Here is a 69685-nt window from a genome sequence, read left to right as displayed (position 1 = left end):
AGAAAGTTGCTAGTAAGGAGCAGAAGAAGCAAGTTACCAAGGAGGCTGGTGTGCCACCCGCCACGTTTTTTGGTAGAAAAAAAAAAAGTACGCCTGCAGCAGCAGGATCTGCTGGGGACCAAGCTGGGAGCAGCACCCCTGCTCCATTGGGTTCAGTGCCTCCACCACCACGCCAACTTAAGTCAAAGCCCTTGAGTGCTTCAGAGGCAGTCAGTGTACTTCTCCAATCACCATTGACCAGTGATGTTGGCTCATCGCAAGAAAGTAGCAGCAATGTCCCTGAATCAACACAGGTTGTTGTAACTCATCTGACAAGTGTTGAACAACCACAGCCGCAACAACAACACCATGTGCAAGTACACGCCCAAGTACATGTGGAAGGAGAGGCAGCAAAAGGAGATGCGCAAGCAAAGGTGCATGGAGGTTCACAAGTGCCGACAATAGTTGTTCCTCCTGAAGTAGGGGCACATCAGGAAATCGACAATGAAGCCGAGGTATCATTGGAAGCCACTCCTCCTGATGATCATTCATTGTCTTCCACATCCCTAGCAAGGAAAAGATCAAGGGGGGTGTCTACATCTTCTTCAAGCCCACCTCGTTCTGATGCAAGTGATCTGTCTTGGGAACCACAACTGCGGTCTGACAGTGAGGCACACCATGATCTGACACAGGTACCTAAGCGTAAAGGAAGGTCGTAAAAAAACTCATACCTATGGAGTGTGATGAGGCTCAACAAGAAGTGACAGATACTGCTGGTGATGAAGCCTCTCACGATGACGACGAGCCAGTCATCACAAAGGTCACTGCAGCCCCACCGGGCATGCAGCAAAGAGACATTTTGACCCTATCCCGAGAAGCTGCTGAGCGTGATGATGATGTCGGCGAGGAGGCAATGGATATGGAATCATTAGATTTGGAGTTAAGTAGTACACCAAAACCTACCGCTTCCATATTTCTTCCTCGCAAGAAGGTACCCACCTCGTCCTCGACCTCAATTCGTGGTGGTGAAAGTGCAAAACGTACTGAAGTTCGGCAATCCACATCCTCCACTTCATCTGGCATTAGCAGCAGGACCACCACCACCAGTATCGCCGCCTCCTCCGGCCCCCAAAGACATTTCAAGTCTCCAGTTTGGGACTTCTTTAGTGTTTGCCCAAAAATGGAAAACGTAGCCATTTGTAGCCTTTGTAAGGTTCGAGTTGGTCGTGGTAAGCTTGGTTCTAACTATGGTACCGGAGGCCAGAGAGGTCATCTTAAGAGAGCGCACCCTGTCCAATGGCTTCCGCACCTAGAGGCGTTTATGCAAGCCAGAATTGCACGTAATCAAAACGTTGATTTTTCATCTGATGATGACGAGGAGGAAGAAGACGATTCAAACACTTCACTTACACCCAGTACCCCTGTCAGCAGCACACCCCATGTGAGCCACACTAAGAGTGTGGGAGAGAGTGAGACATCAAGGCGGAAAAGTTCATCAGCGAGCGTAAGTGGGTCGAAGATATCATCATCATCCCGTAAATCCTTGGTCCAGGGCAACATTAAAAAGATGTTGTTTACAGAAGCGCAATATGAACGCAACCACCCAATGACGCGTCTGTATAACACTAAGCTGGCTAAAATGCTAGCTCTGGACCTTCTCCCTTTTTCTTTTGTAGAAGGGGTTGGTTTTCTAGAATTAGTGGCAGCGCTCTGCCCTAAATGGAAGGTTCCTAGCCGGTTCTATTTTGCCCGAGTTGCGGTTCCAGCACTACATGAAGATGTTCTGAAGGTGATTGGGGCAGCTTTGCAGAAGAGTGCTGTTCACACTATACATCTGACAACAGACATGTGGACCAGTGGCGCAGGCGCTGATTACATGTGCATCACTGCACACTGGGTCTCTTTTTCAGGGGCTAAAGCAAAGCTAAACACAGGTGTTGACACGGACATTGTTTTTAAAGCTGCTCGGAAACATGCAACACTAGCCATGTTTGGTTTGGAGAAACGTCACACAGCAGAAAACATTTTGGATGTCTTTAACACAAAGGTCCTTAACTGGCTGTCCCCACTAAAACGCAAGGTTGGTTATGTTTCCACGGACAATGGCGCCAATATAGTTAAGGCCATGAGGGACGGTTACTATTTCAGAGTGCCGTGTTTGGCGCACAGTATAAACCTGGTTGTCCAAAAATTCTTGGGTAATAAAGGCAGTGCAGCGTACAGTGTATTGGACACCTGCCGAAAAATGTGCAAGCATTTCAGCCATTCTTTTAAGGCCCGGAAGCAGCTGAGGAGCCTGCTATATCAACGTCAAATGCCAGTGAAAGCACTCATCCAGGAGGTGGTAACACGTTGGAACTCAACCTTCTACATGCTTGAGCGTCTGTATGAGCAGTATACGGAACTCGATCAATATTTCCTTACAGAGGGTACAGAGGAGCTGAGGATGAGTGGGCCGCAATGGAACATAGTTCAAAGCCTGACACGCATGCTTCGTCCTTTTGAGTTCTTCACGCGTGCAGTCAGCAAGGAGGACTCTAATTTGGGAAAAGCTATCCCATTGTTGTACATGCTGGAGGACCAACTGAAGGAGGTGTGTTCTGTGTTTGAAAAAGATGACAAAAACCAAGACTCTTTGCTTCTGGCTGAGCAATTATTAGAGCTCCTACAAGGTGATGAACGTCTTAAAAAGATCCACTCAGAACAGCATTACATTTGTGCTACTATTCTGGATCCACGCTACAAAAAGGCGCTGGCAGGCCAAGCATTCTTTCCTTTTGATGATGAACATGTTCCAAAGTACAAACGTTGGCTAGCCTTGTCAGCCAAGAGGTTTGAAACAGAACGGCTGGAAATTGAAGGAAATGGCAGTACATCAGCAGGCCATCCCCAGTCAAAACAATCCACTTCTGCACCTGTGGCTGTGGCACAAGTGACCTCTCAGCCGTTAAAGACACCGGCAACCGGATCATCTGCACGAAACACAACAGAAACATTGGAGGCTGAAGAGGATTGGCTAGCTCTGCGTGGGTTTGGTTCTCAAAAGGTCAGAGGCACAGCAAGAGCTAAGCAAAGTGGAGGAACCTTGGATGAGGACCTTGAGTCGATGGTGAAGGACTATCTGAATGACTCAACAGAGGTCTATGTTAAATCTGACCCATTGGCGTATTGGCATGGGAAAAAAGAATTGTGGCCACAGCTCACCAACCTGGCTTTAAACTACTTGTCTTGCCCACTCGCAAGCGTGTCTTCTGAACGCGTTTTCAGTGCTGCTGGTGGCATTGTAACTCCCAAACGGAGCCGCCTCTCGCCCAAAAATGTGGAGAGGTTAACAATGATCAAGATGAATCAGCACCTCATACCACCAGATTTCAGAGTACGAGAGAGCGTGCCGGATGAAGAGGAGGTGGCCAGCAACATAGATGAGGGAATTTCTACTCTGTCAGGTGACACTGAGCTCACCCTGCCTGAATTCGCAGAGTATGATGACGAAGCCTTATTCTTATTCCTGGACCGTGATACCGAGCCCTGAAAATGAGACAACGAATCAATAACTTTCTTTTTCGTCCCTATTCACTTTTATTCCTGTGTGTCTGTCTTTCTTTGTTGTGCACAGTTAATATATTTCAAACTTTAATCAGATAATCACAAAATCAAGCCCATCAGCAGAACTGTCTTCGCTGGTTTGCTAATTGATTTGAAGTTGCCGCAGTCTGCATTCCTCAGGTTCACAAGTTCAGAAGAACATGCTCCTCTATCCTCCTCCTCCAGACTCCTATTTCCATCAAACCAGAGGGCTGGTTTACGCCCAATGAAGAAAGACTCAGCACTTGTGGGGGTGTTGTTGTACCTCTTTGCAGGTGAGTTGACGGCTCTGGGACCATTGTTGGGAAGCTCTAATACCGGATAAAAGTGTTTTGGACCAAATCCCAGGCGGAAACTTTTTTGTGTTTTTGATGACTTGCTTGCCTTTGAGGTGCTCTTAGGGGGGGTTCCGTCTGTTTGTGGGTGAGTTTCGTGGTCTGGGAGCACTGCTGGGACACTCTAATCTTGATTGCATTTGCTTTTCAGGAAATCCGTCGTGGCAACCCCGACTTATTGCCTAGCTACGCAGCGCGTTTGGACCGAAGGCCGAGAAATATTGCAAGTATGAGATTTTGCTTTTGGCCTGTTTGGGGGTGTTATGCTTCTTGGCGGGTGGGTTGGCGGGTCTTGGGGCATTCCTGGGAAGGTCTAATACCGGGTAGAAGTGGTTGGGACAAAATCCAGGCCGATTTTTTTTGGGGCTATTTCTGACATTTTGCTCAATGTAGCGTTTTCGGGGGCCTGTTTGGGGGGCTTCCTGGTGTTTGTGGGTGAGTTTCGTGGTCTGGGAGCACTGCTGGGACACTCTAATCTTGATTGCATTTGCTTTTCAGGAAATCCGTCGTGGCAACCCCGACTTATGGCCTAGCTACGCAGCGCGTTTGGACCGAAGGCCGAGAAATATTGCAAGTATGAGATTTTGCTTTTGGCCTGTTTGGGGGTGTTATGCTTCTTGGCGGGTGGGTTGGCGGGTCTTGGGGCATTCCTGGGAAGGTCTAATACCGGGTAGAAGTGGTTGGGACAAAATCCAGGCCGATTTTTTTTGTGGCTATTTCTGACATTTTGCTCAATGTAGCGTTTTTGGGGGCCTGTTTGGGGGGCTTCCTGGTGTTTGTGGGTGAGTTTCGTGGTCTGGGAGCACTGCTGGGACACTCTAATCTTGATTGCATTTGCTTTTCAGGAAATCCGTTGTGGCAACCCCGACTTATGGCCTAGCTACGCAGCGCATTTGGACCGAAGGCCGAGAAATATTGCAAGTATGAGATTTTGCTTTTGGCCTGTTTGGGGGTGTTATGCTTCTTGGCGGGTGGGTTGGCGGGTCTTGGGGCATTCCTGGGAAGGTCTAATACCGGGTAGAAGTGGTTGGGACAAAATCCAGGCCGATTTTTTTTGTGGCTATTTCTGACATTTTGCTCAATGTAGCATTTTCGGGGGCCTGTTTGGGGGGCTTCCTGGTGTTTGTGGGTGAGTTTCGTGGTCTGGGAGCACTGCTGGGACACTCTAATCTTGATTGCATTTGCTTTTCAGGAAATCCGTCGTGGCAACCCCGACTTATGGCCTAGCTACGCAGCGCGTTTGGACCGAAGGCCGAGAAATATTGCAAGTATGAGATTTTGCTTTTGGCCTGTTTGGGGGTGTTATGCTTCTTGGCGGGTGGGTTGGCGGGTCTTGGGGCATTCCTGGGAAGGTCTAATACCGGGTAGAAGTGGTTGGGACAAAATCCAGGCCGATTTTTTTTTGGCTATTTCTGACATTTTGCTCAATGTAGCGTTTTCAGGGGCCTGTTTGGGGGGCTTCCTGGTGTTTGTGGGTGGGTTTCGGGGTCTGGGCGCACTGCTGGCTATATATACTTTACTTTGCAAGAGGTTTGAAGCAAATCCATGGTGGCAGAGGGGAGTTAGGGCCTAGCTGCAGAGCGCGCGCGGAGTGATTTGGGAAATTTGTGAAAAATTGACTAAGTCCCCATTTTTGTACTTTTGCTCTTTGGCTGTTTGGGGGTCTTCTACTCATTTCCTCCTGGGTTGACGGCTCTGGGGCCATTGCTGGGAAGCTCTAATACCGGATAAAAGTGTTTTGGACCAAATCCCAGGCGGAAATTTTTTTGTGTTTTTGATGACTTGCTTGCCTTTGAGGTGCTCTTAGGGGGGGTTCCGTCTGTTTGTGGGTGAGTTTCGTGGTCTGGGAGCACTGCTGGGACACTCTAATCTTGATTGCATTTGCTTTTCAGGAAATCCGTCGTGGCAACCCCGACTTATGGCCTAGCTACGCAGCGCGTTTGGACCGAAGGCCAAGAAATATTGCAAGTATGAGATTATGCTTTTGGCCTGTTTGGGGGTGTTATGCTTCTTGGCGGGTGGGTTGGCGTGTCTTGGGGCATTCCTGGGAAGGTCTAATACCCGGTAGAAGTGGTTGGGACAAAATCCTCGCGGAAAAGCCTTTTGGCACTTTTTGTAACTTAGGGTTCGTTAGGGTTAGCCCTAGCAGCAGGATTGCATGTGTTTCGGGGTGTTCTAGATTTTTGCAACTGAGTTCTGGGGTCTTAGAGCACTAGTGAGAATGTGTAATTTTGGTTGCAAGTCATTTGAAGAAAATCCATGGTGGGAAAGGGGGGATTTGGCATAGTTAAAGAAAGCCTTTGCCACTATTCTTAACTTAGGGTTCGTTAGGGTTAGCAGTATTTCTATTGCATGTGTTTGAGTTGGGGGGATTTCGAGTCTTGGAGCGATGCTGGCTATGGCTACTTTTGCTTGGTTGCTTGCAAGTGGTTTGAATGCAATCCACGGTGGGTAAGGGGTAATTAGGAAGGGGGTACTTCGGCCTACTTTTACTTTCAAAGTAAGTTTTGTCACCAGTTTTCTGCTAGGCCTCGTTTTTTGAGATTTGATTGGGGGTCTTCTACATTTTTGCGACTGGCTTTAGTAAGGGTCTGGGTGGGAGCACTGCTAGGAAGATCTAATTTTGTTCTAAAACACAGTTTACAGTACACCTAGCTTGAGGGGCAAGATCCGCTACATTAATTTGCCCATACTTATTTATCCTTCAAAAGGTGACTCAGAGTACGCACTTTCAAAAATATTGTACTGTCTACTAGGAAAATCAAATTGTGACTTTTTGCACTCCACAGCCTACATACCTTATATTTATTTATCAGTGGTGTTGTAATATTATATCACTTCCTGTTTTTCGTTGAATAATTACAGGCCGGGTTTCAGTCTCTGCAATGGGGAAAAAAGGATGGAGTCAGGCTTCACAGTAGCGAGCCACAATTCAGCATCAGGCAGGCAGTGGACAGGGTGTCTTCTGGTGACCAACATCGATGGACGAAGCGTCGGCTGCAATGGAGGAGTGCCGCTTATAAGAGGATTTTTTTTCTGCAGGCAACTTACTTACCACTTCCAACAGGACCACTACAACTACATAGATACAGTATCCCTTGCCTTTTTCTCTGACTGTGACTGCATTTCTTGGATCCTTCTCTGCTTCTAAATTGATCCCTTAACACATCACTTAGTCCACTCCACTATCACATCTGCACCACACATAGTCATTTGTAAGTGCTCCTACGTAATTCGCAAGTCGCAGCACGCCCCAGGCCGTAGAGGACTGGGATGGCCCCAATGATGAAGCATGTCACCAAGGGGCAACCCTGGTGAGTGAGGGGACACCTAGAAAAAAAGCAATTTCTCCTTTTCTATCTACTATACCTTCCAGACCAACCCCACTGAGTGTTGTTGTGAATGGATTTATAGTGACCAGCAAGGCTCTCGGGTATCTGGCTACAGAGACCTTATCTTGAATATCGTTATCAATAATTTATTCCACACAGGCCCTGTACTGTCGCATTCTTTCTTCCACAGTTGTCGAATGTACTACTTACTTTTCACTGACATGCATGCAGTAGTGCGTGCACTTTCAAAGATTGATGGATAGGTTTGTACCCAAAGAATTGTTTATGTTCAATTGTTTGTCTATGCTGTGCTTTTTTTTACAGGGTGTCTTCTGGTGACCAACATCGATGGACGAAGCGTCGGCTGCAATGGAGGAGTGCCGCTAATAGGAGGATTTTTTTTCTGCAGGCAACTTACTTACCACTTCCAACAGGACCACTACAACCACATAGATACAGTATCCCTTGCCTTTTTCTCTGACTGTGACTGCATTTCTTGGATCTCTCTCTGCTTCTAAATTGATCCCTTAACACATCACTTAGTCCACTCCACTATCACATCTGCACCACACATAGTCATTTGTAAGTGCTCCTACGTAATTCGCAAGTCGCAGCACGCCCCAGGCCGTAGAGGACTGGGATGGCCCCAATGATGAAGCATGTCACCAAGGGGCAACCCTGGTGAGTGAGGGGACACCTAGAAAAAAAGCAATTTCTCCTTTTCTATCTACTATACCTTCCAGACCAACCCCACTGAGTGTTGTTGTGAATGGATTTATAGTGACCAGCAAGGCTCTCGGGTATCTGGCTACAGAGACCTTATGTTGAATATCGTTATCAATAATCTATTCCACACAGGCCCTGTACTGTCGCATTCTTTCTTCCACAGTTGTCGAATGTACTACTTACTTTTCACTGACATGTATGCAGTAGTGCATGCACTTTCAAAGATTGATGGATAGGTTTGTACCCAAAGATTTGTTTATGTTCACAATTGTTTGTCTATGCTGTGCTATTTTTTCTTGTCTCCCAAAACCTTTCCCAAAAACCCCCGTACCCATCCATTTTTCAAACCCTAACCCTCTTCCCCCGGGCTGTGTGGTTTTGATTGATGTGTGACTAAATGACAGCAATAAATCCACACACTTGCTGGGGAGGATAAGGTGATAGCAACAGGCTGGTGAAGAAATCCGAGGATATTTTCTTACTCTGCTTGACAAAGAACCATTGCTAATGTGAAAGAACTTCAACCGAATTAGTAGTTATACTTTACCATTTGTTAGGCTACAATGTGGCACTGTTCTTCTGTACTTCTGTCACCTGCTATATTCTCAGTTGTACCGTTGAATTGCTCAGGAGGACAAACCAGATTTCATTTTCTTTTTTTTCATAGGCATGCAACTGCCACTGTGTCACACCACTAGTACCACCGCTATGAGGAAATTTTATCCGACCAAGATTGCCAACCTTATTCGCTGTTTCCCGTGGAGCCAGCCCTGGGTCTAGCCCTACTTTCAAACACAAATTACAGGTAAGATAAGCGTTTGGTGGTTTGGGGGTATAATGGAGTATTAGTACGAGAGACGAGAGACTGAAGGTAGTACTACTAAAGTCCTAGGACTCTTGGATTCACTTCACTTAGTCTGTGAGAGGCACTTAGTGTTGAAAACATTTGGGCATTTACACTTAAAGGAAGAAAATGGAACTAAACTTTCAGGAAAACAAAGTCAACGTTAAACCCCCACCCACCAGGCAAGCAGTAAGAAACGGGTATGCTCAGATAAAGTTTGAAAAAGTATATTTATATCCCTAACAAAATAATCTCCCGCAAGACCCTCCCTAACCCCAACGATTGTCCTTCAAAAGTCCCCAAAAACCCAACTCCCAATTCCCACCCCCCAAAAGTCTCTAAAAAAGGGGCAAGGGACACTATGGGTGGATGCTGTCAACTTTTTGGGCCAGGGCATCATGCTCCTGGCGGAGCAAGGCGTGCTCTACGCGGAGCCCCTCCAACTGGTTGGAAAAGTGGTGGAGCTCCTGCTGGAGGCGGGACTTCATCAGGGTTCTGCTGCGCAGGCGTGCCTTCAATGCCTTGTAGGTGCAACGGCTGTGAGAGGAAGCTGTAGCTGTTGTCCTTGCTACTCGGCGGTGGCGTTTGGCTTTGGCAGCCCGGCTCAGTCTGGGTGGACCACTGTGCTGGGTGGCACTGGCAGCCCGTGGGGGAACGGAGGCCGATGCAGACGACGTAGTTGTTGTGGTCGACTGCACACTTTCTTCGTCCTCAAGGGCCACCAGCCGCCGATATTCGGCCACAGTGGCATCGATCCTCCGTTGCCGGGCCGCTCTAGCCAGCTCCTTCCTCCTTGTTCGTTTGGAAGGAGAACCTATATGAAGAAAGAAAGACATAGTCTGTAACCAATGCTCTTTAAGATTAACTCAATCATTCAGCAGAAATTTGTGTTGCACTACAACTAGCAACTTGCAAACGCATTACATAACTATTGAGGCCAGTATCTATCTAACCTCACACTTCTTCATCCTTGCTCTAACATTAGTGGGAGTTTAAGGAACAAATTCTACGAGCACTATGGACTTCCATTGGAGTCGACTATGAAAGTACACCAGTCTTATTCTTCTTCTTGTCTCTTGTTTTGGAAAATTGGTACGTTATCTTCTGCAAGCCGGCATAATGCCAGCGCAGTAAACTTGCACCCGAGAAAAAGAGACGCACGCCATGAGGAGTGACCTAGACTTGCGTTGCGTTACTGTACCCGTCCAGTACATGCAGGTGGTGAAGCTCTTACTTTTCTATTACGGGTGGCACTGAGAATACTCTGTTACAACTCAAGGGCTACTGCTTAATTAATTTAACTTTCACCCTACAGTGGAAATGAGTACTAGAAATGGAAAATTGAAGAAGATAAATAATCTGATTATCTATCACTTCACATGGGATGTTTTTGCTTATATATGGGATGACTTTAGGTGCTTTGCTTTTTATTGAGTGACCAGTGATACATCCACACATGAATGACTGAGTACTACTAAACTTATTAAGAGAGGTAGGGAGTGGCCACCGTAATAACCGGATCTATGCAGTGCTTGCAATACAAACTACTGCTACTTATGATGGTAGTATTTGGACAAAATTAAAAGTTCTTTTCCTTGCCTTTCCTACACTGGAACGGACGTGCGGGTGCAGTGTTACATGCTCTTCAAAGTTACACTTAGTTCATCCACTGACCGTCTACTCTCTCTAGATCATGGGTACTCACAAACTTTCTCTCGGGGGCTACATTTACAGTGTAGTTTGGGGCCGAGGGCCGCACTGGTGGGGGCGGAGTCAGAGGGGGCGGGGCTAAAGCAAAACGATAACTTGTGACCATGAGGTTGCACACAGGTCCCTGCAGCAGATGCCCTCATCCACTGAGCCACCAGACCCAGCATTTACATACATCTCTCTCCCTCCTGCTCTCCCTCCTGCCCTCCCTCTCCATCTCTCTCTCCCTCCTGCCCTCCCTCTCCCTCCCCCTCTGTCATCTCACTGTGTGTGTGTCTATCTGTGTCAGCCTTCAGCCCGGGTTGAGACCGCTTCCTCAACGCGCACACACAGACAACAACACCAAAGTACTTAACAGGTCTTTAAAAGACAATTAACATATTATTGAGGCTTTGTTTGTTGTAGCGCCCCTGCTTCTCCACCCTGACAATCACTGCTTGCCAGGCCCCACAGAGCAGAGGCTTTGTTCTATTTCACCTCTTTGTGGCCTTGCATCTCCACTCTGCTCTGTGGGGGCCGGGGGAGCAGTGATTGTCAGAGTGGAGATGCAGGGGCGCTAACAGGTGAAATACAAAAAAGCCTCTGCTCTGTGGGGGCCGGGGGAGCAGTGATTGTCTGCAAGGTCTGCGCACCGCCAAGGAAGGCTTGCCGGGCCACCACCGGCCCGCGGGCCGTACTATGAGTACCCCTGCTCTAGATACACATATGCTATCTAAGAGTCAGATAGTAGCATGATCCAGGTATATGGACACATACAGTTTCTGTGTCACCCACCCAGGCTGTTGTCCTTCCACCCATCATTGCTTCATCATTCACCCAGCCATGCATCTCATATTCTTGCCTTCCCAGCTAGTCTTCAATCTCAATAAGTAAGGAATATATAAGAGCTTACCTCTGGCCGCCACCACCACCGTCTCAACTCTCACAGCCGCCGCCTCCTCCCCTGAAGAATCGCCCTCCGCCTCCGTGTCGAGCACCACCACCTCCACACTGGCCCCGCCACCAGATGTTCCACCTACAAAGTACATTTAAGAATGTTAGAATAAAGCACTCACTAGTCTTTGGTCTAGGAATGAAGACATGTGAAAACAATGTAATTTGTGACTGTCTACGTTAAAGTTAAAAAAAATGTCCCTTTTTCCAGGGAAGGTTGTCTTGCTGCACTTTTTGGCACAACTGATGAAGGCTGTTTTTTTAACACGCACCATTTTTCTCCACACAGACAGAAGATGGACTTCTAACAACAAGATCAAGTTGAAACCAGGTGAGAGCTCGGCTCGACCACAAGAAATGTCTTCAATTAATCGTCAGCACTAACCACTTTTCCATTATCAGTTAAACGTTTAGTTTTATTATGACTTCATTTTAATAAATGTGTTTACTTTTAATAAAGCTTTTAAACTTAAATACAATCTGTGTATTTTGGTCCAGACTAGAGTGACTGAGCGAAAGGTTTTGCAATTTTTGCAAGCATGAGTCCAGATAGAACACTTCAAAAGACATTATGGACAATCCCAGAGGACTGCACTAAGTTGATAGAGCTATTGCTGACTAGAATCATGGGAGTTTCGCCAACCGTGCAATCTTAGTTAGCTACACAGACAGATTAATAAGAATAATCTAGTAATACCACAGGGAGTCATAGTAGAGGCAGGATAAGAATTTAGATACAGTCTACAAGAAGAGCAAAGACAATTTTGAAAAAAGTCAAATGAGGAACGCTAGGAAAAATAGGTACTAGTCTAAAATGAAAACTTACTGGGGCCAGCAGAGGAGCCCTCGCCTGCCCGATCCTGGCCCTGTTGAACAGCATCCGCCGCCTGCTGCTCCTGTGTCCTCCTCTCGCCCCTGGGGGGAGCTGACGTACAACATGAAAGAAAGAACAGAAAACATGGATGATTGTTGCTTGTCAATGTCAACCAAATCAAACATTTCAAAAGAACAATAACAAAATATTTCCACGAAATTATATTGATTAGGGTTAGTTTTCATTTATTTGCGGACCTGTGACTTCGAAAGTCACGTAACTCACTAAACAAAGTACTGAAACGTTCACCTAGGACTGGCAGGCAGCAGTCCGCAGGCAAGACGCAAAGTGACAGACAAACTCCATTGTGATTTCAGTCAGATCAGTGACAACACTAACAGTTGCCTGCTACATTACCAGTCATTTAAATAGTCTAACTATCAATCCACCGCCACTATTTTTCTTATTGTCAGGGGTACAAAGGAAGGGGCAGATTTAAGCCCCTTGCGGCTCTTTTGCGCCGTTCTTGCGTGACTTTTGTGACGCAGCAGCTAAACAAAAAAGGGCGCCATGGTGCGGCGTATAATATTATAACAACGTGACGCATTTGGGAGATGCATCCCGTTATAAAGCCCTGCGCCATCAGGGGGCGTTCCGGCGCAAGGGAGGGCATTCCTGCGCTGGAACACATCCTAATAGTGGCTGAGGGAAATCTACAAAATTTCAATCAGTCACCTTTAGGACAATGATGCGTCACACAAACCCTGCACCTGCTTGAAGCAGACGTACGGCTTGACCCAGCATTGGGGAGATAGGGTACCCCAGAGCATTGCTGGAGCTGCGCCATCGTTGCGACGCAACTCCAGCAGTAAAGCTTCGGTGACGTTTTGGGCCCATGGTGCGCCGCATTGCAAATACGGCGCACCATGTTTGGTGGTGGTAGCGGGCCGCACAATTAATGGCGCATCCCTGCTACTTTGCAGGGATGCGACGGTAATTGCAATTCTGCCCCTTAGGGGCATACTTACTTACGCGTTCTGGCGCATCTCCAGAGATGCGCCAGATCAAATGCGTCACGCAAAACTACCCTTGCGACACGGCAGATGCGCCTCATTTACAATGCGGCGCGCCCTGGCGCAAGGGTAGGCACTTGCGTGACGCATCTCGTCACGTAAGAGCGGCGCATCGCTGGAGTCACGTTGCCAACGCAATGCAACTCCAGTAATGCTCAGGGCCACCCAATACTTAACATGCTGTGTCAGTCCTTTCGCCTGCTTCGAGCAGACATAAGGAATTGAATTGACGTAGCAGCGTCGCAGAAGTGCCTGCGTTAAATCTTGTAGATTTCACGCAGGCAATTTTGCGAGGCGCACAGCCGCCGGACCGCCCACCCTGCGTACTAGGAACGCACCCATTGTGGTGCAGGCCCATGGCTTTATAACGAGACGCATCTCCCTAGATGCGTCATGCTGTAAATGACTCGCAGGGATGCGGCACGTTTACGCCGCTGTTGCGTCACGCAAGGCAACGTAAACGTGGCGCAAGGGGCTTGTAAATGTAATCTGCCCCTTAGTGTCTAGCATTACGCAGTTCTGTAAAGTACACTCATACATAATAGTTACTCAGGCCAATGAGACCACGAAATAGAAAACAAATAAGCATAGTAGCAACGCCACTGAGAAGGAGAGCAGTGCACCTGAAATGCACAGAAGATTTTGAAATATAATTTAACTACAATGTAATAGTCATCAGCGGCATTATTGGCTTGCTCCATGTAAAAAACAAATATTTGCAATACAACAACACAGAGCAGGAGAAAACATCATAGTAGTGAGTGATTAAATGGCTACTACTACTCACCAAGCCCGGGGATCTCCAAGCCGAGCTGGTCCAGCAGGTCGCGCTCGCGGTCCAGGAGGTCCGTCCAGCGATGGGTGACCTGGCTGTAGGTGCGCTGGACCCCGTAGAGGTGGGATATGGCCCAGCACACCTTCTCCCACCGCTTCCGGCGCTCCCGCATGTTGTAGCCGCCGGCCGCGATCCTGCCGCCTCCCGCAATGGTCCTGGGCAGGCGGCGCTGGACGAAGTAGACCAGCGCGCCCACTTCCTCCGGGCTGAATATCTCCCGTCGCGTCACCTGCTCCCCCCTCAATCTCCCGCATGCTGTCCTGGCACTGGGTCCAGCACTACTCCCCGCCGCCGCTGCGGCCCTCAAGTGCCTGGGCAGCTTCACGGCGCCTGGCTTGACCATGGTCTGGGCAGGTAAGGTAGGAAGAAGTAGAAAATTAAGAAAGAATAGGATAGGGAAGAAGAAAAGAAAAGAGTTTAAAAAAGTAGTTTAAAAGTAAAGAAAAATAGCAGAAAAGACAAAAATATACAGCTAGGAAAAGAGAGGGATAGATAAGAAGCAAAATCGTAAAAAAAAAACTGAAAACAAGCAAAGGATGGCAAAGATACCAAGAGGATTAAACACCATGCCCAGACACAGGAAATGAATGAAAAACAAGATGGCCGGCGCCCGTTCACGAGCGCGAAAGTAAGTTTGCGCGAGATTTTCCTCGCGATCTCGTGCGAACCTCTAGATTTCCTGCGCGATCTTGTGCGAACCTCTACTCGCAATGCGCTTACTGCGCGAGATTATACATAGCGGGCGGAAACGGAAATACATCACGCAAACAAAATGGCCGCGCCCGTACTCGACCTTGGGGTAAATTCGCGTGTTGCGCTGCAAGCGGCTCGCGAATACTGCAAAAAAACTCGCGAAACAACAAGCCGCAAAAAAATAAAATGCTCATTCGCACGAATTGCCGGCTTCCGCGGTCGGTTTCGCACGACGCCGCGCCCCGCGAATAGCGCGAAAAAACCGAAAAACGATTTCAGCAAAAGCAAAAGCAATGAGCAGGTGCAAAAGGTCAACCTCATGATTTGTAACGATTCTCTGTAGTGCTTCCTGAGGGGGCCCTCCAGAATTCGGTTGCCTGCTTGCAACTATTGTGTGACCCTGCTCTGACCTTAACTGTATGCCACAAAGGTCCTGATTTACAGCTAAAGGAGCAGACAAGCAGGTGCCAGGCTGGAACTTGAAATTCTTTCAGTGACACATTAATTAGCCCCTAATTCATTATTGTCAGTTGGGGCAGGGCAGGTGTTGTTAATAAACTAACCCCAAATTAATTCATGTCAGTTCAAGCAGGGCAGGTGGGCTTGCTTTTCCCCCCCCCATCTTCTACAGTGATGATGAACCAGAGGGTGGCATTGATGTAACAGAGGGTGGCATGGGTCAAAGAGAGGGTGCCAGGGGTGAAACAGAGGGTGCTGGGAGGCTGTGATAATGAACCAGACGTAGAAACAACATAGTCGCGACCGTTGCGAGCCGACAAGTAAGTTCGCAATTGCGAACTAGTACCAAATCCACGCGAACTGGCAGAAACCCTTGCGAACACAAAAAAAAAAAATCCGCAAATTCGCGGGAATTCACGGATTTTACGGATTGCGAGTTCGCAAATCCGCAAAATTCGCGAACGCGAGATCCGCAAAATTCGCCCATGCTTAGTTATTAGACGTTTTGCAGTAATCAGACCTAAATCTAGGAATCTCGAGCTAACCTTGTGTTTTTTTTAGAGCCACCATAGAGCCCTAGAAGGAAAACTTCCCATGACAATGGCTTTGACGTGTCTGTGCATAAAGCTAGGACCGTGACTACCTCTTGCCAATAATGTTGAAGGGAGGCGCAAGCCCACAGCATACGGAGCAGGTCTGTATCTGGATATTGGCAGCCCGGACATGCAGAGGTGGCGGTACGGAAATATCTATTTATCATGTGAGGCGAGAGGTATGCCCTCTGTATGATGTATGTTTGTATGAGCTTGAACCTAGATTCCTTGGTATGTTCCTAGCACCCGCTAATATGGCGTCCTATTCCTTATCAGTACAATGCCGGCCTCTATCTGCCTCCCATCTAGCTCGGGGCGTTGCATCGGCTTCAACGTATGTGCAAGCAGCGCCTCTACCAGCCAATGCACCACATGCATACCCAACCCCATTACATGCACATATTACAGTACTAGATATGTTGGTGGCTCAGTTGTTAGATCCCCCCAGGCAGCTAACAAAGCCTTCAGAAGGGAGGTATGTAGAAGTAATTGGCCAGCTGGTAACTCAGCATCTTCGACCAGTGTCTCAAATGTTAGTAATACGCTGTCTCTATATAGGTCGCCCAAAGTGTTTAGCTCCGCTGCATGCCAGGTCGCCAGGGCTGTCTCCGATGTACCCTGTCTACCCCTTGGCGTCCCCATCAGTGGTGAAATCGGGGTATATGGAAGTGTTGTGCGGGTAAGATATAAACACCTTTAGTAACATTTATGAGCCAATCCTAAATGTAATTGTGGTGTCGCAGGAGTTTGGCAACGGAATGGAACAGATGGCAGATTTGGGAGAGTGGGTCCAAGGCTGGTGCATAGTTGCTATGTCTTCCAGAGACCTGACTGCCAGCCATTTCGTTGCCCATCTGAGCTGGGCAGCTAAATAATACAGTTCCATATTGGGGACAGCCAGTCCGCCCTGGCTAGTGGGAGCATACATCTTCCACAAAGCAACTCGCGGCCTCCCCTTGTTCCATATTAAGTTCCGGAATACCCGTTCCAGCTCTCGGAAAATCCTAGGTTGGATATAACGTGGGAGGTTTGAGAAATAATAGAGTCATCTGGGAAGCACGATCATTTTCAGCAGGGTGATACGGCTCATGACATTTAGCGAAAGCATTTTCCAAAATTGCGCTTGAGCCCGTATGGCCGAGATTGCTTTCAACAGATTTCCCTCTAATAAATCATCAAGCGATGGATACATAAAAATGCCAAGATATCTGAAGGTAGTGGGATACCACGTTAGGAGCGAGCCATTCAGGAATACATCTTCTATTGTGTCGGTGTCAAATTAATAGATCCCTGATTTGGCCCAATTGACCCTGAGCCCTGACTTCTCCTCAAAGCTTTTGAGTATTTCTGCAATGGACGTCGGGATTATAGTAACATCCCGGAGGTATAACAACAAGTTATCTGCTTTTAGGGAAACAGCGTGTAGCCCATCCCCCAGCCGTATACCCCACTCTTCACAACTCTCCGGAGGAACATTGCCAAAGGCTCCATAGCTAGGGAAACAGCAACGGAGATAATGGGCAGCCCTGATGTGTCCCTCGACTCGCTCTAATGCAGTCCCAGATTAATTTACCAGTGCAGACACAGACAGTGGGTCGTTGATACAACAGACAAATCCTATTTAAGTAATGTTCCCCCAGTTCGTATTTGCCCAACACAGCTGCCAGATAATGCCATTCCAGAGAATCGAAGGTCTTCTCTAAGTCCAGTACGAGGCAGCCTGATCGGGGCCAACTATGCATTGTATAATGATTTCACTCTAAAAAACTTTCGTATATTAAGAGAAGTGCATCATGCAGGAACATAATCATTCTGATCGGGGTGTACCAGCGTTTTCACTAAGGCTGAAAGACGCCTGGCTAGTAGCGATGCAAAGATTTTATAATCTGTGTTGAGGAGCGCAAGCGGACGGTTGGAGCCCACTAGGTCGGGATGTTTATCAGGTTTAAGGAGGGATACCAGCAAGGCTTTATTCTGCATGGTGGTGAGAGTGGAGTCATCGAGCGCAATTTCCTAAAACTTTCAGCAACTGCAGTACTAAGATGTAGGTATATGCCTTGTAAAATTCAGTCGGTAGACCACCTGTCCCGGCGACTTCCTATTGGACAATGAGCAAATACTGTCCCGAATTTCCTCTGGGTGAAGAGGGGTATTTAATTCTTCACTTTGGGTGCGTGTAGGCCGCGGCAGATCCATGCCCTCTAGGTAAATCTGTAACTCTAAGGGCATAGCTTGCACAAGCGATTTATACAGGTTTCGATAATGCATTACAAATGCATCATGAATATCCCTCTGCGTATCTGCGATTTCCCCGTTCGCCATTCTCACTGATGCTATCGGCGTCGATGACTCATTCTCATGGATGAGCAATGTAAGCAGTTGGCCTGCTTTGTCACTCATGTGATGTGTTCTCGCCGAGTGAGCGGCGTAATTGAGGCATCTCAGCCGCTCTAGCAACCACCCATGTTCCTTCTTGTGTTGGTCCAGCCACAGCTGGGTGCCATCTATGGCTGTCTGCTCACTAGCGGCCAGTCTCCGTTCTAAAATAGTGAGTTCTTTCTCCAGTTGCATGCGCTTGCCTGCCTGTCTCCCCAAACAGTGCCCCTAACAACTACCTCAAGGGTGTCCCACTCCACCATTGGCTGTACCTGCATTTTCTTCAAAATATTGTGCCACGGTGGTGGCCAGTAAGTCCCGGAAAGGCGCGTCAAGGAGAACATAGTCTGGAGGCGCCATATTGGGTTCAGTGGTAGCTCGACCTTTCACTATAACTCCATGACATGTGGGTTATGATCAGAGTGTGTGCGTGCCATATATGAGGATTTGGAAATGCATGATAGAAGGTCATTTGACATCATGAAACGTTCTCGGCGCATAAGGAGTCTATGGGCCCCTGAGTAATAGGAGTACACCCTATCTAGTGGGTTTCTGTGCCGTCACACATCAGAGAGGTGCCATTACGTAGCCCAGTTTGCCAACGCCTTCGCAGCTGTGTGTGTGTGGCAGTGCCAGGCAAGGAGGGGAAGGATCGGTATAGACCGAATATCCAGCACACAGTTGTAATCACAACCTACGATCATAGGGGTGTTGTGCCATGTGGACAATTTTAGCGACATCCGATCTAAAAAATTAAATAGACAGCAATCCTTGAGGAATCATTTAACAAACAAATTTCTTATTTCAAAAGTCATCATAAACATGAACAAAAAATTCAATATAACACAGGACAAGGTTATCTCAAAAAAGTTTCCTTTCATCAAAACTTTGTTTTACACTTTCAAAACACCTTTTTCAATTTTTAGAAATTTTTAGTGCAGGACATAGAAATATGTACAATAAAAATTTATATATGTACAGTTCGTATACGGCAACCAGAAACTGCTGTGATAAATTCTATTAGTAAATTTACGAATATCTTAATTTGGTGATACTGTATGGCAATACATTGTGTTTAGTACATACGAATGCGCAGAGGGTGTAATATACTGTTGTAAATATAGAATTTATCGCAGCAGTTTCTGGTTGGCATATACGAACTGTACATAAATAGATTTTTATTGTACATATTTCTATGTCCTGCACTAAAAATTTCTAAAAATTAAAAAAGGTGTTTTGAAAGTGTAAAACAAAGTTTTGATAAAAGGAAACTTGTCCTGTGTTTTTTTTCGTTCATGTTTATGACGACTTTTGAAATAAGAAATGTGTTTGTTAAATGATTCCTCAAGGATTGCTGTCTATTTAATTAATAATACCCATTTCCTTGGGGAAGATTGGGTTGCCCTATTTACTGTTAGATCCGATCTAAAAAGGCTGCCTGCTCAGTGTTGGGCGCGTAGAGTGATGCTAGTACCACCGGCTTACCATCAAGTACCACCTTAACTATAACATATCTGCCCTCCCCATCAACCATTGTGTCGACCACATGAAATGGAGTACCAGGTCTTAACCACACTAGGACCCCGGTGCGTATGCGGAGTAGCCTGTCGCATACAGTTGACCCGTCTGTGAAGGCGTGTGACTTCTGCTTGAGATAAGTGTGTCTCCTGAAGGAGTGCGATGTGTAAACTAAGGCGTTTTAGATAGAAATATATCAGGTAACCGCGTGCCAGGATATGGATATCTTGCATGATCCATGTATTTATCTTAATGGGTGCCAAAACCAGTGAGTGTCAGGGGTATAAGTGGTCACTTCCAGCCGAAGGGTGGGAGAGATTGGCAGCAGGCGTGTAGAGGTCATTCTAGAGTGTGTTTCCCTGTGCAGACCAACTATACAGCAATCGTACCCTTGTTGACTAAAGATGGCATAATAAACATATAAACAACTCACAATCAAAATTATCATGAGAGCAATTTTGCAACAAGCAATCGCCCAAACTTATAATGCAATGGCACACAACTAGCGTCTGGGGGAGACAATTGTGCACAACAATCTAAGAACTAACTAAACAGAGACAGGCTTGCAGCTAAGCCTGTCACTGGCCAGACACTTGTAAGAAAGGGCCTCTGCCTGTTTGTTATGTATAACATTTCCATACATTAAGGAGCTAACAGGGAGAGCATGCCGGTGGTTTCAGGGCTTACCCCGCAAAAGCGATATCTGCATGAATACTAAGCATAAACATTACAGTTCAGAAACAGCATACTTGCGTATCCAGTGAAGTCGTGTGGTGCTCAGTCAATGGAGGAGAGGAGAGGTGGACAATAGACATACGTATGCTCAAGCAATATTTTCAGAGTTCTCCGGGGTGACATGTGGCAGCACACAAGATACTTGGGAAACAGGGAGATTGTCCGAAATTTCCTCGTCACTTTGCGACCCCTGTTGATCAGAGTCCGAATTTGATTCCCCTTCTGGCGATCCGCTGATATTCGCCACTGCTTGTATAGCCTCAAGTTGACCTCTCAATATCATCTCTGGTGTTAGGCCAGAGGCTTGAGAGGTTGAGGATTGCGATTTTCTTTGTCTTCTTTGGCGTCGTCGTAAAGTAGTCTCTGGAAGCGTCTCTCTTTGCCCAGTTTGTGACAAGTTGTGGGATTCAAGCTATTCCTCTGTACTTTCTGGGGTGGTGAAGAAATGGAGTTTACCATTTGCAATGACCCTCAGTTTCACAGGAAACAGCAAAGAATATTTAAGATCACACTGCTGCAAGCGCCTCTCCACCGCTAGATATGAGTGCCTCTGTTTCTGGAATTTAAACGTGTAGTCCGGGAAGATCATGATCTTATGATTGTCCACTTGTATTTCCTGCAGTTTTTGAGTCTCTTGGAGAATGTCATCTCTGTCTCTATAGTTTAGTAAGCGGATTTAAAGTGGCCTCAGGTTTGAGCCCGGAGGTGGGGGCTTGGCAGGCACCCTATGCGCTCTTTCAACAACAAAGTGTGGAGATAGGGCCTCCCCTGGCAGCAGCGATCGGATCCAGTTTTCTGCATAATGCACTGCATTTCTTCCTTCCACTCCCTGCGGAAGGTCCACAACGCATACATTATTGTGGCGAGCCGTGCGTCCAGCATCCTCAGCTCTGTCGTTTAGGAATTCCACTCATTTTAATAAATCACAAATGTTCTTCTCAGCCGTGGACACTCGCAGTGAAATCTCCGCAATGTCCCCTTCAGTGGCAGCAGTGCGGTCTGCGAGTTTCCCATGGTCTGCATGCAGCAGCGTAAGATCAAGTGCCCCTTTATTTATTTTATCTTCTAAAGAAGTGCAGATTTAATTCATCCTCTCTCCAAGTTTCTCAACTGCCGCCATGGGGTCCTCTGTCTCTGCCCCCGCCATCTTGTCTGCCTGCTCCTGAGTCTGTATTTGAGGGGCTGTCGCACCCCCAGTGCCAACCTTCGTCATAATTGTAAGACATTCGGTGTTCACAGAAGGCATTTAGGTGTCCTAAAGTTAGGACTCCTAACTTCTGTGAATACCGAAATGAGTAAGTGTCTTCTGTGAATACGAAAATGGTAGTAAGTTTAGGATTTTGTCTTAAGTTAGTTCTGTGAATCGGGCCCAAAGTTCTTAGGTTAAGAGATTTTGTCCTACTGTGATTGCAATGGAACAGTTGGTTAAGAGTGGACGAATTCCAAGATTACAAAACCAGACATGCTCTGTCTCGTTCGCAGTGGGAGAAGCTCCGTGATTTAACCCGAGGCACACATACCAAGGCAACAGCAGTCCCAGATAAGATGGGGAACTTGGTTAAGAGCGAGAAGCCTGTTGAAGCTGTCATTTTCAGAGCCAACCAGGAAAAATATACAGCGGCATGGCTTGACTTTTTGTAATCTGGAGCAAGGGCCATGGATAGGGATCTGTAGGGGTTAAGATTAAGATAAAAAGATGTAGATCGGAACATGGTAACACACTTGACACTACAGTTACCATAGTAGGAGAATATCAGGTATTGCTATTTATGACAAATGCTTTTGGGATTCTGAACCAGTGAAAGGAGAATTTGTATGGAGGATTTTGGGAGGTTGGGCAAGAGAGCATGGAAGAGCACAAGACAAAAGGAAACCTACAACAGAAGGAATACTGGAGGTGGTGGTGGTTTAGGCGAGACGTGCATGCACATCTGCTTGAGATGAATACTTTTTTCCCCATGTCTTTCGGGGACTTAAGGGAAGATGCACTGATAAACAGGGGGAGATATGGCTTTTTTTAAGATGGAGTAAGAAAGATCAAAGAAGGAAAGGTACATGGATTTCAATGAGAGAAGCAATGTATTTGGGCACATGTCCTGTGTGGGCATTGAAAAAATGAAGGGGGCAATACAAGGGCCTGATATATGTACATGCGGATGGTAATTTTGTGACAGCCAGGCAAATTCTGGCTGTTTTACAACTTTGTTTAAAGAGTAGAGATTTAGAAGACACTGATTCTGGAACACACTCTTTTAGGATAGGGCGGCAATGGTGGATTTTCAGAAAGTAATCGAAGAGAAAGTATTAAAACGACTGGGGTAGTGGATGAGTGATTGCAAGTTAGGTTTTAAAGCTATGGTTTATGAAAGGAATACAACTGGGTTTAAACCAGCGATCTTCAACAGGTGGATCACGAGCTACCAGTACCTCTCAGGCTACTTCTGAGTAGCACACACATGATAATTATCTGTCACCTTGTTTGACAATATGCAGCTGCCAAAATGCTAAGGTAGCAGGATAAATCTGTCTGTGGGGCTGGGAAGTTAACAATGCAGGACCATGTAGACCACACTCTTTTGAAAAAAAAAAAGGTTTCTTTCTGTTTTCTTTTGCTACTTCTTTGTTTGGTTATTTAGCTACTTTATATTTCTCCTTTTCGTTTGTCCAACTTTCTGTTTTGCTAGTTTTTACTTTTTCGTTTGCTCCTTTTGCACTTTCTATATTTTTCTGTTCTTCTTTCTACCCACTTTCCTACCTTTCTACTTCTTTCTTCATTCTTTCATTCTCATAATATTTCTTAACGTCTCTTCTTTATCTCTTTTAATTGCTTTCCATCTTTCTCTCCTTTCTTCAACTTTCCTCCCCGTTCTCTCCTTTCCCTATATTTTTTTCTTTCTTTTTTCTGCCACTCTTTTATTACCTCATGCTCTCTCACCTTACCTCCTTCTCTGGATTTTCTGTTCTTTTCACTTTGTTTTTTCTTTCTTGTTCCAGTTTTTTCTAGACCCCTACTTTACTTGCTTTCCTCTCATCTCTCCTTTTTTCTTTTATTTCTGGCATGCTCTTTCCTTGCTTCAGTCTTACCTTTTTCTACCAATTATTTTTCTTTGTTTCTCTCATTTCACTTCTTTCTTTTTCTCCTTATTGGTTCTACTCTGTTTAAGTTCTGTTTAATTATTCATCCTTTCTATTTATTTTTATTTTTTCCCATTTCAATCAAATTCGTTCACTCGCCCTTTCCTTTTTGTTTGTTTCTCTTATTCTCTTATTTCTTCCTCCCCCTTTTCTTTCCTTCTCTTCCTTCTTTCATTCTCTGCTTTCTCCTTCCCGCCCTCAGGCTCCCTCTCAACCCACCTTACTTTCGTGCCCTTCCTTTTCTCTTATTCATTGTCCTTTCTTATTGCTTTTCTCTTTTTTGTATCCTTTCTTCTTTCTTTCTCTTATTTTTCCTTCTTCCTCGCATTTCTTTCTTCCTCTTTGGTTTCTTTCTTTGTCTCTTGCTTCCAGCCAGACAGGGGTGTGCAGGTCGGGACCAATGTGTCCCTTCCTTAGACTGAGTACACTCCCTGTTATGCCACCCTCTAGTGGGAGGGGGGCATGAGCCTCTTCCTAATTGGTTGGGTTCACTCATCTCCAAGATGGAGGAGACTGAGATCTGTGCTTAACCTTGCCTTCTTCACCTGAGGGGTGAGGTTGGCAACGGTGGGCCCACCTCTCCTCCTAACTAGGTTTTCTTGCTAATTCTCCCACCCAAACTGAGGGTCAAAACCCATGGGAGCCCATTGCTGGGGGCAGCAAAAGGCAGGAACAGCTTAGAAAGGTGGCAGGCCTTTGAAGCTTCCCCTCTTGTGGGCCCAACCCTTCCTTTGCCCAGCAGGGGCTTTGTTTCTGGACCCAGAAAGCGGAGTCCAGAAACCTCTCTGGTGGTAGCAAATGACAGGCAGGCATTCAGGAACCACACCAGGGCTGCTCGTTTTTCAGGGGGCATCTCTGAGATACCTTCTGTGTGCATTTTACTTTAAATCCTACACCTGCATCAGTATGGGTTTAATGTGCTTAGACGTTTGCTACCAAACTTCCCAGTTTTCAGTAAAACCATTATGAAGCTGTGGAGTTCGTAATGACCAACTCCCAGATCATATACTCTTTATGGCTTGACTGCACTTACAATGTCTAAGAATGGTCTTAGACACTGTAGGGGTATAGTGCTCAGGCAACTGTACCCTTACCTGTGGTCTAGTGCACCCTGTAAGAGGGTTGGCTTACTTTGGTCACAGGGAGTGGATTGCATCCATGGCCCTTTGACTCTTCACTTTTCGATCTGTGGGTGTTAAGGGACAGGACCTATAATATATATAGATGCTGCAGCCCTTCGAGGCCTTTTCTGGCCACAGTGCCCTTGGTACCCATGGTCCCTTTTACAAGGGGCTTATCCATGGCCTTAGTTGTGCAAATTGGGTTTACAAAGGTACAGCTTTGGGAAAGAACACAGGTCCTGGGAACCTGTTTGTTACGGACCCAGGGCACACCAAGTCAAAGTGCATCATGTGGGGTAAACATGCAAAAAGGGGCACGTTCCTACACCTCCATATCAGCAACTTACTAGTATTTAAAAGGGAGGTCAAAGTACAGGTTTAAATTGCAGCAACCAGGCTACATCAGTAGGCCTGAAGCCATGTTTTTCTAGTGGATGGCACTTAAGTACTGCAATCCACAGTTGACATTTAACTTTAACTACCATGGATGCACTTTCTCCACCATATTGACTTTAAAAAAGGTTAAATATGCCAATCAGGTGTAAGCCAATTCCCCCATGTTTTAGGGATCAGAGGATATACACTAGGCACTGAATAGAAGTGTCCAAGTGAGTCGAGTGTAAAAACAGGAATATAATTCTGCAAAAAATATGGGTGACAATGCAAAAGATGTATTTTATTACAGAGCCCTAACCTTCATATAAGAATAGTCCATAATTTTACTAGGGTCACTCTTATGTAAGAAACCATTTAGGATTTCCTTTATCAGCCACTTGGCATGGGCATTAAGTTGGCCACTTGGATCCAGCCATAGACATAAAAGTTTCCTGTATGGATCTGAATGCAACCATAGGAGTGCAGATTTTGAACTTGTCAAGATCAGTTCAGCATTTCACATTTCCAAGTGTGACAAAAATAAATAACATTGCATTATGGTAATGTCAACACCTATGATTTCCAGTATGACAAATATAGAAGATTATGATAGCAAGCTCTATATCAAAAATGTAATTTTTACTGTGTAATCCAGGTTCTATTGGGTCTGGGTGTCTGAAGGGTAGTTAGGTATTCTTTGCTAGTTAAGCTGATTTTGAAACTTGTAACATGTGCCAAAGATCATTTCACTAACAAATGTCTCATGGCACGAAAGGACTTTGAATAAGTTATCGTTTTTGGTTGCAAGTCAATGAAGAATTGAGAAGTGGTGGGCTAAAAATTTCTATTTACTCAGACAGAGGTAAAAAGGAGGGCAGCAAAACTTTGGACCTAATGGGGTCTGTTAGTAAAGTACTTTGACACAAAAACATAAAAACATGTGGCCCCAATGAGAAGATATAGGAGCCTAGATCAATATGTGATGGTCATCTGGGAGAAGGAGGGGAGAATTTGTTTTCAGAGGGATGAAATTCATATTGCTATTAAATATTACACCAAGATTTCGTACTACTGGGGTACTGGATAATGGGCCCCTCGAGGTCAAGCCATCAAGATGCAGTGCAAATAGAACAGGGGCCTCTGTTTTTTCACAGTTCAGTTGAAGGAGTGCTGGAGCATCAACCCTGCCCTTTTAACAAGACATGTGCAAGAGATGATAAATGTTGGGACAGAACAGATCCTTTTATGGGTCAGAAGCATGTGCACCCCTGCCTTGAATGAATGAATACGCATTTCTATAGCGCATGGCTACCCTCGGGCATCCCAGCGCAGTTGTGACACCTAGACATTCTTCACTACTCATGGAAAAAGAAAGGTTTTCAGCTGTTTCCTGAAAAGGAGATAGTTAGGTTCAAGACGGACAGGGTCGGGGACCCGGTTCCATAATTTTGCCGCATGAAGTGAGAAACGTTGGCCACCCATACGTGCCCGTTGAATCCTAGGGACTGTCAAAAGTTTTTTATTGTTGTATCTGAGTGTCCAAGAAGCCTGATATAATTGCAGCATAGGCTGGACCACAGAGGGTCCATTGCCGGTGATGGACTTATACACGGTGCACATGGCCTTAAACCAAATTCTTTGCTGCACTGGGAGCCAATGCAACTGACAAAGTGCTGACTTAGCAGAATTGCGCCTAGGCACATTCATCAAAAGTCGAGCAGCACAGTTCTGAACAACCTGTAAGATTACCCAGGTAGACAGCATTGGCATAGTCCAGCTGCGATAAAATAAGAGCTTGAACCATCAGACGTCTAGCGTCAAAAGGAAGAAGAGGCAGGATCTTCCTCATCAATCTGATCAGCCCATAACAGCATAACAAGTAGCAGCAACTTTACGCAATTGTACAGAAAAACTAAGATTGGAGTCCAACCATAAACCCAGACTCTTGATTTGTTTCTTTGGTAAAGGGGGAGGGCACAGACAGCTAGGACACCAAGGGTCTAAGTTTGGAGGAGCTCTGTGTCTTAGCATCATGATTTCCGTCTTGGAACCATTAAGTTTAAGGAAGGAAAGATCCATCCACTCAGCTACTTTGACCAGACAAGAGGTCAGGTTCTTATCACTAGTATCATGTCGGCTGAGGGACACCACCAGCTGGGTCTCGTCAGCGTATGTGACAAGCTGGACCCCCACGGGAAGCACAATGTCCCCAAGGGGCCGCATGTAGATGTTAAACATGGTGGGGCTTAAAGAAGATCCCTGGGGGACACCATACTGCAGAGGGGTTCTCCAGGTAAGCAGCCAATATGGAATTAACATGTTTTTCGGCCAGTTTGCTAATACCTGGTAATAAAGAGATGGGGCGATAATTGGCCCAATCCCCAGGATCTAAATTAGATTTTTTTTAAGGGCTTTAATTCTTGCCTGCTTCCATAGCGGAGGAACCACTCCGGCCGCAAGGGAGGAATTAATTACATCCCGGATAACTGGGGAATCAATCTTTGAGACCAATTTAAGAATGGAAGGAGGCGCAACATCGGCCGGAGATCCAGACTTGAGATTCTCTAGGAGTCGCTGTGAATAAGATAGAGAGAGAGGGGCGAGATCCTCCAGCCTAGCTTGTTGGAGGGGTGGGGGAAGTTGTACCTCAACATCAGTTTGCTGAAACAGAGAGTAGATGTTGGGAACCTTAGGGGCAAAAAAATAGCAATCTAATCAAAACGCTTTGGTGCATTGGTCGGATCAGTGAGAGCGCTGGGGAGAGTGATAAGAGATTTAACATTTTTAAAAATGTTCCTAGGGGAGTTGGAGGCCGAAACAATCTTTTCCTGATAGTAGCTGGTTTGAGCAGCTTTTATTTTACTTTTGTAGAGCCTGAGTGCTGCTCTATAGTTGGCCTTACTGGATTCAGAGAAATCCTTCCTCCATTTCCGTTCAGACTGCTTGCAAGATTGTTTGAGAATTCTAAGTTCAAGGGTATACCAAGCTTTTTTGTTAGAGCCAGCTCAATGGCAAGATTCTTTCTTAGGGAGGGTAAGATCCAATGAAATGTGCAAAATGTCGCATTAATCACAAGCCACAATAAAATGTATTTCTTTAAAAATATCCCCCAACCAAGCTGTTTCCGTATGCAGGAAGCCTGCATGTGTCAGAGTGCGGCCGGAAAACAGACTGCTTAAATACGTTAGGCTCACTAGAGCGCTTACCTCCCTGTCCTTGCCCGCCGCCAGCCGGCAGAGGAGCAATGGAGCCGCCTGCACCCTCCACACAATGGGTACAAACCGTGGTGGACCAGGGTGTTTGGCGGTAGAAACCAGAGTAAGTAAGGGAGATGTGCAAAATGTCACATTAATCACAAGCCACAATAAAATGTATTTCTTTAAAAATCCCCCGATCAAGCTGTTTCCGTATGCAGGAAGCCTGCATACGGAGAATTCCCATAGAGAGTTTTGGATCTCCTTTTGATTTGTACACCTAAATGAATATGAGAATAATGAACATCGAGGGCCCATTGTGACATGGACTGAGATCCAGAGCTGGGATCTGAATTAAATGTAAAATAAAAAATTTAAATCCGTATTTGTAAAGCGCAAACTACTCACCCTTACGGGTTTCAAGGCGCTGAAGGCGTTGTGGTAATTAAGTGAGCTATTGCCCAGATTCACATGGTGTTGAGCTGAGCTGTTAACAGAGATGGGGATCAAACCGTGAGCCTTGTGCTCCGAAGTCAGCTGCCCTGGCCACTGCACCACACCTCTCCACTACAGAGGGGCACACATCGTTCTTTATTGAGTATTACTGCTGGCAGCTCCCCAGGCTCCGGCGGACTGACAGTGGTGACTGCATATACATCTTAGTAGGAGAAGAAGCCTTTTTTTCTAGTTGCTGGCACTAGAAGGATGGCCTTGTGTCTCCTCATTTTTTTATTGGAATGTCAGTTCCCTGGTTTCACTACATTCAAATAGGATATGAGTGTTGTATGGTTGTTTTAACATGAACATGTACGAGTCAGAGCAATCATGGGGTCTGTGGACTGTGTTCAACTGTGGAAACCAGATATCTATGTTGAATTGCCTGGCGACAGTGGTACACAAGATGGACGTTGCAGAGAGCATGCCAGTCAGCAATGTAGATTGCAGGACTCTTAACAAGGTATAACTAAAATGTTTATTGTGGACTAAGGCTCAAGGGTGTGAAGGATGGAGTTACGAGAAAGAAGATCCACTCAAAGTACAGGACTGCACTTGCCAATTTCCAACTAAATTTGTCACTGAGATGTGTTGGCCTCAATGGGTTAGGGGGTACTTGATTGGGGAAAGCCTTTCTCTCTTTTGTGCCTTTCTTTTCTCTATACAGAGAGCTCTCCACTCACCGTTCACTTCATGCTGACACTATGGGACAAAGACTTTGGCTGGACGAGTCTGGGAAGAATAAGAAAGAACAAGCATCTGCCTGAAACGGTAAACATAGTTTAAAACAATGTTTACACATCGCATGCCATTACAACGCAGTCGTTTTAATGACTGCATTGTTATATTGCATGCCATTACAATGCAAGCCGCTACAACAACTTGCTGTAGGGGGCAGAAGGTACTGGATTTTAAATCCAACACCTTCCCTACTGTTGGTCAGACTGGAGTTGGAAAAGAACATTTTACTATTCCAACATCCAGTGCCCCCTACAGCAAGTCGCTGTAATGCTCTAAAGTTGGGAAACTGGAATCCACAAACTCTGACTGTGCCACCATTCCTCAAAAAACTAATGAAGGATTTCCCATACCAGTGGAGATCAGAAAAAGCCTTTGAGCATCAGGGTTCTAGGTCACTGACTACCAACTGCTGATTTTGCCATTTTTGGGTCCAAAAACGAAGAAGCTCTGAATGAAGATGAAGTGCTAACCCCCATCTCGAGTAAAGGAACCCACTGACAGCTGGAGAGATGTGATGGAGGTGCGCTTCTTTTAAAGGAAGATAAACTAGAAGAAAGGAATTTGTGTAGCTGGGCAAGAAGCTTCAAGAGAACGGTTGCCAGGCCTGCTGTGAGATGTCATGCACAGGTGACTCTAGAGTGTGCAAGGAGTAGAGTGTTTCACTCTCTAAGACATTGGAGCACCTGTGATCCTGCAAATGCAGTCTGCAGTTTCATAATGACATTCCCTAATGTAAAATATCACATTCCTATTCTCCTGATAGGGAACCAGTGCCAGAGATTCATTTAGATATTGGAGGTCAGTGGAGTCTTTGGATTTGTGTGAATCACTTGATCCCAAATTCTATGATCGCCATTGTAAGCAAAAATAATCTTATGAAATTAAATAGATCATACTTCTCCAGGGTCAGTTAATAATAGTTTTTTACTTATTCGACAGAGTGGATAAAATGCGGGCAAACAAAACATTGTGGTATTAGTTTGCTTACTATGGGGCGATTCCGATTTAGGTTGGAAATCGGCCCGACCGACTCGTCCCCGGAACGGAGTCCGACCGACACCTACAGGCACCGACCGACCAGTGCAGTACGATGTAAAGCCTGTGACCTATAACCAAGCCATACGGAAAACAAGCCGTACGACCGAGTCGTACAAAATTCACCTATCCGGCCGGAAAATGTACACGAGCCACACCGACCGACACAAACCCGTAATGAACCCGACCGATACGTACCCACGACGTCCGACACGCACAGTACGATGGTAAACGCATAAACCCGACCGATTCGCACGGAGCCCAAGCCGCACGACCGACAAGGCCCAAAAACGTACCTAAAGCGAGAGAGACCACCGCGATCGACTCACATGCAACACAGAACACAATCAGCGTGAAAGGCACGAAGTAGCCCGCACAAGCCAACATGAGCGTCCGACTTGGTCAGAAGAGCGTCTCCTACATGCCCACAAAAAACAATGCCAAAAACACAAAAAAAGGACCAGTCAAGCAATGACAAAGTCAATAACTAAAAATAAATAAAAAAACACAACTACACACCCACAACTCCACCTAAAAGAAGGCAAAACACACTACCATGACCCTTTGCAAATACAACAGAGCAGCTAGCACAGAACAACTTGAGACACCAACCACAAACACACACCAACTCACCCATCACACAACCCACACACCATCAGCACTCCTCCAAAAGCTCTCACACAAACATCTACCAAAATAGACATCCACCTTGCCACCCTCACTTGCACCCACACACCCACCCACCCACATTACTCCTCACCACCACCCATCACCATGCCCCTAAGAAGAATCCACAGTTCACAGACAGAGAGTTAGAAATATTGGTAGATGAGATCCTCAGAGTGGAGCCACATTTGTTTGGCATATTGGTACAAAGGACCCCCATGTCACAGAAAACCAAGATGTGGGACAGGATCGTGGACAAGGTGAACGCGCAAGCACCAGCCTATCACACAAAGACCGACATCCAGAACAGGTGGTATGATGTGCGCAGGAGGGTCAAGAAGCTCCTCCAGAAGGAACACGCCTTGAGCCAGGTCACTGGCAGTGGCCCTCCTGCCAAACCAGTCTACTTCAGGTCCTGGGAGGAAAAGGTGCGGGACATCCTGCCACCAGAGGACATCCATGGCCTACCAGACATACCAGAGCCTGGTGAGTACATAACGAATATACTCAATAATGTGTCGCAATACACACACATCACCGTAAGGGGACAGTGAAAATATGCACTGATAGCAAAGGCATAGTAAACCAAAGTCAATTAGCCCAAGAAGTGTATGCCAGTCACACAAACACAATACTGGCCACCTCATAGTGATTTGTAAGTGTGTACATGTACAAACCTACCAACAAATAGGGCGAGGTAGTGACACTATTCTGAGTAAACACTGTCAGACATCCCTGCCACCACAACCACTATCTCACAGTGAAGCTGACTGACAGGAAGGAAAAGTGAGTATGCTGGTGAAGTGTCACAGATAATACCCCTCTCACAATTGCACCATCAACACCTATCTGAAGAATGCTCACCTCAGAGGGGCCTGAAATGGGCTGGCAAGTACTCTGGGATTGGACTCCGTTGTGGGGAGCAGAAAGTTTTACTGGGAATTGGCCACCACCAAACACCAGGACTCCACTGTCAGCCATGTTGTCAGCACAGGCACACCCCCTCTGAGGGAAGCAGAGTCAGAAGGAGGTAAGTGAGGGCATGCTGGGAAGGGGGGTGTAGCCCAGAGCATGCTGGAAGTTGCAGTCACTCACAATACCCACCCACCCACATGGCCCAGCAAGTTCACACTGAACCATGCTCACTTCACAGGGGCGGGGGAGGACTGACAAGATCTCTGTGACTGGGCACTGTTGTGGGGAGCACAAGGCCCTGCTGGGAATTGGCTACCACCAAACACCAGGACTCCACTGTCTTCCATCTTGTCAGCAGAGGCATACCCCCTCACAGGGAAGTAGAGTCAGAAGGAGGGAAGTCAGGGTATGCTGGGAAGGGCGTGTAGCCCAGAGCATGCTGGGAGTTGCAGTCACTCACAATACCCACCCACCCACATGGCCCAGCAGGTTCACACTGAACCATGCTCCCTTCACAGGGGGGAGGACTGACAAGATCTCTGTGACTGGGCACTGTTGTGGGGAGCACAAGGCCCTGATGGGAATTGGCTCCCACCAAACATAAGGACTTCTCTGTGTGCCATCTTGTCAGCACAGGCACACCCCCTCAAGGGAAGCAGAGTCAGAAGGAGGGAAGTGAGGGCATGCTTGGACGGGGGGTGTAGCCTAGAGCATGCTGTGAGTTGCAGTCACTCACAATACCAACCCACCCACATGGCCCAGCAAGTTCACACTGAACCATGCTCACTTCAATGGGGGGGAGGGGGTTGGACTGACAAGTTCTCTGTTACTGGGCACTGTTGTAGGGAGCACAAGGCCCTGCTGGGAATTGGCCACCACCATACACCAGGACTCCACTATCTGCCTCTTGTCAGCACAGGCACATCCCCTCTCAGGGAAGCAGAGTCAGAAGGAGGGAAGTGAGGGCATGCTGGGAAGGGGGGTGTAGCCCAGAGAATGCCGAGAGTTGCAGTCACTCACAATACCCACCCATGTGGCCCAGCAAATTCATACTGAACCATGCTCACTTCACAGGGGGGGACTGATAAGAGCTCTGTGGCTGGGCACTGTTGTGGGGAGCACAAAGCCCTGCTGGGAATTGGCCACCACCAAATACCAGGACTCCACTGTCTGCTATCTTGTCAGCACAGGCACACACCCTCACAGGAAAGCAGAGTCTAATGTTAACAGGGATTACACGCCTGTGTCAGCCACCTGATGGCCCTCGAGTACCAATGACCATGTACCACGGAATCCATACAAGAGCTGGGTGTGTGCACACATCTACATGTACATTGAAAGGCTTCAGGTTGGCAGTACAATATGCTACCACAATATCAATCTCTGTCTGTGACGACTGAAGACAATGCAGTGTTGAGGCATGCATCCTGAAGTCCTGTTGCAAATGTCATGTATATCAAACATTGTTACAAAGATCAAGGAGGGGTGAATGGTCCACTCTTCCTGTGCAACCTGGTTCATTACTTATTGTGTTGCCCCCATTGAAAACCTCACATATGTACACATGCATAGTGCGTAATATCATGCTTTTCCACATCAGTGTACTGTAGCAGCAGCATCATTGGCTCCCCATTGTTGCAAATACGCTGTGCTTCCCCCTGGAGGTAACCTGACTGGTTCCCCAGCAGTGCCCAGAGATGAAAACTGAGGGGCATATTACCAAGCAATAGCGATAATTATCGCTATTGCTTGGATAGAGACAAAAATTTACCGCTGAGCTGCGGCGATTTTTATCGCAAATAAACCTTGGTATTACCAAGGTTTATCGCAAATGCGATAAAAATCGGCCGCAATGCATGAATATTGCTGAAAAGTCAGCGATATTCATGCATTACCGAGCTAATGCTCTTAGCCATGTTATCCACCTCCCATTGGATAACATGGCTAAGAACTGCTAAGTACGAATATCTCCAAAAGTTGGTAATAGGAGATAGCGATGTTAGCGACTGTTTCCAGCCGCTAACATCTTGGCACGCCCACTTTGCATGTCATTAGTGATAAATATCACTGACATGCAAAGTGGGGCCCAATATGGTCGCTATCTCCTACTAGCTGTCGCTAACTGGTGTTAGCGACAGCTAGGTAACAGGGAGATAATTTTTTCTCCGCTTTCTTGGCTTTTAAAACCAAAAAAGCGGAGATAAAACCCTTTGATAATATGCCCCTGAGAGTGTGTGTCTGTGCTCAAGGGCTGTGAGTCAAAATCACACACAACACAAAAAGGCAAAGGATAAATGTTGAACATTGTGATGTATGAAGTTACAAACAAAGGTGTTGCGTGTGTGGATCCAGCTACTCATACACCTCACCAGAGTCGGTCACTGTCGGTGAACATGTTGCAGCCCCATGTGATCCTAGAGCTAATATCTCCTCTGGACACTACTGGGAAGGCAGGCAGTCTACCTCCAGGTGGAGGCACATCATATATGCAGTAATGGTGATCCAAATGAAATGCTTCTACAGTGCACTGAGGCGGCAATCCAAGAAGCACCACCCCATTCCTGTAGACGAATAGGAGGGAATTTACTAAGGAATGAAATCATGTACATACCATGGCTGCCCATGATGAGTGATACTTTGCCCCCCCTTCATTGTTAGTACTACCCATTGCAAGATGAATGTATCAGTACCTCTCCCTCCCTCCCTGTTGCAATATACATAAGTTAACCATTGATGTCTGTAGTGACATAACTGACAATGTCTCTCTCATCCAAACACAGGTGCTACTGGGGATACAGTAGCAAGTGAAGAGGAGTCCCTGGCCCAGACTCTGCTGGAGGATGAGCTCTCTGGTGTGGATCTGGCTCTGTCCTCTTCGGATGATGAAGATCAACCTGGCACCTCTGGTGTGAGTCATCAGGCAGCCCCACCATCACAGACATCTGCACCCCCTGCAACCACGCCAACAACATCTGGCCACAGATGTAACCCCACCGCCAACACCGCCAGACCTAGGACACCAAGTACTAACAGCACAGGGACACCAGCCACCCAGCAAGCTACGATCAATGACACCAGTAGCAACACCCAAGCGGGCCCCAGGTCAAATCTGTCTGCCACCACAGGTACAGCCTGTGTGTCTAGAGGTGGTGGGAGTGGTGTTAGGCAGAGGTCACAGTTTGCAGAGGGGCCTGGACTGCCTGATGACCCCCAAATGATACGCATCACAGATGCGTACCAGGATAGCACCGGATCATTCAGCCAGGAAGTGGGTGTCCACAAGGACATGCAACAGGAGCAGGCTGGCCATCATGTACGCATGGAGGCCAAGTGGGACAAAGTTACTGGTGTGCTAAGCTACATATTGACTTGTCTCCACCAGAACAGCAGCAATATCTCCACACCTCCCTCTGTGCCCACATCTTTTGCAACAACATCAGCAAATGCCACAGGGAGGGAGGCTGAATCTGATGGAGAGTCCGATGCAACGTTGCCGCCTGCACCTGAGGATCCCCCCAGAAGAAGAAGAGGGGTGGTCCAAAGAAGGACAAGTGAGCCACAGTTGTCCCAGCACATCCCCCAGGAACCCAGAACCTGTTTTGGATATTGGTCTTTGTGTGCTAAGCGTTCACCGTGTTGCACATGTCACAACTCCCCAACATGACATGGAGGGTCCATGTTGTACTAATGTAGAAGATGAATGGGGACTTCACTCTGAACATTTCATCAATACCAATACTTCAAACTCATCTGTGAACTTTGGATTCTAAACCTCATGTACAGCACTATCTCCACACATGTATGTAAATAAACTCACTATTACACTGTACTTGCCTATGTTGTGATTAAAACTTGGTATGTGTCATGGAGAATGGAGATGATGAAATGCCAAAGTACATAGTGCATGCCGACTACTACAGCAATGTCATTACTGTAATGTGACTCATGTTGATGTGACACCTATGACGGAGACACACTAATAGGACACCACAGCACAAACTCACCCTGGAAATGTGACACATTGACTACAAAGATGTTTACAAGATATACGGTGGAATGCAAAGACACCACACCTTTCCACAGTCACTGCTAACAAGCCCACAGGTGATGTAACCAAATGTCAGTCAGATGTGTGAAGACAGGCGACACACATAACTAAATGAAGCACAGGTTCATTACAAATCAGAAACAAGTTTATTACACAACAGTATCAAGGTGAATCCACATGACAGTGGGCACACGGTCACCATGTGTCGTCAAATGGCGCTTCAGGGATGTCAGGCACATCACATGATGGCAAACGAGAAGTCCCACCCTGGCATTGGATTCTGTTTGTCGGTGTCAGACTTGACCAAGTGACTGCCAAAGTACCTTGGGAGGGACAGAAATGAGATACAGTCAGGAGCACAACAGAACAGGATGGAAATGCAATAAACATGTCACAAGAAACCTACACAGAAACAAATCAGCATTTCAACACCATTGTGGACTACATACCATCTGACAGGACACATCACTGCACGCAGCTAGTAAAGTACCACACAGACAACCTATTAGCAACTGAGCTGCACAAACACATCACAGGCTAACCCTGTGAACTCAAATTCAGCTGAAGAAGTTGTTGATGAGCTGTGTGCAGACGTCACCCTCATCATCATCATCACTGGCCTCGTGGTCCAGGCCAGGATCCTCCACAGGTGGTGGATGTTGGTCGTCGTCGTCCAGGAGGGGAGGCACCTTCTTTCGCACAGCCATGTTGTGGAGCATGCAGCAGAAGATGATGATCTTGCACACCTTAGCAGGCTCATATGGAGCCCAAAGGTACGCTCAATGACTCAACTGGTTCTGCCATGTGCCTCATTGTAGCGCTTTCACAGGGTTCCTCAGGGGTGACAGCAACCACGGCATGTTGGGGGTATCCAGAGTCACCTACATACAAAGAATCACACATTAGTTGAGGATTGTAAGGGGGTGGGAGACAAAATTGCAAGACACACACAATGGTGAACAGTACACACCAACAAGCCAGGCACACTAGTTTGGCATCTGTAACATCATCAATGGTATGCGACTCCTCCTCATGATGTAGGCATTGTGTGCCGAACCAGGGAAACGTAGTCACACATGTGTAATCACCATGTCCACCAGACATACCACCAGCGGTACAAAAGGGGGTGGTGATGGATGGAGCATCTGAATCAATCAAACAGTCACACCCAGTCAAAAGATCTGGGTTTAAACCATCACCGTTCTTTAGCCCACTCTGCCACCCCAGTTCAGACATGGTTATATGCAAATCAGTCTGACCCTGTCCCTCATGGGAACAGTCCAGCCTGAACTGCCAAGCCATGTCTTCCCTGGACCGGAAACAAGCTTCCGAGGACCGGTCTCTGGCATTCCAGCCGTCCTCAGCCTGGCTTGCTTGAATCCAGTGGCAAAGTGAGCAAGGGACTCACGTCTGAGCATACCCTGCCACACTTATGGCGGCCAAAAGCGGTACAAAAGTGGGTGGTGATGGACGGAGCATCTGAATCAATCAAACACTCACACCCAGTCAAAAGATCTGGGTTTAAACCATCACCGTTCTTTAGCCCACTCTGCCACCCCAGTTCAGACATGGCTATATGCAAATCAGTCTGACCCTGTGCCTCATGGGAACAGTCCAGCCCGAACTGCCAAGCCATGTCTTCCCTGGACCGGAAACAAGCTTCCGAGGACCGGTCTCTGGAATTCCAGCCGTCCTCAGCCCGGCTTGCTTGAATCCAGTGGCAAAGTGAGCAAGGGACTCACGTCTGAGCATACCCTGCCACACTCATGGCGGCCAAAAGCGGTACAAAAGGGGGTGGTGATGGATGGAGCATCTGAATCAATCAAACACTCACACTCAGTCAAAAGATCTGGGTTTAAACCATCACCGTTCTTTAGCCCACTCTGCCACCCCAGTTGAGAAATGGCTATATGCAAATCAGTCTGACCCTGTGCCTCATGGAAACAGTCCAGCCCGAACTGCCAAGCCATGTCTTCCCTGGACCGGAAACAAGCTTCCGAGGACCGGTCTATGGCATTCCAGCCGTCCTCAGCCCGCTTGCTTGAATCCAGTGGCAAAGTGAGCAAGGGACTCACGTCTGAGCATACCCTGCCACACTTATGGCGGCCAAAAGCGGTACAAAAGGGGGTGGTGATGGACGGAGCATCTGAATCAATCAAACCTTCACACCCAGTCAAAAGATCTGGGTTTAAACCATCACCGTTCTTTAGCCCACTCTGCCACCCCAGTTCAGACATGGCTATATGCAAATCAGTCTGACCCTGTGCCTCATGGGAACAGTCCAGCCCGAACTGCCAAGTCATGTCTTCCCTGGACCGGAAACAAGCTTCCGAGGACCGGTCCCTGGCATTCCAGCGTCCTCAGCCCGGCTTGCTTGAATCCAGTGGCGCAGTGAGCAAGGGACCCACGTCTGAGCATACCCTGCCACACTTATGGCGACCAAAAGCGGTGCAAAAGGGGGTGGTGATGGATGGAGCATCTAAATCAATCTAACACTCACACCCAGTCAAAAGATCTGGGTTTAAACCATCACCGTTCTTTAGCCCACTCTGCCACCCCAGTTCAGACATGGCTATATGCAAATCAGTCTGACCCTGTGCCTCATGGGAACAGTCCAGCCCGAACTGCCAAGCCATGTCTTCCCTGGACCGGAAACAAGCTTCCGAGGACCGGTCTCTGGCATTCCAGCCGTCCTCAGCCCGGCTTGCTTGAATCCAGTGGCAAAGTGAGCAAGCGGCTCACGTCTGAGCATACCCTGCCACACTTATGGCGGCCAAAAGCGGTACAAAAGGGGGTGGTGATGGACGGAGCATCTGAATCAATCATACACTCACACCCAGTCATAAGATCTGAGTTTAAACCATCACTTTTCTTTAGCCCACTCTGCCACCCCAGCTCAGACATGGCTATATGCAAATCAGTCTGACCCTGTCCCTCATGGGAACAGTCCAGCCTGAACTGCCAAGCCATGTCTTCCCTGGACCGGAAACAAGCTTCCGAGGACCGGTCTCTGGCATTCCAGCCGTCCTCAGCCTGGCTTGCTTGAATCCAGTGGCAAAGTGAGCAAGGGACTCACGTCTGAGCATACCCTGCCACACTTATGGCGGCCAAAAGCGGTACAAAAGTGGGTGGTGATGGACGGAGCATCTGAATCAATCAAACACTCACACCCAGTCAAAAGATCTGGGTTTAAACCATCACCGTTCTTTAGCCCACTCTGCCACCCCAGTTCAGACATGGCTATATGCAAATCAGTCTGACCCTGTGCCTCATGGGAACAGTCCAGCCCGAACTGCCAAGCCATGTCTTCCCTGGACCGGAAACAAGCTTCCGAGGACCGGTCTCTGGAATTCCAGCCGTCCTCAGCCCGGCTTGCTTGAATCCAGTGGCAAAGTGAGCAAGGGACTCACGTCTGAGCATACCCTGCCACACTCATGGCGGCCAAAAGCGGTACAAAAGGGGGTGGTGATGGATGGAGCATCTGAATCAATCAAACACTCACACTCAGTCAAAAGATCTGGGTTTAAACCATCACCGTTCTTTAGCCCACTCTGCCACCCCAGTTGAGAAATGGCTATATGCAAATCAGTCTGACCCTGTGCCTCATGGAAACAGTCCAGCCCGAACTGCCAAGCCATGTCTTCCCTGGACCGGAAACAAGCTTCCGAGGACCGGTCTATGGCATTCCAGCCGTCCTCAGCCCGCTTGCTTGAATCCAGTGGCAAAGTGAGCAAGGGACTCACGTCTGAGCATACCCTGCCACACTTATGGCGGCCAAAAGCGGTACAAAAGGGGGTGGTGATGGACGGAGCATCTGAATCAATCAAACCTTCACACCCAGTCAAAAGATCTGGGTTTAAACCATCACCGTTCTTTAGCCCACTCTGCCACCCCAGTTCAGACATGGCTATATGCAAATCAGTCTGACCCTGTGCCTCATGGGAACAGTCCAGCCCGAACTGCCAAGTCATGTCTTCCCTGGACCGGAAACAAGCTTCCGAGGACCGGTCCCTGGCATTCCAGCGTCCTCAGCCCGGCTTGCTTGAATCCAGTGGCGCAGTGAGCAAGGGACCCACGTCTGAGCATACCCTGCCACACTTATGGCGACCAAAAGCGGTGCAAAAGGGGGTGGTGATGGATGGAGCATCTAAATCAATCTAACACTCACACCCAGTCAAAAGATCTGGGTTTAAACCATCACCGTTCTTTAGCCCACTCTGCCACCCCAGTTCAGACATGGCTATATGCAAATCAGTCTGACCCTGTGCCTCATGGGAACAGTCCAGCCCGAACTGCCAAGCCATGTCTTCCCTGGACCGGAAACAAGCTTCCGAGGACCGGTCTCTGGCATTCCAGCCGTCCTCAGCCCGGCTTGCTTGAATCCAGTGGCAAAGTGAGCAAGCGGCTCACGTCTGAGCATACCCTGCCACACTTATGGCGGCCAAAAGCGGTACAAAAGGGGGTGGTGATGGACGGAGCATCTGAATCAATCATACACTCACACCCAGTCATAAGATCTGAGTTTAAACCATCACTTTTCTTTAGCCCACTCTGCCACCCCAGCTCAGACATGGCTATATGCAAATCAGTCAGACCCTGTGCCTCATGGGAACAGTCCAGCCCGAAATGCCAAGCCATGTCTTCCCTGGACCGGAAACAAGCTTCCGAGGACTGGTCTCTGGCATTCCAGACGTCCTCAGCCCGGCTTGCTTGAATCCAGTGGCACAGTGAGCAAGGGACTCACGTCTGAGCATACCCTGCCACACTGCCCATACCACCAGAGCATTGATAGAGTGGAAATGTTTCCAGTTGGGGTATGTCTGTTCCTGTGCCAATGGTGGTATCAGGGCCACATGTGTACCATTGATTGAGCCTATCACGTGTGGCATCCTCCCCAGTCCATAAAATGCATCCTTAATCTCTGCGAGTTCACCCGGTCTAGGAAACTTGATGTAGGAGTCTAGGTGAATCAACATCCCCTCCAAGACATCTCGAAGCACACGGCTGAACATACCACCAACACTAGCCACAGTGTGTTGAAAGGTACCGGTGGCAAAGAAGTGCAGGGCTGCCATCACCTTCACCTTTGGTGTCAGTGCTGTTGGGTATGTGCGGGCAGGTACCAGATGTTGCGCCAACTGCTCCCCCAACTCATCGATCAGACTCCTGGTGAAGAGGTAACGTCGGATGCTGTCGCGTTCCACCATGGTCTCGAGGTCAGGGAACGGTCTATGGACTGCTGGCGCCCTGCAGTACAGAGCTGGGTAAAGTAACATTATAATTTCAGCTACCCATGTGGCACTCACCTTGCAAAACATCACATGATACATCATGGCAATACACAAGTAACTGAGGTGTGTGCTGTTGGTTATGTACACATATGTCAACTTCATGTCAATTACCTCACATATCAATAACACATGTGTACATAAGTTCCTTGGGGTGCAATGGCAAATCATTGGGCTGTGGCACAGTACATATGGACTGCTGTCACATTCAAAACACATAACACAATGACAAGTGAGGGCTGATGTTTCACAGGCATCATAACTCCATGTCAGGGAAATAGCCATGGTCCCTGTATTGCACACATGTGCACTGGAATAACGTGTTGTATCATGGACATCCCACAACCAATCATGAGTCCCACAGTCAATGGCCCCTGTGATCCCTGCAGGCCATACATGGAGGTCCCTGAGCCACACACACAGCATGAATGTGGAAGCACAAGGAGCATGGTGGACCCTGTCTCTCATTGGGCACATAGAACCACAAACATCAGAGACACAACATGCACACAGACTGTGTGGGTATATCATGATTGTGGCCATGGGTCTGGCTGTGACGTACATGACATGCAACCCTGTACTCATGGTGTATGTGACAGGTCATACACATCTCCAAACTGGGACTTTGCACATGACTCATGCCCATGATCCAACACTGGGACATAACATTTGTGAGGTGCACCAGACCAAAAGTGATCTGTCCCCATGAACCCCTGCCCAGCCTGGGAGGGGCTTGACCTAAGTGCCACCAAAGAATAGTAATGTTGGCCCCCCATACACACACAGGTGATGCAGCCTTACATGCCTTGTGATGTAGTGTGGGACATGCTGTGGTGTTGAAGGTGTGGCCATGGGAATGAAATCTGTGTGTAAACAGTCTGCAAATCACACCAATGTGATCCGACGCGGGTAACTTGTATGCATTTGCACCATACATGCATGGACCGAGGAGTGCTCACACCTTGTCCATTGACTGCACGATGCATATGCATTAGTCACCAGCATCGGATCACATTGATGCCAATGGGCAATGCGTGCGCACGGCTCGGTCCCTGCATGTTGGACGTGTATGCAATGTGATCCGACACGGGTGACTCCTACAGTGACGCGTTGTGCATTTCTGGACTGAGCCGTGCGCATGGCTTACCCATTGATTTCACTCTGAACCGAGGCAGGTGACTCCTGAGCAGACATGTCGTACAGGCATGGTCCGAGGCGTGCGCACGCATAGTCCATGGAATTGTATTGAGACGGATGCATTTGGTTTAAAAAATATACGTCGTATAGTCAGTTTACCGAGCCTTGCGCACTCATTGGCAATGGGCTGTCATGGAAACGGACGCGAATTCAAAAATCGTTTGAGTCGAGCACTGGAAATTCAGTTGGATGCGTACAAAAGTGTTGCAATCCTAGGGTGTCCTGAAGGTGAGAGTTTTGAACGATGCGGAAAACGTGTAGCAGTCTTACATTTCCATGGATTGGACAGATTCATAGAATGCAACCGTGTCTGGCCTATCAGTAAGGGGCAATGACACAGAATCTGACTCTGAAGCACTGATCTAAGGCTGGCAGGCCCCCAGGGAGCTCACTTGCCTGCACCACATGCTACAGGACAACTTTTCTGAATCCACTGCGGCTGCTGTCTCTGCTTACTCTGGATCCTGCAATGGCACGTACTCTGGAGAGGGCCCCAGCATTCACAGAGGAGGAGAACCAGGCCCTGCTGGATTGGGTCCTCCGACAGTACAGCAAGTTGTATGGGAAACCAGGGGAGCAAGAGAGTGTGCACTCCACTGCCTATCATTTTCTGCAAGTTGCCTGTCTAAAAGTAATAGAAGTGTGCACAGCAGTGTGAGGCATATGCACTGAGTACTCTCAGCTACCTATTTATGTGGGTACATGTGATGAACAGGTGTCCTGCTGCAGTATTGCAGTAGTGCTAGCCTTAAATTCCTAGCCAATGTTACGATGTCAGACCTGCAGCACAAATGCACATTTATATGAGTGCACTACCTGTGTACCTCTTTTAGCTTTGTGATGACTACATGTTTTTCAACTGTATGCAGCACAATTATGTGGCATGTGTGGCAATGCCCTCTTCACTTTGTCATGCTCACAGGTAGATGCCCACCAGAAGCAAGAAATCTGGCTGACCATCACCCAGGCAGTGAGATCAGAGGGGGTCTACAAGCGCCGGATCCGCAACTGCCTGAAGAGATGGCAGGATCTACGTGGCTGGACCCGGACGATCGCAAGGGTCCAGCTAAAACTGTCACCTCCTCGCTGTAGGGGCGGACACCGGACCCTGACCCCCCACATGCTCAGGATACTGGCGGTGGTCATCCCGTACCTGGATGGGCAACTGAAGGCCAGACAGCAGCAAGGAGGGGGTAAGTCCATTCTGAATCTGTCAACTATGTCTGCCATGCTATTTGCAGTCTTTTGGCCTGGCCATACTCCCACATTACATTGGTCTTGGAGTCCAGAACTCATGTCCCTCCATTGTGTTAGTCACACTCCTCATCTGATCCACAATTGTGGCCCCTACAGTCTGTGACTTTTTTCACTTGGGCACTGTGTCCCTTCAATCAGCTATGCTGAGGGTCCTGCACAGCATATGTTACTGGGACTCTGATGTGTGCATCGTGGGTGGGTCTATTCTTTGCACTATGCCTGGTCTCTGACATGTGTTCTGTGTGTGCCTTTCATATGTCTTCTAATTGCTGGTCTGGGTCACAACATGTGTGTGGGTTTCTTAAAACATACCCATGCAGCAGGTGAGTCCAGGTAGTGTCCTCAGGACTATGTATAGGAAGTATGTCACACTAACCCAGACACCTGCCTACTGTCCAGGCAAATACACTGTTTTAGGTTTACCTTGTCAGGCATGCCCACTCCACTGCAATGGGAGACTCTATACTCACACTCACGTGTATGTACCTACTGATTGTGCTTCCTGAAATGTGCCATCAGGTGTGTGACACAATATCATTGTAGTGTGGCTTCCTTTTTGTGGCAACTGGTGTGTTGAGGATTTTAGTGTCAGCAGGACATCTGAGTTGTGACAATGGGGATGATACCTGTGCAACATATAGGGGTGTGGTCAGTTGAATGTGCACATCGGTGTATGCAACAGTGACTTTCACAAGCTGTTTGTCATTAGCAGCAGACTGTGAGGTGCTCACGTTCATGTACTTGTGTTTGCAGTCGCTCATATGTCAGATTTGAGTGATGTAGGTTCATCATAGTCCAAGAACAGTGTGTGGTAGGCGACAGACTGGTGCACTTGTCAACTGCAGAGTTTGGTATGGGCATGACCTATGAATGTGACACAGTGCAGACTGATGTTGTCCGGATGTATTGCCCCATGACAAGTGACAGTGAAGACTGACTTACCATGCATGTCTGTGCCAGGGCATTGACTTGAGAAGAGGGATCCTACATTGGAGTCAGAAGTGCTCAATGCACCCTATTGTGTAATTGACTTTCAGGACGTAAGGACATCATTGTGTATTGTGCTGCTAGGCATTACAAGATTGTGAAATGTGAGTGTGGGCATACATTCATCCAGACACCTGTACTGAGTGATTGGCATGTGATGTGATGTATGTCAATAGTAATGTACTTCTACGTGGTCATTTGCATGTACCACAACTGTGTATGTGGTGCATGTGTGCACTTTTGGGTTTTATTGGTCAGCATGCCACAGCCATATGGGTACAGGTCCAAGTGGGATATGGGTGCCATGGTGGATGTTCAGACTGGCTATTGCCCTATGTACATATGTGTGTGCATTTTGAGCAAATTTCAGCTAAGGATGCCAGTGCATGACCTGTAATGTGGTGTATTGACAGTGTTGTGTGCAGTCAGTACAGGGAACTAATGTGGCCCTTCTTTTCCTACTTATATGCTGATACATCCACGGGCACAGGAGACAGTGCCACAGAACAGGAGGAGCCACAGAGCCAGCCTGGGCCAGCTACTGAGGAGTCGGAGGGACCCAGTGGCACGGAGGGTGAGGGGAGCCACACGGAGGAGTCCTCAGCACCATCCACCTTAGCTGAGGACCACAGCAGCTCCGAGGATGACTCCCTTGTGGGGACGGGTGTCAGCAGCCAGCAAAGCACTGATAGTGAGGCTGATCCCACCACCACCACCACCACCCTCTCCTCGGCTCCCATTCCAGAGGTCAGTGGCAGCTCCTGTGTTACGAAGCATGTCTCCTTCCTGTGAGGCACCATGCCCTTTGCCCCTGTGTCCTCTGCTGCCCTGAGTGTAGAGTCTGTGGACCTGCTTAAACAGATCCATGTAGGGCAGACATCAATGCTGAGTGTCCTCCATGCACACACCAGTCTGTTGACACAACTGGTGTCGTTCATGGAGGGCATCTCATCGGGCTTGCCAGCCCTACAGAGGACCAATCAGTCCATGGCCTCCTCCCTGACGGCGGCAGAATCCCTCCTCCAGCAGTCCCTGACCCCTTCAGCCTCTACCTTAACAACAACTCCTATCACCCTACCTGTCCCCAGCACACACACACCAGCACCGTCACCCAAACATACAGACACAGACAGCAAACAATCACCCAAACAAAAGTCAAAAAGTGCACACAAGCAGAGTCAGGGGACTGAGACCACACACACAGGGAATGGGTCGCAAACACACACACAGGCATCCACAAGCACTCTGCAGTTTTCAGATCCCTCACCCTCCAAGAGCCCTTCCCTTGCCTCACCTGCAACCCCATCTCCTAAGAAGTTCTTCCTGTGTGACCTAGGCCTCTTCCCCTCAGATACAGCAGATCCAGACTACAGGGGGAAGAAGAAGACCCCCACACACAGAGAAGAGTGCCCCTCACAGCCGGACACCCTCCCCCAGGCGCAGGCAGACTGAGGCCCCCACTCGCAAGTCTCCACGTACCCGGAAGTGCAAGACCCCACCCCAACCCCTAACCCCCAGCTCCACTGCACAGTCTCCTTCCTCCAACCCCCAGGTCACAGCACACCACAGGTTCCCTCGCCACTCTCTGTCCCAGGTTCCCCCACCCACAGATACATCATCCCCAAAAAGCCCAGGCCCTCCCCAACTCCCACTTGCTCTTCCACTGACACCACCAGTCTGCCTGTTACTGTAACTACTGTGGGGACCTTGGACCCCCCAGCTGTCCTGCCACCCTCAACTGCACCCCTTTCCACTCCCATTGGGTTAGGCACTGCAGTAGAGTCCACGAACACCCAGTCTGACATGGGCACTGCAGTGGCGATCATGTCCACTACACCTGACCTGTCCACTGCAGTGGTTCCAGCACCCACCCCATCAGAGTTGTGCCCCACAGTTGTGACGGCACAAACCATGTCAGACACCACCACTGCAGTTGCCACTGACTCTCCTGCACCCATCACCCCTTCACAGCCTCCTTCTGATGAGCCCGGATTCTGTCCCTGCGGTGCCTGGCCTGTCCCATCTATGCCCCTCAGTGTGGATTTCCCCAGTCCTTTGCATTGCAGGCAAGCAATGGGTGACAGGTGTCACTCGCATCTTCTAAAGACTTTGTATTTTGGAAGGACATTGGACTACATTTTATTTTGGATTTTCCCTTTCAGATGTCAAATTGCTGATTAAAGCATTTTTTGTTATCCATGTGCATTTGAATTAGCTGTACATATTGTTGATGCTGTTTGCCCTGACCTTGCTGTGGTGATGCAGGATTTTCAAATGTCTGTTTCTGAGATGTTGATGTGGTGTACTCCATGTGGATCATGAGATATGTTTCCTGTTTAGGTTGGTATCCATGTCATCCTTTGCAACTGACTGGGTGTGTCATGATTGACTAATTTAGCACAGGGATGGTAACATTTCATTGGCATGGCCACATCTGTGGCTTGCTCCCATGCACATATGATGTGCTTCACAATGTACAATTTGACACTTTCCCTGACTGTTGACCCATCTCCACTTTCTATGCAGGTGTGGGCATCAGTGGTGTAAAGTCAACTGTGTCCTCTGTGCAACTTGATAGACATATGTATTGTCTATGTGCAGGTGACTTGAGGGGCAGTACGGTGCCCAGGCGTATGTCACCAGTGCAAACATTGTGTGGTAAATAATGCTTGACTGAAGAAGTGTTGTGCTGACATGTCCAGGAATCATACATACTGTTGGGCATGTGCTGCTATTTCCATGATGACACTTACCTTGAGGTCACTGTGATGATGGGGGATTTTTACCTTTTGCCACATTGCTCAACTTTAACTGCAGTTTGTGTGCACACATTTTAAATTGGATGAACACACTGATGGGGGGGGGGGTTTAAACATTGGCCCAGTGGCATTTCTAAGCTTGACTTGTGTAGCCCACACTCTGGTGTTGATCACACATGTGATGGTAGTTACATTGTGTGTTGTGAATCAAATTAACTGTTGGGGTTCTTTGTCAGGCACTACACACTGTTGGCATGATGTTTTGGTGAGATGTATATGGCTGACATACCTGTGGTTGATGTTTGATGGATGTGTGGCGCATCATCCTCCCTATAGGTGGGGGTGTCAATCTTGTGTGCCACACTGACCCTTATGGGTGGGTGAGGCAGTAGTGATAGGCAACATGACACATATGGGTGGGGTGTCAGAGGTGGTGGGCAACATGACACATATGGGTGGGGTGGCATCAGTGATAGGTGACATGCCCCTATGGTTGTGGGGGCATCAGTGATAGATAACTTGCCCCTATGGGTGGGGTGGCATCAGTGATAGGTGACATGCCCCTATGGATGGAGTGGCGGTAGTGATAGGCAACATGACACATATGGGTGGGGTGGCATCAGTGATAGGTAACATGCCCCTATGGATGGGGTGGCATCAGTGAAAGGCAACATGACACAAATGGGTGGAGTGGCATCAGTGATAGGTAACATGCCCCTATGTGTGGGGTGGCATCAGTGATAGAAAACATAACACATATGGGTGAGGTTGCATCAGTGATAGGTAACATGCCCCTATGGGTGGGGTGGCATCAGTGATAGGTAACATGCCCCTATGGGTGGGGTGGCAGTAGTGGTGGCCATGGGTTACCTGAGGAGGCGTGGTACTGGTGGACAAGGTGTGGACCCCCTAGGTTTGTTTGTAGGACTGGTGTCAGACTTACCGCCTGCGCTGTCCATGTCTGTTCCTGATCCAGTCATATATGTACAGGACTGGTATGACCTGCGTGATTGGATTCATGCTCTGTCTCGATCCGGTGCTAGGTGCTCCATTTCGAATCCGGGAAATGGGTTAATGGCGCGAATCAGACTTGATATGCAGCTCTTCCGGGTGCTGTGATATGCTGTACGTGGCGACCCGTCCAGAATGTAGGAACTGTGGCACCGCTAGGGTGATGGGCGGACAGGAGTCCGCCCGCCATTCTAATGGGGCCCTTAGTTGTAAAGGTCTATAGGGATTATCTCCAGGCCAAAATTGTAACTATTGGAGAGGACCTGTACAGTTTCTTGGATCCACATAAGCAAAGCTTTATTCGACAGACCTAATTGTACAATTTTGCGTAGCGTTTTCTCTCTTTTGGTTTTTGTTCTTACTGATTTGAGATTCATATTGATAACTGGATTAGAAATTCTCTTTTGTATTTATCCAAGTCATAATCTATCAGAAAGTAAATAGATAGGAAAAATATAATTCACAATATAGTGTAAATTTGTTTTAACTGTGGCACTCTAAACACTGTGATTACTGTATTCTTCCTGTATACTGCGTGCCATAGAGCCGGCATGCAGGAAGAGTCACCCCAGAATCCTCTGCATGGCTCTAGTGAGCCGATGCATGCTGGAAAACAGATGACATCGTGACCAACACTGCACAGTGGAGGAGAAGAAGCATGACTCAGGTGGGATCCCAATGAAGAAACGAGCTGCACTCGGTTGCGGCGAAAAGGTAAGGGAAGAACCTTTGCATATATAATGCAATGTACGAAAACATCATCTACTTTAATTACTATAATTTAAAATAAAAATGCTATTGTTTTATAAAAAAGTAATATATTTAAAAGAATATATCTAATATGAAAAACATATTCACAAACATGTAAGTTGAAAATAAAAATTATTCCCGGCTAAAACATTTTTTTTAATGATCATTATTGAGTCTTGGAAGGATCCAAGCAGTCCCAGTTTTCAAAAATCAAAGTCCACTTGTAATAACGTGTAATAACCCATCAAAAACGTCATATAGACATTTAACAACCCCCACTCCACCCAGCTCATGCGCATAATATCCAAATAGCATAATACAGTGTAGAACAATGGATCTATATAGGCCGTTAAGGTGCAATAATGTAGCCAAGTTCTCAGCTGGTTTAATTCCAAACTGAATCTTAATTGAAACCAATTCATAATTTATAATAAAGTATAAAACACAAATTTAACAAATAATTATTATTCATTTAAAAAACATATAAAACATACTTTACATTTATAGAACCATTATTGAAAATATAAAACAAAATTAACAGCAGTGTATATTTTGAAATTAGTAATTCAATTGAAAAAAACACATCACAATTGAAAAATAATTAAAATAAATAAAATATTTTATACATAACACAAATGAGATGAAGTAACATGCAGCAACCTAACTCCAATCCAAATCCAATAAAAAACACACAAATAGAAAATGAATCACTGACAGAATATCGAAGGTCAGCATATCGCCAGAATAGCGAAGTCAAGAATATCAACATCCTGGGGTCGATTCCGATTCGGGAAAAACCGCTCCGAATAGCCGTTCGGAGCGTTTTTCCTGTACGAATCGTAAACTGCAACGTCCCCCGTACGTACGACGAAGTACGATTTGTACCAGGAGCCGTACTCCGTACAAGTCGTACAAGACAATGTACAACTCTAATCTCCGTACGATTCTCCCACGGAACCCGCTGTAGGCGACATCTGTACGATACGTCTCGGGTACGCACCGTACGACCCTTTTTCTACGGGAGCTGAAAACAGCCGTAAAAGCAGAGGTCGCGCTGAAACAGGTACGGAACGGCCCCCCGGGTACGGTGCGTACCCCCCATGATCGCAGGGGTACGCACCGAACCCCTGCGATCATGGGGTGTACGAGCCGTACTCCCATTGTACGATCGGTGTACGAGCCATACCCCATGTACGATCGGTGTACGAGCCGTACCCCATGTACGATCGGTGTACGAGCCATAACCCATGTACGATCGGTGTACGAGCCGTACTGCATGTACGATGGGGGTACGGCTCGTACACCGATAGTACATGGGGTATGGCTCGTACACCGATTGTACAATGGGGGTACGGCTTGTACACCCCATGATCGCAGGGGTACAGTGCGTACCCCTGCAATCATGGGGTGTACGGACCGTGCGGTGTGTATGTGTTTGTGTGCTTTTCCGTACGACTCGCCCTTACCTGACGTTGACCGTACGAATCGCGTCCTCATACCCCGGTCCGGATCGTACTCGTCGGGTCGTACGGCATGTGTACGAGTCGTACGGTATGTGTACGAGTCGTACGGTTCACGGTTTCAGCCTTGCAATCGTACTTTGCGACTCGGACGGACGGGTACGATTCGTACGGAGAAGGCTCCGGATACAAATCGTACGGACGTTTTTTTTCCCGATTCGGAATCGACACCCCTATCTACATTATGGTAAGTACAAAAATATCGAAAACAAATTTTGATGTCAAAAATATAGTTGTAAAAATATCGTTTTTCATTGAAATTAAAAAAAAAAGTAAAATAATGTAAATAATACACATAATTAAAATAAACATAGTTAAAAATATTTCAAAATGTTTACAAATCATACGTAATATACATACATAATGTGAAAATAAATTAAACATATACATATAATATATACTTTATTTTAATAACATACAGTATTAAAACATATCTTATAAATTATAAATACATCTATACACATAAAACAATAACATAAATAAACATTAAATAAATATAAATAACACATTAAAAAAATTACAATTATTATTATTTTTTTTTAATTAATTATATACTACCTTAACTAAAATATTACAAAAAATATTTGATAGCTGAGGGAATATGGGAATATAAATTACTATTCCAACTCCAAATAGTGCAACAGTAAGGAAAGTGTTGGATGGAGAAGGGGTAAACATTACTATTCCCATTGCAGTAATTGCAACAGTAGGGAAAGTGTTGATTAGCGTAAGCATAACAATTGCTATCCCAACTCCAGTTAGTGCAACAGTAGGACAAGTATTGGATAAAGGAGGGGATAACATTTCTTTTTCAATTTAAACCATGGCAACAGGACGGAAAATGTTGGAGTGCAACAGTAGGTAACGTGTTGGATAGCGTAGGGGTAAAAATTACTATTCCCACTCCAGTGAGTGCAACAGTAGGGAAAGTGTTGGATAGTGTAGGGGTAGAAATTACTATTCCCACTCCAGTGAGTGCAATGGTAGGGAAAGTGTTGGATAGCGTAGGGGTTAAAATTACTATTCCAATGCCAGAGAGTATAACAGTAGGAAAAGTGTTGGGTAGCGTAGGGGCAAAATTACTATTCCCACTCCAGTGAGTGCAACAGTGGGGAAAGTATTGGAAAACATAGGGATTAAATTAACATACTTATTACCTAAATAATTTTTGTAAAATAAATAACATATTAATAATTAATTAACAAAAAATTAATAATAAAACCAATAACATTAAATTAATATCTACTTAAATACCATTAAATTACTTACCACCCTATTCCCCCATAAACACACAATCTGCTACACTTAAAAAAACAATGAATGTAATTATAAATTAATCAATTATTAAAAATGTATTACCAATGAAAATTTAACTAACAAAACATTAATAATCAATAACAATTAAGAAAAAGTAATAATTACTTTTTCTTAATTGGTATTGATTATTAATGTTTTGTTAGTTAAATTTTCATTGGTAATACATTTTTAATAATTGATTATAATTACTTAATTATAATAAATTACTTCCCACCCTATCCCCCTATAAATACACAACCCACTACTCATAAAAAATAACACAATTAATTTAATTAGTATTTAACCAATTAACAAAAATTCATTACCAATTAATAATACATTTATAATAAATTATTTAACAATTACTATAAATAAATTATAATAAATACATTTTTTATTAATATAATTATAAATGAATCAATTAAAAAATGAATTAACAATAATCATTAATGAACAATAAGTTAATAATCAATAACAATAAATAAAACAATATTAATTAATTATAATTAAATTACTTCCCACCCTATTCCCCCATAAACCGACAACCCGCTATGCATAAGAAATAACATAATTAATGTAATCATTAATTAATCAATTAAAATGAATTACCAAGTATTAATTAACTAACAATAAATTAATTAACAATAACAATAAATAAAAAGTAATACGAAAATATGTATAATTAATATAATGATAAATTAATCATTTAATGCAAATGAAGTACCAATTAATAATTACAACAAATTAATAATACATAAAAACATATTAATTAATTAGTTATAATTAAATTACTTCCCACCCTATCCCCCTATAAACCCACAACCAGCTCAGATACTAAAACGCAAAATTTACTTAATTTTTTTTAAACTAATTTCTAAACATTTAATACATATGTTTTAAAATAAGAAAAATACATTACAAATAATGTTAAACATACATACTAAAATACATAACACTAATATAAATATCGATATTGTTAACAACAATATTTTTGCTAACGATATTACTTACTTCAATATAAAAAAACGATATTACTTAACTTAAGGTCGATACTCTGGTCACCGATATTCTTGACATCGATATTTTGTCCATACGATATTACAAAAGCGATATTAGTGTAGGTCAATATAAAAATATCGATATTTTGACTGCGCACCGTAGAAAATAATTGCAGTACACTATTACAACCACAAGCCCACAATCATTGTGGAAAATGCAAACATTGTAAATTCACTAACCTAAATCCAGTCTAACAAACATTGGGAAAAAACATTTATCGAACATGTACAGATTTACTATTTGAACTCGAGTTGACAAACATTAGTTAAATAGTATACGTTGTGGGGTGAGGTTGCTGAAGTTAGATTTACTATTCTAACCCAGTCTAACAAATCCTGGGGAAAGTACATTATTGAGGTTGGGAGATCAGATTTAGTGTTCTAAGTCCCATGCAAGAAAGATTGGGTAAAGTGCACCCTTGTGTCTTCGGGGGTCAAACTTACTATTCTAATTATTATCCAACAAATGATGGGGAAAGTGCATTCTTCTGGGTGCAAGGCAGATTTACTATTTTACTCCAGTTGAACATACATTAGGGAAATCCATACATTCAGCAGGGTCAGATTTACAAACATTGGGGTACATATATATTGAGGGGGTAAAATTACTACTGATGGTCCTATTCACAAAGTGATTTAAGATGCATAAAGTTTTGAATGCGGAGTCTCCGCACTTGTGGCAGAATCTCTGCAGCTGGGGCAGAATCTCCACACTGCAGTGCTCAGGGTGGAGATTCCACCTTGAGTGTGGAGATTAAATGTAGTAGTGCTTATATAGCGCACGAATCACCCCGAAGGGGTCTCGAGGCGCTGTACACATACCGCTGTGGAACCCTTCCTGGCCTTTCCCTGTGAAGTGCCCACTCCTGGGCACCCCCAAGGTGAAGCCAGGCATCCTAGCGCTGTTGGGGCCATTGTGGAGATTAAGCAAGCTATTGCCCATAGTTGCAGAGTGGGACCCATGATTAGAATAGGCACCGAGGCGAGAATTATCAGGTCCGGGGAAATTGAGCCCAAGACCCGCCAAGGTTGGAATTGAACCCTGGTCCCGGGCCAGCCCTCTGCATCAGGGTCTGCCGCTCTAACCATTGAGCCACACTTCTCCACAGATTCCGCCCCAAGTGCAGATACTCCGCAGTTGCAACTTTACGAGTCGTAAATCCCTTAGTGAATCTGGCCCTGTAACTCCAGTCTAGCAAGCATTAGGGGATGTTTATACATGGGGGCATCACATTTTCCATTTAAATTCTAGTCTAACACTCATTGGGGGAAGTGCATATATTAGTGGAACAGATTTACAATTCTAAATTGACTCAAAATACAGGAAAGAATGCAGGACGCCGCAGCCTGGATGTCCAACAGCTGCCTAAAGTGCAACTTGTAGAAGACAGAAGAACTCGTCCTCAGAATCACCCCTATGGCATGGAACAACACATGGTGGCCCACCACCCTCAGTACCGCCGGCCGCCACGGACCACACCAGAAACCTAGGCATCATACTCAACTCCTCCCTCTTCAAGAACCATCAGGTCAACACCGTCGCCTCCAGCTGCTTCAACACCCTCCGGATCCTCCGGAAGACCTTCAAATGGATCCCCCTCCTGTCAAGGAAGACAGTCCCCCAAGCGCTTGTCACTAGCAGGTTGAACTAGGGAAACGCCCTCTACGCCTCATAAACTAGTCCCTACTCTGCAAGCTCCAGACGATACAGAACATCGCCGCAAGACTAATCCTCGGTATCCCTCGACGCAAGCACACCAGCCAACACCTACGAAAGCTCCACTGACTACCCATCGAGAAGAGCGTCACCTACAAGATACTAATCCATGCCTACAAATGCCTACACAACACCGGACCCCAATATCTAAACAACAGAATCACCCTCCACGTGCCAAAAGGAACCTCTAATCCACCAACCTTGTCCTCGCTGAAACCCCTTGCTTCCACAGAGCCAAAACAGGGGGAATATCCTACTCCCGCATTGCAGCCCAAGATCTGGAACACGTTCCTAATCAACATCAGACGCGCTCCATCCCTAAACACCTTTTTTTCTTGCAGTGTTTTATATAGAGCAAACTTGACCCGGGTATCAGAGCGCTTTACATAGCACTGGTTACGTTACATGAGGACACACGTTCATTTTTGTTAGGCACGGGGAGATTAAGTGATTTTCTGAGAATCACAGGAGGTTCAGCGTCATTGCCGAGACTCGAACCCAGTTCCCCAGATTCGAGGTTGACCGCCCTAGCCTTTAGGCCAACTCCTCTCACCTTCATGAATGCTCTCAAGACCTGGCTCTTTGGCTGAACAGAACTGCTGACACCTCCTCCCTGCAGCGCCTTGAGACCCTCGCGGGTGAATACCGTGCTTACAATTCCCCTGAGTGATTGAAATCCAATCTAACAAACATTGGAAAAGTGCATACACTATTACATTCATTCCAAAAATTGTTTATTCAAAATAAACAGTATCTTTTAACCCACTCCACAAAGCCTATTAACATAAAATAAAAGTAATACATTTATTTATGATAGCAAAATGTTATATTTAATCATAATGTAATGATTTTTTAAAACACTATTCGCATGTACCAAAAAGAAAATATTTTTAACTGTACTTGAGATCTGATTTCGATCTTGGCAGTCGCTTTTCCTACGGTCTTCCCTCCTGCCGACTTGGTGGTCCACCCACCATTTTTTGATGTCGGCTGGTCGACAGATGAAAGACAACCAGATTCTCACTGAATCCGCCAGAAATTCTTAAACGCGTCAACGGCACTGTAGGGAGAAGCTGCTATCGGCTGGACTCCAGATTTTCACAGTCCCGATTACAATGTGCCTTTCTACCGTGGCAACAGTGGTGTAAGTCCCTCCAACTTCAAGTTGGTGGAATTGAAGGAAATGAGGTAAAAACTCCCATTTGTTCCTGCTTCCTGCATCCATTTCCATCCTGGACCCCATCATCCAGGTCCCTCCTTTGCTGCACCAACTCCACCACAACGCCAAATGACTCCATTGTCGCCGAGATCTACGGTAAGTGACTTGTACAATTATCCTTTGTTTTATGTATTTACAATTGCTGTTGCCTTGTGTACATCTGCATTGCTCTAACATGCAACATTGTTCTTAAGTGTTTATTTTCCTACTAATCAAGGTAAAATGAACACACCTGTATTGACACTTTACAAAAAATATTATTGTTGTGGTGCTTGTGGGTGTTGTGCTTGTGTTGCCAGTGGGTGTGATTCAGTAGTGTGTGTATGTTGTTTGTGTGGCATTCATATGTACAAAAAAGGGGCATAACACCTTACCTATATATACATTAAAATACATTCACAACATATAGTAAGATAATAATAAGTAGTACTTATCTGTCTCTACATCACCACATCTTCATGCCATCAGGGAACCACCAGCACAACAGCAATATCTAAATCTGCTTGTCGCAAACCCGCCGGCATGTCTGGGTACTGTTAGCCAGCAGAGAAGGCCGCAGTGGTCTCCTGTCTATTGCTGCAACATCTAAATATGGTGGGCAGACCGCTGTCAGCTTGACGATGATTTGGGAACATCCGCTGCGTCGGAGCCCACCAAGATCTAAATCAGGCCCTTTGTCTTTCAAGGGGTTACCTGCTTGGTTTGAGGTGGGGGAACCACTGTCAGCAACCAAAAATGTCAGAGTGGCCATCATGGGTGCTGAGCACTCCTCTGGTGGTTAATCTGCTAAAAAGGGGTGCTGGAAGTTCAGAGGGGCAGACATTAGGCAAATGATGTGCATTTGGTCTCAGGGATAAATGCCAGAGCTCCGGAAGGATGCAGGCTTCACAAGTAGCTTCACCTTCCTCCAGCCAGGGTGTTGGATTGAGAACAGCTACCAGCAGGCCTGCCAACAACTCGGCAGCTGAACCCTCCTAAAACTCTTTTACACCTCTTTAATCCAACCTTTTTTATAGTTGTCTCTCTACACCTTGTTCCACCCACTACCTCCAGTCCCGCTCACATTTACAACTAAATCATGTACTTAGGTGCGCAAAGTATCCACTGGCTGGGTGGAGAACTCCACACAAATAAATATAGGTAATCCGGAGGCATAAGCTCTGTATGTAGGTTGTGAATAGCATGTTGAAATGTGTTTTGTAGATGTACAAGAAGTACTACAAAGTGCAGTTTGTGAATCAGATGCGCAGATTCTGTTAGAATGTCAAAATGAGCAGCAGGCTAACACGTGGACAGAGCACCAGAGACCTTTTAGCCTATATCCACTTAAGTAACAAAGCCTACTCTTGAGCTTGCAACTCTTCATCACATGGCCACAGCTGCTTCTCAACTACGCCATACCTTGTTTTTCCTTCTTCAGACACAGTGGAGGTTGAGGTTGTGGCGGTAGGGGAGGAGGGTGAAACACTTGACCCACATGGAGCAACCATCTCGAGTTGTATTTGTTAGTCACGACGTCCGACACAAAAGCCTCATTGCTCAATAGGCGAGGGGCTCAGTTGTCAAGGATGTTCTTGAGTGCTCAACAAATGGTCCCTTCTTTTTTTAGCAATAATTATAGTGCATTTCCTCTCGCTCAGCCTCAGTGCAAGCCTTTGTCCACATTGATGGTTATTTTTGCCATTCAGCATGTAGGAAGCAATGAACCACCCACCTAACTTTTTTCTATCTGTTGTATCCATAGGATATTTGTATTTTAACAGAACAAACAATTCTCTATTATATGACATGATGTGTATACACTCTACAGTTGTCTCACTGATATTCTCAGTACTATCATGTTATGTTCTTCACCTTGCAATATAACTCAGTGAAATGATAATATGATGCAGCAATTAGAGCCTTTTATCCTTCCCAGGCAGAAAAAATTATTACCATTGACTTAGATATTTATACAAGCTATTATGTAAGACCAAATAGACAATTTTGTTTGTTTTGCATCCATGACTAAAATGTAATCTTGGGTACATTATAGAAAAAAGGAAAACTATAGAGCGGAGTAGTTTGTCTAAAGTGCAGTAGGGTGAAGTGGTGTACAAAGGAGTAAAGTGGCATACAGGGAGTTGAATTGTATAGAATGGACTAAAGTGTCATGGAGTAGAGTGGAGTGGCGTGGCATAGAGAAGAGAGGCATTGAGTGACTCGGAGTTCTGGATAGTGGGCGATGAAATGGGAGGGGGAAGATGTAAATCTAGAACATGATTTTGTGTTGGACAGACTCAAAGGATGTGCTCTGCTGAAATGGCTATTGGGCTAGCTCCCACATAAACATGGGAAGTGCTCTTGTTGATGAGAAAGGGATGCTGGAGGACATATGACAAATGGCTCAGACTTAATATAGTAAATGGCAAAATTACCTATAAGGGAACTTCCCCAGTGCATAGCCTTACAGTCCTCATACAATACGGCCACCTGTGTAAGCGTGGGATTGGTGATCTGGTAGACCTAGTAGAGGACAGCCATTTGCAGTACTTTGAAAATTTGAAGATAACGTTTTGCCTTGAGGCTTGACAAATGGTATTATACAATGCCCTTCTCCGAGTGATGTGCGAGATGTAGGGGACGTTGAGAGATGTATCCAGTGCTATGCCAACACTCTCATTAATGTTGACATATGGGCACAATAAAAAGAGGGTAACTAGACTATATCAGGCCTTGTTACAGGGTACGGATGGTAAATTGGGACCACTCAAGGAATGGAGGGAATACAAAATCGGTTAGGAAAACTGAGCTTTGGCATGGAAAGCAGCGTTGTGATCGGTGAAAAGCTCCTAGAAGAATGCTAGACTATTCTACATGCAGTTTAACTACATTCATCACACATACATTATGACAAGGCATATAGCTCAGATGTACCCGGCAGCTTTTAGAAAATGCCACAGTCTACTGAACCAATAGCACATTTCTTTCATATGGTTTGGCTGTGTCCAATAATTGCCATGATCTGGAAGGAAGTCTTGAGTTGTGTCTCAGAGATTACAGGTGCATTATTGCCATGTGATCTACTTCAATGTTTATCAGAGGTTCACTCTTACACAAAAAAAGGAAGCATGCCACACTGTTTGCGGCCTTGGGTTTGGTGTTGGTAAAGTTTCCCATTGCTCCCCTGATCTAGCAGTAGGGCGGTGATTTAATAAAATGGGTATGTGCTGAGATTACTGTGAGAGTGCAGTTTTGGCACATTAGATGGGAAGGTTTACCACATCGGCCAAGTATTTACACAAACTAGAACTCAAATCTGATAACTGTCCCCCTTCATGGAAAGGGGAGACCACACGGTCCCCCCGAACGTATGGATGGGTGCCCCGATCCCCCGGGAAACCATTGTGGGCGGGGGGCGTGTCCCGGCTGGTATGCCCGAAGCGGCGTAGCCGGAGCACGCCCCTCCCGCCCAGAAGAGGTTGGCCTAGACACCCGCAGGGAAGTCCGTGCACGGATGGGCGTACTTGAGGCAGGCCCCCGCCCTCCCGCAGATGGATAAATAGCGCGGGAATCCAACAAAGCTTCCTCTTGTTCCTGTGCTCTGAAGGCTGCACCACTCGTCGCTCGTGAGCCCTCTAGGGAACAAGCTGCACTTTTTTGACCCACCCACCAGCCCCTGGTTGCTAATTTTTGCGGAATAAAGTAATTTTCTCATTGATTATTTTAATGTAATAAAAAGATACAGTCAATTTTTGCATCATGAATGTATGCACATAATTGAATACTTGCTTTAGGCTTTTTTTCCTTTGTAGAAACGTAAAGGAATGGATTCAATAAAGATTGTGTTTTTGTGCTTTAGGACTTTTTTCCCTTTGTAGCAATGTCAAAGTCGGTGAATTGTCAAGCTGTTACAGATTTAGGCATAATTTTCTTTCCTTAGTAGGTAAAACAACTGTCGTATTTATTTTTTGGCGGTAAGGTCATGATCGGTGAGCAGTGATTTCAAGGTCCCTAGGGGGGGCGCCACCCATTATGGATGGGAGCGCCCAGGGGGAGGTGACCATTGGCCCCTCCCACGGGGGGGCGGCACCCACTACGGATGGGTCGCCCAGGGGGAGACGGCCATAGGCCCCTCCCAGGGTAAGACAGCTATATGCCCCTCCCACGAATTCCCCGGGGGCCGGATATCCGCTCCGGCGGAAGAGAGTGTGGAGAAGGGGGGGAGTCCACGCTGTCCTTCTTACGGATACCTCGCACGGGAACTCGGACGACCTTAAGATGGCGTCGAGTGAAAGGGGGCCCCCACGACAAGGGAAGTTACAGTTGGCTGCGAGGGTAAAGTCCACTGCGCATGCGCCACTCACACCGTGATGGCGGGAAGTTGGTAATAGGGATCTGACACCGGTTAAGACCTTGCCGTTGGCCCTTAATGCTAGGTTGCACAAATTCAAAAATGTTATGCATTTTCAGGATGCTAGACTCGGCTAGGAAACCTTTGTATTAGAGATTTTGTTAAGGTTAGCCTAAAAACTTGTCTTCATCAAAATGTAATTGAAGTTGAATTTGTACATGATTCATGAAACGTTTTAATTTAAAGTTTTACATTTTGTTTCATATTTTAATAAATACGGCCGGGGGGTTCGTGAGGCCCCCCCGCCTTCCAAAAGTTTAAACCTGTGTCTGTCTTCCCCCATGGGGAATTGGTGTTGGGAGGGGTGGCGGGCATCCCGGCCCATATGTAAGAGATGACATTTCTGCTTTGGCGTGGCTTCTCAAGACCTAATAGTTAAATAGATTAAAAGCTTGATTTAGATATTGGTGGATTGAGTCAACCCATTGCTTTTTCAGTGGCCTCCCCACCAGCTGGCTTAGCGGTCCACACACCCTATTTTGATGTTAGAGGGTCCATATCCATCACCACCAGGAAATCCTGACCACGTTGAAGGCAGGAAATGCAAAGGCGATTGAGGGAGAGAGAACAGTCAGTTTCCCCGCCGAGCCAATCACAATATGCCTTCCCACCGAGGTCACTGTGGTGGTAAATCTTCCACACCTGAGTTGGCAGAATGGAAGGGATATCAGGCAGAAATTCACCTTTTTTCATGTATGCATTTGTTCCGCCATGGATCTGATCCTCCACATCCTGCCGCTGCTGCATGATGACAAACTAAACCAACATCATCGTGGATGCAATCGATGGTAAGCTACACTCTTGCCTGTTGCCTATTGACTTGTCTGTTAAAGTGCACAGTACTCATGCATTTATACACCTCTCTTACAAGCAATAGCATATCAATGTGCAATGCATATGTCTGTAATATTGATGTTTAAGAAATTTTAAATAACACACCTGTATGATCAAATTGTATGTATATATTTGGAGTAACCTGCCTTAAAAAATGGGCACTTGCACAAAGCAGGAAATCCAAATAAAAATGAAAAAGTTACCATACAGGTGTGTTTAATGAAATTGCTAAAATTACTACATTAAAAACATATGCAATACACATACTAGGGATAAGTGCAATGTAACATTACGTAGAAATTGCGCTAGACACAGTGTAACCTTTACTGTAGAAATTAACTGTAAAATCAGTTGCAGTCACAAATTAGAAGTATTCAACATATACATCCAAGTATATCCCCTACTCTACTGCAAGTCCTGTGCTGTATCCAATTTCAATAGTCACAAAATATTCAACACTGATTATCAAGCAATGTGAAACAAACACACCTGTAGTAATACATCCAAATAAATTTTTTAACATCAATCAGGTGGTGCAAGGGACCATTACTATGATGAATGCCTGCACCTAAATTCCAATTACTATCACGTTCTATGTCAACCGGGGTATGCACTTAAAAAAGTAAAACCAAAGGGGATGATGGACGGAGTGTTGAACATTGCAAGCACTCACCCCCAGTCAACTGATCTGGGTTTAATCTATCATCATTCTTTAGCTCACTTCGCCACCCTAGTTCAGATATGGCCATATGCAAATCCGTCTAATCCTGTGCCTCATGGGAACAGTCCAGCCCAAACTGCCAAGCCAGGACCGGAAACAAGCATCCTGGGACCGGTCCTAGGATGCTTGTTTCCAGTCCAGGGAGGTCGTAGCTTGGCAGTCCGGGCTGGACTGTTCCCAGGGGGCACAGGGTCAAGACTGATTTGCATATGGCTGGGTTCAAACTGGAATGGCATGGTAAAAAAAAAACCGATGAATTTAGGCCCAGATATTTGTACGTGGGAGATTGTATGACATTGTTCTGCATTCTGTCCATCAACTGTTGTTTTTGCACTTAAAAAAGTATACATTAAAAAAAATCAGTTAAAAATTAAGTTCTACACATTTTACTCAGAAACATTGCAAAAAATCAAACAAATGCTTGGGAAAAATAATGCCAGGACTAATCTGGTGAAAACAAAGCATGTATTACACACATTGAGATAAGGCTCTCATAAGTCATAAATAAGGCCACATGGCAGTCCATAAGCTGAAATATCTGCACTGTTGTGCAGTGACATAAACCTTGACGCCAAATAAACTGCCAATGGGATTCTCTCTTAGGAAGGGACATCTAGTGGGCAGACCAGGCACCTCCAAGAGCTTACATAGGTGGGGGGGGCAGGATGGGCTTGTGAGAGCCGCTCTTGGGTTTGGGAGGGGTGCCCTTGGGTTTTGGGAGGGGGGTTGTTGTTTTGGGGGGGTGGTCTTGGGTTTGGGAGGCAGTGGTTTTGGAAGGGTGACCTTGGGTGTGGGGGGTATGGAGGCTTGGAGGGGTGCTCTTGCTTTTGGCAGGGTGGATTGGGATGTGGAAGAATGGGTTGAGGTGTGGAACTGGGTATGGCAAGGGTAAAAAGGACATCTCCAATGGAAAAATGAATAGGGTGTTCAGGAGGGAGTTGGGTTTGGGAGGTAGAGTGAATGACAGTGTCTGATGTTACTGTGTATGTTGATGGTACAGGTGCCTGTGGGTCGTGTATGTGGTGCATGTTTGGGTGTGTCATGCGTCATAGGTGTCTATTGTTTGGATGAGTGTGGGCGTTTGAGTTTTGTTTGTGTGAATTCTGCTGTGTGTGTTTTGGTGTGGATGAGTGCTTTGCAGGTTTTCGGTGTGGGGCATGTTGCTGTGGTGGTGCATGTGGGTATGCTGGGGTGGTGGAGGTGCATGTGGGTGAGGTGGTGGGTGCAGTGTCTATGGTGGGGCATTGTCTGTGGGTGTGGTGTAGTGGTGGGTTTGGTATCTGTAGGTGTGGTGTCTGCGCTGGTGGTGGGTGTGGTGTCTATGGCTGTGCTGGGGTTGGTGCATGTGGATATGGTGGTGGGTGCGGTGTCTGTGATTGTGGTGGGGGTGATGTCTGTCTGTTTGGATGTGTGCCTGTGTTTCTTGTGGTGTTCGTGTTTCCAAAATGTAGCTATTAATACTGATGTCACTGGTCACTTTGGGTCACATGCTCACCCCTCTTTGTGTAGAATCCCAAATTAGCAATGTGACGTTTGGTAAATCCACTGCATCCTATGTGCCTCATAAGCTATGTCACATGTAATAGCGCTACTATTCAATCATCCACAATAGTGAAGGAGCATCACACCTGACACAATAAACACTATTAGCATGTTTGGACCCTCATGACATGAAATAGTATGACACATGTGTGGAGTTTAGGCAGCCATGTGTCTGCTCAGAACAGTTTATTGGCTGTGAACAGGAATTAGGTGAGAGCCTTTCCAACAAATGAATAGAAAAAGAACATCATCATAAACATTGTGCAAAACTTACACCTTCAAGAACTCTTCTTGTGCATTGCACATGGGTCACCATTAATACTGATGTTAAAAATCCTGCCAGTGGAAAAATATGTGTCATGTAACATGTGAAATCTGATAAGAATTTACCTCCTTGTTGCTGCTGTTGGACCCTCAACAGACCATCAAGCTCCGGGATAGGCCACCACAAGAATACAGGTCCTTAGTTGGGTCAGGTTGTGGCGCACGCACCTCTCACTTTTGGGAGGACTGCCTGAGCTGGACTTCAGCTGACTTTTTGGTCCAGAATTGTAGGTTCTCCTAATTCTTGTGGCAATGGACGATGCACCGCTTGTAGACCCCGAGGGTCTGCACATTCCTGGCGATGGCCTTCCATATGTCCCATTTCTGATGGACGTTGACCTGTATGGATATAAGAAATGAAAGGAAAAAAAGAAAATGGATTTGTGACTTTTTGTTTGTCTGTATTGATGTAACAACTTTTTCTACAGCTATCACTAGCATAATTCACAAGTTAGCTGACCAGAAGCAATATCTTAATACACACTTTTTTAGTGACCTGTTGACATCCCTATCCCATGTCATTGTCTAAACTCACCAATCCTGGACTGTTTATAATCTAGCCCAGCGGCTCCTATGTATTCTGTGATGTGACCTACTTCCAATCAGTGCAAAACATTGTGAACTACTGAATGCTAAAAATATATATACTTATGATACACACAATCCACAACATGGGAGAGGGCCGTCACCTTTTTACATGGTTTGTACGTGCATTGGCCTACAAAACACATGAGACATTAGCTGCACTTTGCAGAACTTGGGAAGGTGACATGAGTAGAGCACTCTCTCAGAAGAAATGGATGAGGGCGAGTGTCTACCCTAGGAAACTGTCATGGAGCGCAAGGTTCCAGTATATTCAACATAACATTTTGCATAGGGCCAATCTCAGACCAACGCCACTTCACAGAATGCTCAGGTCCTCAACCAATTGTCCCTGCTGCTATCAGGCAGGTGCAGACATGGCACACATGTTCTGGAGCTGCCCAGTAGCTGCGGTATTCTGGGCAGCAGTTACAGCGGTGTTAATGGAGGTGACTGGCCAAATGGATGTTTACACGATAGAAGGAATGCTACTGGGGCTGTTTAAGCGCTCGTAAACTGCTAATGTCGCAAATTGCTTTCATGATCTGGCACTTCTTATAGGCCTCAGGCTCATCCCCATGACCTGGAAGGTGCAAGTTTTATCAGATATTAACCACTGGTGCACAGAAACACATAAATGGGGTAGGGCTGAGGCGACAGCATTAAGGCAAGAGGAAGTCTGAGGGCTGTGCAGGATTCCAATTGAGGCAGGTTGGGAGGTGCTATTGCTGAATTTACAGACTCATGTAGGGTCATTGCCTAATTAATCCCCATGTAAGAAAGAAAATGCAGCTAGGCCACGCAGTGCATTGAAATATACCTTTTATTTCCTTCTATATACATTGATTCAGCAGGAGGCAGACATTATTTGGACTAAACAGTGACCTGCCAACCTTAACAGTATGATATGATGTGATGACACCTCTACATGACGCAATGTCACACACTGTTTATAATGTTTGATCTAAAAACACAAACCAGTAACTCCTAGTAGCATTATCTTGTCTTCATACAAGATTGAACATTGTATGTGCATATTCCCTACATACTTGGTATGCTAGATATGTTGTCATTGATGTGTTACTCAAGTACACATCTAACTAATAAAACTCAATAAAACTGGTTTAAAAATAAATAAACATATATACTTATGGCACAGTGAATAGTGGCCACTGTGAATAAGGGGCATGCACTTTGGGAATGACACACTTTGAATTGGGAGTAAAATGAAATTAAGTGTTAGCTCAAGAAGTTAGGTAACTCCCCCTTTCAACTGACATCCTTTGAAAAGCATTAAGGGGCATATTTTTAAACACACCTCAAAATGTGATATATGTTAATGAGAGCTGTACCTCAGTGTTTCAGTTGTTTGTCCCTGTGACTCAGCCACAGCTTGGTCCATTATCCTGACTGAGCACCCACCACTCTTTGTCTGGCCTTGTTATCTGTAGCCGTATGGTTAGAATGTCACATGAATACAGTCTTCCTTTAACGTTTACATGCAAAAATGACCTTGTGCCCATCTTAACTCAAGGCTGTGTGCTACTCTGAAGGGATCTCATACAACTATTTGGAGAGCCCTGATATAGTCTGAGTGATTTCGGGGAACCATACACACAGCTAACATCATTTTCATTTTGTTGGTACAGAAAACATCTTTATGTACAGTTGTAAAGAGAATATAATGTGTTTCCTAATTTCCATGATGTGAGTTTTCAGCGTAGCACATGTAATTCAAATGTATACATAGATATCTCTCCCTAGACACCAATTAAAATCTAGGCCAATTAAAATCTAGGTCTTCAAACACACATCATATACTAATGGCTAATTTGTAGGGTCAGGGGGATACATTTACTATTCAAGAAGTTAGGTAACTCCCCCTTTCAACTGACATCCTTTGAAAAGCATTAAGGAGCATATTTTTAAACACACCTCAAAATGTGATATATGTTAATGAGAGCTGTACCTCAGTGTTTCAGTTGTTTGTCCCTGTGACTCAGCCACAGCTTGGTCCATTATCCTGACTGAGCACCCACCACTCTTTGTCTGGCCTTGTTATCTGTAGCCGTATGGTTAGAATGTCACATGAATACAGTCTTCCTTTAACGTTTACATGCAAAAATGACCTTGTGCCCATCTTAACTCAAGGCTGTGTGCTACTCTGAAGGGATCTCATACAACTATTTGGAGAGCCCTGATATAGTCTGAGTGATTTCGGGGAACCATACACACAGCTAACATCATTTTCATTTTGTTGGTACAGAAAACATCTTTATGTACAGTTGTAAAGAGAATATAATGTGTTTCCTAATTTCCATGATGTGAGTTTTCAGCGTATTTAATTTAATTCAAATGTATACATAGATATCTCTCCCTAGACACCAATTAAAATCTAGGCCAATTAAAATCTAGGTCTTCAAACACACATCATATACTAATGGCTAATTTGTAGGGTCAGGGGGATACATTTACTATTCACACTCCAACCTAAGCCACATGGCAAAGCTTTGTACTTTAAGGGGGTAAATTTACCGTTCCCACTCCAATCTAAGCTACATAGGGGGTAAGCATTGGAATTTAATGGAGCTACATTTACTATTCCCACTCTAATCTAAACAATATTTGTAACATTTCTAAACTTTATCAAATATAAACAAAAATCTTATCTAATACAAAACATATTGATAGAAATACTATGTAAAACAGACAGAGCCTTAGTTGACCTTCTACTCACCGCTGCTGTGAAGATAATCTTGAACAATTGAAAAGACATCCGTATGGCATCCTTTAAATGTTGGCTAAATTGGATCACCTATCTGAGAGGTGCTGATACTATCTCACTTCTAAATACCCATGGCGCCCTCCTCACAGACAAATGTGGAATTCCCTTGACAATTACTTCAGCGTACACAAACCTCCATGATCTTATTGCTCACCCCTAGACCTTCAAGCCCGCATGACCTCATACATTTACCATCGAGCCTCATCTGATATTTACTTTGCTCCGAGTACGCTATCTATGAACCTTAGAAGACTGCATTACCTGGTTCGTCACCCTAGTGTAGGTACTATTTATGAAGTATATGATTGATGATATGTTGTTTAACCAACCTTTGCTTTTGTCACATGTTTTCCTTATGTTTTTTCTTAGCTTTTCAGATTTTAAGTTACTCTGATTCTTGTGCTTGTCATTGCTCTTGCAGATATTTTCCCATTCATTGATCTACTGTAACCCCCGCATAGCCATTTGGATCCTTCAATGATGCTTATGTTTTTCTTTATGTATGTCTTTATTTTTGGAAACTGCCAATAAAAATTTGTGAAATAAAAAAAGAAATACTATGTAAAAAAATGCATCCTTTAACAAAAACAATAAAACAATAATTGTAATTGTTAACAAATAGCAATATACAAATTAATTGCAAAGCATTTATGAATTCAAATTAATTATATAACAGAAAATATTGAAACTAAATTGTAACTGCTTCAAAAAATCTTTATTTGTTCAAAACAAATTAAAATTAAATAACAAATAACTTACAAAAACACCAACAAAACACCAACAAAAACTAAAATATATATTTACATTAAAAAATATAAAGTACAGTGAATATTTTAAAATATGTACACAAATCTGTTCTAAACATAAAAAATATTAAATGATTTTAAATTAAATAATTTTTAATAGCATCTAAATTAAAATACCAATTAATACCTCAGAATTCCTAAGAAAGAAATATATGTAATCAACAAAAAATGCAAATACATTACAGACCTTTAAATACAAATATTTATATATTATCAAACATAAATAAAGATGTTTTTAATTCTATTTATGTATTTTCATACAGAAAACATAGGCATCAAAACATTCATTAGCAGTGATTGGGCACACTTAGTACAGGTATTATCGCAGCACAATACAAGGATTTAAAACCAGTTTACATTTGAGACAGGCAATAGTTTTACATCACTAGGTCTTAAAGTGGGAAGAAGCAGAGTAGAACAACATTGCAATTGTCTTGACCATCAGATATCATTTACTGTTAGCAAATAGGAAGTAAGGGGACTCCATATATCATGGGGTTTCGAGGATCTAGGCAGTTTTTCAGCATTACGGGTGAATTGATCACAGCAATACACCATGTCTTGCAACCAATGTTTAGTGGTCGGGCGGGTCTACCTCCCCAGCATATTGAAACTCTGCATTTGGCAAGTAAGAGCGCTATTGCCACCAATCTCCTGATAGAGGCTTTAACATTGGTAACATTTCTCACCAGACATAATTGGGGAGTACATTCTATGGGTGTCCCCACCATCAGTTGCAAAATGTGTGTGACCTGCTCACAGAACAAATATACTCTTGGGTAGGCCCACTCTAAATGGTAAAAATCAGCATCTGGTGCACCACACCTCTTACAATTGGCAACCTCACGCATGCCATATTTATATAACTGAGCAGGGGTATAGTATATTTGATGTAAATATTTAAAATGTACCAATCGTAGATTGCCATTCGTTGTTAATTGCCCCGTCAGTTACAGAAGGTGTTCCAGTCGTCATCGGAGAGGGGTTCAGAAAGAATTCCATTCCACTTATCTAGTGAGCTTCCCCTCGCATCAGTCCCTTCCTTCTGTAAAGCACGGTATTATTGTGCAACTAGTTTAGCTCGCATCGGGATGGTTTAGAGGAGCTGCAGAGCCTCTAAAGTTCGTGACTCTGTCGGAAACTGTGAGTACAACGCATGCACAGCCGATCGCAATCTTGTGTACATAAATGGTCGCATTGCAGTATTCTCCCCATCTCCTTGAACAGTAGCGGTTTTGACAAATCGACCCTAAGGAAATATATCCCCCATGGTAGACAGTCCCATTTCATGAAGAGTTTTCAGTGCACCAGCTTCCCCAGTCACTGAGATCGCGGTGTGTGGAGCGGCAAATTTGGTGCATAAACGTGTAATTT

The 69685-nt window shown here is 45.6% G+C and overlaps 1 pseudogene; it reads left to right on the top strand.

Moving 5' to 3' along the window:
• The first annotated feature begins 17843 nt into the window (after window positions 1-17843).
• LOC147730718 (uncharacterized) lies at window positions 17844-35772 on the top strand (annotated as a pseudogene).
• The last annotated feature ends 33913 nt before the right edge of the window (window positions 35773-69685 follow it).

Source organism: Lissotriton vulgaris, chromosome 2_1, assembly GCF_964263255.1.
Source record: "Lissotriton vulgaris chromosome 2_1, aLisVul1.2, whole genome shotgun sequence".
NCBI classification, from domain to species: domain Eukaryota; kingdom Metazoa; phylum Chordata; class Amphibia; order Caudata; family Salamandridae; genus Lissotriton; species Lissotriton vulgaris.
This window is presented reverse-complemented; position numbering and strand designations above follow the sequence as displayed.